Here is a 72,089-nt window from a genome sequence, read left to right as displayed (position 1 = left end):
TTTTGACGGATCAAAAGTTTTTCTAAATAACCCTAAAGCAGATATAAAAGAACATGTTCATAAAGTCCATATCTCTGTATTAAAATATTTTTAAAATATTTATTTGGTGAAAAATATAAAAAGATATTCTTATCTTCCTTAGCTGTTAAAAGAAAATCATTACTAACTGATTTAAAAGCCATAAAACCTCCATGAAAATACTAAAATAAAATATTTATGTAACAACATTCTTTCTTTTTACCGTAGATATAATTAAGAGTTTCAGTTTTTATCTGTGACATGAGGAGACTGACCTGGTTCTTGCTTGACAACAATAGAGCCCATCCTCCTCCTCAGATTGGGCTTGCTATCACCCATCTCACCTGGCTCAGTCTTTACACAGGTCGTCTGCACAAAATAAAAAAAAACAGAGCAGTGAAACAAGTGCTGAACTCAAATATAAACTATGAAGCTAATGTGGAAATCTGTGCTGAAAAGTGAACTCTTTGCAGTTCTGCTGGTCCCACCTCGATCTTCATGCGCTTGGCTCGGCGAGCACTGGGGCTGGCATCAGGAGTGGGAGCCGGCGGCCTCTGGATCTGCTCCTGCAGCTTGGGCTCGCTGCTATCTTTGTCTTCTGCTGGCTGGTCGGTCTTTTGAACACACTGAAACAGAGCCGATTTAAAGCTAAAACATGTTGGTTGGTAACAAGCAATAGCATGTTTGACAGGAAATACCTGAAAAATGCAGATAAGGTGTAAAGACAATCAAAATAGGACATGAGTCTGGAAAGTAGAGAGAGCCAAGCTCTCGGAAAAATGTTTCTTAATGAATTATTTTCATGATTTTAGCTGCAACTCTGCAATACTTCAATTAGTGGAGGTTCTAAATGTGGTTGAAAGAGACATCACGTGGTGTTTGGTGGTGAAGGCAGAAGACAATAAGGTCAAAAGAAGGATGTGGTTAGTGAGAGTTTGTCACCTTTAGCAACTCATGTTAAATCTACCCTGTAAGGACTGTGATGAGCAGAGGGAGAGGGGTTCAGTCATCACTTTCCTTTAACCTTAAAGGTTTAATAAGCAAGAGTTGAGGACTGTTGCATGCAACGGGATCAAACTGCAGGGGCAGTACTCCGCCATATAAGATGGTTCACTGACTTTAGGAAAGAATTAAAATGAAAAAGTGAATGCAAAGAAAAGGGAACAAAAGAACTGGTCAGGCTTTATAAGTATTCAAACCTGTTAAAACTTTTTCCACATTTTTTAATTTCAATATAGTTTCAGTGGATTTTGTAATATACAGATACACAAGCAGAGTCTTATTGTGCTCTGGAGGAATAAGGGAACCAGAGGTTTGTTAGAGGACTGGATGAACAGATATTATCAGGAAGACCATGGAGCATGGATAAAACTGTAGGAGATCCATGGGTCTGTGGTGGGTTTAAGGTGTTAAATTACACAATTGAGGTCCAGATATTAATCCAATCAAGCCTGTGAGGTTAGACGAACAATGTAGTGTCTAGATATATAAAGCCAGTGCAGACAGTTACTTCCCCTAAAGGTTTGCAGCTGTAAACACGCAAAATGCGGTATGTAGATTTATTATTTGTCAAAAGTTTTGAAAACACTGGTTCCTTCTTGCAGGCTTACTTTTAGTTTTTTATCACATAAAATAATTCAAAAAACTGAAGGAAGTTTGAAATTAAAACATGACAAGTCCAACAGGTGTGAATACTTTTTCAAATCTTTGCACATGAACTCATTTTTCCACCAGTTCCATTTGTGCATCACGTCAGTTAAACCCTCCCACATCTGTCTTTGTATGAGTCTAGAAATCCACAATGTTTAAACTTCTGACCTCATTTCTGTCTGGCACAGAAAGAGAACCATGAAGGCTGCTGACTCCACGTGGTAATATCCAGGAAGCGTTAACCAGAGAGCATTAGAATAAAGCTCTCTGCAAATACACCCAAGTTAAGCTGATAGTATGACACCATGCCCACCCACACAGGACATGCAATTCATTCATTTTAAGCCTTAGCAGTTTTATAATCATTAGACAAACGTACCTTTTCATGATCAGGATCAGCCTCCAAACGCATCAGTTTGGAAGCTGTTTCTTGTGCCTGAGGTGAAAGAGAGCTTTGGTAATAAAACATTTTAGAGTGACCTGACTGAGAGGCCACACAGAACCAAATCAAACAACTAATTCAAATACATAACCAAATGAGCTCTCTTGTTTTTCTTAAGGTGCAAATGCAAACAGACACCAAGCTATAACAAGAGGTTCCAGCGGCAGACCTCAGACCACTGGCCCCTCATCGGGCCTCATTCATGGCCCTGCATGACTATTTTAACAGACAACAACAGCAAAGAAGCAATGTAAAAGTTTCCATTTCTGTCACAATAGGCAAACAAGGCAGTTAGTGGCATTCTGGCCTGTTAGTTTCAAAGCTAAATAAGAAAACATAGAAAGCAGATCTATAGATTTGCTGCTTCATTAAATCTGACTACACTTCTGTTATTACAAGAGCAGGAGGTGAAGCAGAGCAGCCTTTTTACAAATGGCGGACTCTACACCGTAGATTCCACAGTGTTAAATATGCAGTGTCAATGTACATTGACTATTTTAGAGTTATTACAACAACAACTAGAGTAAAATATACACTACGTAGAGTTCTAATTTAAAACTATTTCCGAGTGGGACCATATGTGTTACTTAAACACTTCAAAATTGACTGTGTAGTTTTAAACATTTTAGGTTTTAAATTCATGGATATAAATAAATAAATAAAAAACAGGAATGACCTTCCTTAATTTGATATGATATTGGTTTAGAAAAAAAGATCAAATTGAGAGTGCAGGAATATGAGAAGTTCTATCAGTTCTAGATCTAAGGAGCAACATACGCATTTGGATCATTCTGGACTAAATAGCCACACTTTTAGTTAAAAAAGATAAAAACTGAAGTAATCAAGGAATATTTTCTCTGTCAACCTAAAAAATCACAATACGATTTCTGTCTCAGCGGCAGATCAAACAGGATACTATTGTGCAATTGTTTCTCGGTGAATGAATGACTGAATAAATAAAATGCATCATTTCAGATCTGACTGTAGATTGCTGTCCTGCCGATGCACGTGTGCAACTCACCAGCAGGTTAGCTCCGCTCTGAAACAGATTGTAGGGATAGAGGATTCTCTCGTAATGCCCTCGCAGGTGGGAGCCCACAGCTTTGCCAGGAGAGAAACCCATTTGAACTGCAATCTTTGTCCAACGCCTGTCCTGGCAGACGATGTCAAATCCACCCTCATCTGCAACGAGCTGTAACGGCACAGAGGTGTATCAGCCATGACTGTTTCTCTGTTTATTAAATAGACTTGTGAGAAAATAATGCAAGATGCCGTAAATAATTAACCTTGTTTAGTTTATATAAGTCTAAAATTTTCCTCTCCACATGAGGGATCTTCAGGGTACATCCCTGCAAATCCCAAAATTTGGCAATCTGGTCCAAAAAGTTGAGCTTGACCCTCGTCTGTGCCTGGAAACGACCACGGAAAAAAAACAGGGTTGAATATCAAGAGAACAAGTAGCCCACAAAAAGATGTTTTATTTAAAAATATTATTGTTAGAGTGCAGATAGTTAAAAAAAAATAAACATGCCAGTTAATAATCTAACTAAATACCATCTGCATTAACAAAACAAAAGCAGAGATCCACGGACAGATAATAGTAAAATTACGTCTGACATAATCTGATTAACAAACTTACCTCCAGTTCATTGAGCCGCTGGATCCGAGGAACAAAGTGAAGCTTGTCAACATCGCAGGCAAATGGTGGCTGCCAGTCCTGAAGAGCAACAATGATACACTTAGAGGAACATGGAGGACATTGTATCTTGCAGCATGCAGGCACGCTCTATGGTTTCATTTTTGCACCTAGTATCAGCCCAAGGCAGAAGCAAACAAAACTGCTGCTTTTGGCCTGCAGGGCAACAGAGGAGGTCCAAGAGTTTCTTTAATGTTGCCATGTAAGTATTTCAACTGATACTCAAAGTATTTGCAAGCTGTAAGGACACACATTTGCACTCTTAACGGATTTCATTTTAATCAAACTTGGTCAAATCATCACATAGGTTTTAAAAACGGAAAAATATAAGGTAAGAACGTTTTTTTTGGGGGCATATTTTATATACTTCTTGGGCAACATATACATATATCCGATTCGGTTTGCATCGCTCACATCATATTAATTGAAATTAAACATAAATAAAATAAGTAGCATTATGTTAATGTGTGTGTGCTTACAGGCCCATTTTTATTTATTTTTGATACATAGCGAAAGATGTGTTTTTATTTTATTTTATGGTAGACGTGTGTCCAACTACATCTGGCATAAAGCTAAATGCATTTCAAAGAAAGCAAATCAAAGTGACACATGGTCACGGTAGTCAGGAGCCACCAAGAGTAATGACCATCAGTTTAGGCGCAGCCAAGATGCTGTACCCCGATTGTAAACAGCTTGTTAATGCATAAAATGGCTTTAAATCTGACGGACGTGGATAGATTAAAATAACTTAAAGGAAAATTCCGGTTTTTAACACTTTTAGCCCATTTTCTGTAGTGTCCAGGATGAAATCGAATGATCGACACCAAAATTTTGACGATTGGTCCTGTCTCTGCTATTTGGCTCATGCAGAATCCCCCCCTGGCTGCTTCAGAATGGCTTCCATAGTGCATGTCCGATAATGTCCTTAAAACAACCTTAAACGTTCTTTTTTTAAAATATGCTACTCACCGGGTCGTCAGCGCTGTTCAATGACGTTCCAAAAAAAGTTTCGTGAAGAAAAACCGTTCCTGTCGTTTTATTTAGCATTTTGTAAATCCCAGAACTATTTTTTCCGATACATCACAACCGCTTATAAACTTCCGCTTCCCGTTCGAATCTGAAGCGTTGCACACTCCAGACCACTAGTTGGCGACGGTATCCTCTACCGTCAAACTCAAAGTCCAATATGTCCTCCTCAAGAATCCACCTTTCGTATTCCATTATCAGAGTTTTTTAAAGTGTTTAACTGAGACGTAAGCACCTCGACGTCGGAGTACACAGAGTGAAGCAGAAACACTTGGGCCTTGCGAAAAGACTACAACTAAGCGTAAACAGGCCCCATTTCCGTTTCCGGTGGCGGAGGGATATTGACTATTCCAACAGAACTCAATGGGATTTACAAAATGCTAAATAGAACACTACAGGAACGTTTTTTCTTCACGAAACTTTTTTTGGAACGTCATTGAACAGCGCTGACGACCCGGTGAGTAGCATATTTTAAAAAAAGAACGTTTAAGGTTGTTTTAAGGACATTATCGGACATGCACTATGGAAGCCATTCTGAAGCAGCCAGGGGGGGATTCTGCACGAGCCAAATAGCAGAGACAGGACCAATTGTCAAAATGTTGGTGTCGATCATTCGATTTCATCCTGGACACTACAGAAAATGGGCTAAAAGTGTTAAAAACCGTAATTTTCCTTTAAGAAAAAAAAAAGTGAATTTCTTCCAGAGCTAAATATTCAACTACTTTGTAGCAGCAAATAATTTGTCTTAAGGAGCAGTTACTACTATTATAAGTGGTAAAGTTGTTTTTGTAGCTCTCCTCTTTATGAAATAAATCATTATTTGAAAAACCACTTTACTCACTTATTCAAGTGTTTGTATAAATGATCTACAAGTTTATGTGAAATATGTAAATGAGACAAGGAAGCATAAAAAAGCATCTGTATAAGAGGAAACACTTTTACACAGCACTCTAGAGTGTTCTGCAATGAAAACGCTATTTTAACAGTAGTTTTTTTTCTTTTACTAGGTAAAAAAGGACCCCAAGTTCTTCCCTTTAAGTCTGTAGCAAACATCCCCCACTGACAGACAAAATGGCCAGATGGAAGACTCAACTCAATAGTCCAGCTTACCACAAAGCCAACATGGAGGACAACACCCTTCAACACAGGCTCATACATGAACACTGGCTGATTATGTGAAAGCTTAGATCATCAGGGTCTGCATCAGTGAAACACTCAACAATATCACCTTTTTAACAATACTTAAAAGGTCATGACTTTATGTAATAGATAAGGATTTTCCCCACTTTTAAGAAAAATATATCATTAGAAAAAGTCTAAAGTTGCAGAAGAAAAAAAAATATTTGAACACGATCAATAATTTAAAACCATGTTTTCAAAAGGGCATCATAAAGTTAGCAGAAAAGTGATTATATGGATGCTCTTCAACTAAATAAATAAATAATGATCAAAGTCAGCTTCGTAGGTTTAGGGCCATTGAATGGCTAACACGGTGAAATGTAAGTCATCTGAATGTCATTTACTTTATCTTCAACTTTGTATTGTCTCGTTGTACTTTCAGTAGCCCCATAGCTTCCGCATTGCCACTAATGTCAACGATGATAGCCTTATAATGACAGGTAGCTAACGTTAGCCTTCCAACAGAGAGGATCAATGACCGAACCACCGCCGGGGTTTTGGTATCCACCGACAATAATTCGGATATAAAAACCCGCAACAAACACGCGGCTGCCGTTAAACTACAACTAGCGCTATTATATATCGGTTAAAATGCAGTAATATGAGACGTAGCTAACGGTTACTGCACAAAGAATGAGCAGCGCCGTGTGTATCCGCCATGTTGAACAGTCCCTTTAAATCCCAGCGCTCTGTTCATCTAAAAGCCGAACTTCAGCATCCGCGCCCCCACAAAAAAAAAAACGTCCAAAAACAACTCTCCCTCCAGCACTCACCGGCGGCGGCCGGACTTTGCAGATCCCGGTCTTTTCTGCGATGGGTCTGATCTTGTTGATAAAAGCATAAGGATCTCGAAATTCTTCCCAGCTGGGCTCGAAGACCGGGCACTCTGGAGGAGGCTTGAACTCGTCCGGCCGAGGCAGGCTCATGGTCTTTCGGACCCGGTTGGGTTGTGACTCGTGGGCTCGTGGCGTGCGTCGCTCCTGCTGAGGGTGTTTTGTTTTTTTTTTTTTATTTCGGGCCCGTTTATTCTCCAGCCACAGTCGGTCTGCAGCGCGTCGACATCAACACGAGAGGAGGCAGATTATACACACACACACACACACACACACACACACACACACATCCACGCACAGTGAAGAGAATGTTCCAAGGCAGTCAGCACGTCCGCCGCAGAAACTAGTACACCGCACCATTCTACGTGATGCTTGTCAGATAGACACCTCTCTACATACTTACACGTTAATAACTGCTAAATACTGTTTATAAAATGTCCGTTTACAGGAGATTTATTAATATATTTTTGTATTTTATGTTTTTCGAATAGTCCTAATGGATAATAATATATATTTTACAACAGAAGTGCTCTGAAATTATGTCTCTTTGTAGGTTAAGTATGCATAAGGCAACACCCAAATATGAAAAAAAAAACATAAATATTATAAATGCATTATAAAAATAACACTAGTGTAGGATAAAAAATATAGTTATAGAATAACTAGTTTATGACAATTCAATAAGGTTGTAATTTGGAGGAAAAAATGATAGTTTCAGTTTGAATAGTTACTTACTTTATTTTCTTAAAGAAAAACAAAATGGAAAGAAAAATATTAAAAGAAGATGCATCCTTTGGAATATTGCAGGCTCTGCACATAGAGACTGAAATGATTGTTTCTTTGCACAATAGCTAGAATTTGTTCAGATTGTTTAGAGAGCTACAGATGTTTACGTCCAGACTTAAATCTAGATATTGGTTATTATTTTATGTAACATTTGAATCTTAATTTGTGTTTTTGATTAACTGTGAGTTGAAAACCATCATAATTCAAACAAAGTAAAAAAAAAAAATCTGCTTGCAATTAATCAGTAAAATGTTTGTTTTTTTACCCAGTGATGTGAATCACCGACAAATTAGACTTTAAATTCATTGAATATATATAGACTGTATTGATCCATCTTTATAGCAGCTCTGACCTACTCATCCCTGCTGCAGAAGGTTTCCCACAGCCTGATGCACCCTCCACTATGTTTCACTTTGAGGATGTGTTTTATTTAGATTTACTAGTTGTTGTTTTTTTTTTCCAACACAGCATCTAAAATGCACAAACATTGACTAATTTTATTCTGCAGTATCTCACGTAACATTTTTATTGAATCATAAATTAATGTGTGAGTGTATTCTATGTATATTTATGTCCTTCAAATGTAAAGCCCTCACTTTGTTTCAGTTTCACTTCATTAAATCACCTACACCTTTGCAATCTGCTTATACAACCTTGGCATTTCAAACGGGTGTTTATTCACTTTCTTTTTTACTCGGATACAGTTTGCATTGTGGCTTATTTCTCGGGTATTCATCATTTTCGTCGTTACACGGTCAGCCAACCAGACGACGCCTTCTGGTGAACGTAAATTCTATGTAATACGCCAACAGAAACTCCTAACTTTTCCCCCATTTCATCTGTAACCTAAAGCCTGAGAGCTATTGATAGCAAATAATGATGACGCTTTGAGTTATTAAAAGAGGTAGTAAAATAATATGTAGAAAAGTAAATATAATTTTAAAATAAGGATGTTATATGTTTACATTCGCGCGGATGGATATTAGCAGGTGACACCTCAGAGGCTGTCGGGACTCGTTCTTTAAATAGCCAGAGAGCGAAGTTTGATTGGCTGTTCCTCACAAACGCTTTAAAAAATCTGCCACTGAACAGCAGAACCACACATTAGTTTTTCAATTTTAAAGCAGTCATAATAATCCAAACAAAATCCATATACTTTTAAGCAACACTCAATATAGTGTGAGAGTTTTTATTTTTATTGTAGTTCATTTAATTTCAAGAAAATGTTTTTTTTGCTTTGTTACATAAATAATTTTAGGTAATATCCGTTTTATAACTCAGCATACTTAACTTCTATTGCTAAATGTGAAACAGAGTTGTGAATTCTGGCTGTCTCTCTATGCTCTTTCAGACTAAGTCCATTGTATTCAGGTCAGAGCTCACCATCTGCTACTGCTCATTGTTCTACTTGTTGATAAAATAAACACATTTGCCATTTCTTCTTTTGTCAACTCTCCTCAGGAGTAAACTCAATCTCACACCATTTCCAGTTTACATCTGTTTCACTTGGCTTGGATGTTTCTAAATAAAAACAAAACACAAACAAACCCTGCTTTGTTTGTCTTTTGGTTGTAGGTCCATAAAACCTGCCTCCCTTTGATTTGGAATGTTTGAAAGATCCCAGGCTTGCATTTTTAATTTTTCTGTCAAACTTCCTGGATTCTATGCTATCTTCAATATCATAAATATCATTAACTATTTCAGCTCTCGTAATTCAACAAATAAGCCCTCTTTTATCAACCCATCATACCCGCTTTCCCGTCTTGATCCTGATATGATTGCTTCTCCTGCCTTTCTTTTTATATATTTACATTGTAAAAGTGGTTTTATCCATTAAAGGAAAAGACATTCAGTTTTTGTGACATTACACAGTGCTAATTCCAATTAGTTTAAAAATAAATTAGCATACAAATATACAACATACACAACACGCCAGTCAGCTGTTTGGGAGACACATCAGAAAAAAGCCTTTTCAATCATATAAACAAAAAAATATAAGAATGAGATGTTAGTTAAACTTCTAGGGATTGTTATGTGGGGCAGTACGTCTGGTCATATGAGACTAAAATTGAGATTTTCTGCCATAAAACACACTCAATATAAAAACCAAGGATTTGAAATCTTATATAGTGTGTGTGTATATATATATATATATATATATATATATATATATATATATATATATATATATATATATATATATACATATATCCCCTGTGATTAGGGTTACTAGAGTAGTACCAGTAACGGTCTCTGTCAATAACCCCTGACGCAGACCTTGTTTGGTCTTGCGGACCGTGGCGACGGATGTAGGAGTTTGCCCTGAAATTGAAGGATTGACGGTTCAAGCCCTGGCTCCGACTTACAGTGTCGTTGTGTCCTTGGGCAAGACACTTCACCTGCATTGTCTACTGATGGTGGTCAGAGAGCCCGGTGGCGCCAGTGTACAACACTCCGCTTCTGTAAGTGAGCCCCAGGTGTAGGTGAACCCCACTGATGGTGTAGCTTGCCACCATCAGTGTGTGTGTGAATGACTGAATGAATGTTGTGTAAAGCGCTTTGGTCAAGTCTCCTGACTTGAAAAAGCGCTATATAAGTACAGGCCATTTACCATTTACCCACACTGGCGAACCGGGGCCTCCTGTGTGCAAGTCACTTGAGCTAACCGGCCGCTTTGGGATGGTAAAGGCATCAGTGGTGCTTGTGGTTGTTAGGGCACTCAGGGCAGTGACCTTATATATACATACATACATACATACAAAAAAAAAAAAAAAAAAAAAAAAAAAAAAAAATATATATATATATATATATATATATATATTTGTATGTGTGTGTGTGTATATGAAACAGTGCATGGCCTTATTGAAATACTGGGTTATCTTAAACTAGTCAAAAACATACAGGATCCAAAACGTTCCTTATGGCCAAAACAACAGAGAAAGCGTTTAGCAGACACCTTTTTACATGTGGGATGAGCTGTAGACCCAGAACTCTAGACAGGATTAGGGAGTCTAGTGTACCTCAGTAAGAGCCATTATCTAGAAACGGAGAAAACACTAAACAATGGTAAAAGAGAGTCAAAATTACTCCAAAAGAGAAAAAAAAACTATGCATCATAAAAAGGGAACTCGAACTAGTGAAGCACCATGATCAGTGGTAGTTCTAGATTAACAGCAACAAAAAACTTGGACAAAAGCACATGGTTTAGAATATTAGCTGAGCCACAAAGCCATGGTTTCAGACTCCTGATCCAACTGATGAAAACTATGATCCTATTTTAGTACGGCTGCAGTTTAAAGCTGACTGAAATGTCTAAATAACTTTTGAAAGGTAAACCTGGTCCAACAGTTAGCGTCTCTTCTGTCGGCACATATTATCATAAGAAATTGATTTGGTATTACAGTTTAAAAGCAGATTATAAAGAGTTCAAATGTCAATAAATCTGTGTGTTTGCCCTTAATTGGAGAAGGGAGATACGATGATCTGCAATGGAATAAATATTGTTACTCTTGAAATAAGATAAATAGATTTCGGGCACCTGGAACATGAACCTTGAGTTTTTTATTTTTTTCTTATTTTAAACATAAATCCTCTTGTCCTACCTCCTTAAATCAAGGTGAAATACACTAACTTCAAGAAAAAATTGTATTTAAATACATGCAGTGGATGTTTTCAGTATAGTGGCCATAGCTGGGGCCAGGACCAGCTCTACAGCATAACAGGGACTGGACCTTGTTGGCCCCTTTCTAGAACCGCCCATAAGGCTTGCATGCTTCAGTGCATCATTGTCCAAAACTGAACAATGATAAAAATGGCATCCATGGGAGAGTTTAAAAGCCAAACCACTGCAGACCAAGAAGAACACAAAGTTCCAGCTTACATTTGTTCCAAATGAGGACAAAGAGTAATGTGGTAGTGGTGGCGATGGTCTGGGGTTACTTTGCTGGTCCAAGACCAAGATGACTTGCTGGAAGCATGAATTCTGCTCTATTGAAGAAAATGCAGTAAGAGTACCATGGCCAAACCCATTGTTGACTAAAAATAACATAAAGGGCCATTTCAAATTCACAAAAAAAAAATCCTGATGATTGACAATAGTTTTTTGTTGGAAAAACATTCAGTTGCAAAGAAAACCAAAGTGGAACCTAGAAAATATGGTTGTATCTAGCATAAACTTTACATCAGTAAAATATCTGTTAAAATAAAAAAATACCTAATTAATCTCAAAGGGAAATTTACTCATACTAACAGGTGGTGGAGCAGTGATATTTGTTGAGACTTCTACACCAAGAGCAATGACAAAATCATGACTCTTCTACCAGTAAATCCCCACAAAAATGTCTGACTTTAAACTGATGCACACTTGGGTCATCCAGCAGAACAATGATGCAAATCCCACAAGCAAGAATATCTCTGAATGGGTAAAAAGAAGGGGGAAAAAACAGAAGTCCCTTATTCATTTGGTCTAGATATGGAGTCACCTTAGGCTAAAAAACTGTAACTGAAAGAAAAATATCTGGGTTAAATGCTTCCACAGAAATGTAAAGAAGTTGTTGCCAGTTATTGCTAAGACTTGATAACAGGTTTAATAATTGAACATCATTTTTCTCACTTTTGCATCTTAACATATTCCCTTGGGTAGCAGTGGGCTGCCATTGTGCGGCGCCTGGGGAGCAATATGGGGTTAAGGGTCTTGCTCAGAGAGCCAGTTGTGGGGATTGAACCAGGTACCTGCACCCTTCTCAGTGCACAATCACACTACTCTAGCCACTAGACCAAAACTCCCAATTTTGTTGCTAAGGGTTGCAAACTAATACATAATATCATAATTTTAAATCTGCAATTTGTGTTCATTTTTGTTTTATTTCTGAAATTAAAATTTGATGATCCAAAAATATTTAAGTAGGAGAAAAAACCCAAAACGAAGTAAAGAGATTCTGTTTTAATACCTTCTTTAAAAATCTATGTTGTTTAATAGCCGGTTTTATACTATAAGTTACTTAAAGTAGGTGGTGAAGCTAGTGCCATGCGTAACTGAACGGTCAATGTGTTTAAACAAATAATTCCAACACAAATTAATTCCCTTTAATTTCAAAGTAAAATTCAAGTCCAGTTTCAATTTTGCCTCTGAAAACAACAGGCTAAGTAAGAAAAAAAAATGAAATAAGAAGTTTCTAACTCTGTCCTTTTAGGAAAACATAAAAAAAATCCAGATACTAAATTTCAGACTTCTTCATCCTTGTCTTCAGAGTTCAGCTGACCCAGTTCTTCTTAATCTTTCTCCAAACAGGCCTTGTCTTCTCTGGCTTCTGTAATCTCCCCCTCCTCCATGCCTTCGCCAAAGTACCAGTGGATGAACGCTCGTTTGGCATACATGAAGTCGAACTTGTGGTTGAGGCGGGACCAGGCCTCAGCTATCGTGGGGGTGTTGCTCAGCATGCACTGCCCTCTGGCCGAGCATCGCAGTGGGACGCTGGTAAATAATGCTGACCTGTGGAGGGATGGAAAGAAATCAGAAGGGATCTGACGTATTTGAATCTACATTTATTTATGTCAACACGGGCTCCTCTAATCTCACTTTAAAGTATAATCGTTTTCACTTCTCAACTTCTTTGTCTTATTGTTTTATTCTTATTCGGAGTAAATGGTCTTTAATGTTCATTTCAAAAATTAAAAAGACTAAAGCAGGGGTCACCAACACAATGCCTGCAGGCACCAAAGCTCCTTCAAGGACCACATGGGGAGCCTTCAGCGTTTTCTGAAAAAACGAAAGAAAGACATTTTATTTAATTCTGTTGCTCTTGTTTTGTAATAATTTATAGAGCGTTACATCACATTGATCATATAGAGCATGTAAGTGTTTAATTAGATTTAAAAAAAGAGAGAATGACAAGAAAATGATCAATTAAAAGAAGCAATAAAAATAGGTTTAATACGTATGAAGTTTAGGTGAATGCCGACCACTCAAGTTCATAGGTCAACACTGGTAGCCCTTCCTATGACGCAGTGACCATGAAGTAGCTCTAAGCCTGAAAAAGGTTGGTGACCCCTGGTTTACTATGTTATTTTGAATCTGTAGCAGATATTACTATAGTCGGCAGGGTTTAAGAGACGAAAGACACAGGAAGTAAGGGAAGGACATACGGGAGGGAGTGTGGTAGGATACAGGCAAAAATTATATTAACAAAACAGAACAAGAGAGAGAAGATCAGAAGGAATTCACTAAGGAAAGGAAGGAAGGACACATCACATCAAGGAAGGAAGGCAGGTATGACACAAGAAGAGAATAGGATGAAATAATAAAAAGAAGGAATAATAGGGGAGAAAAAAGAGGGAGGGACACATGGATGACAGGACACAGTGAAGAAGGAAGGAAGGAAGGAAGGAAGGAAGGAAGGAAGGAAGGAAGGAAGGAAGGAAGGAAGGAAGGAAGGAAGGAAGGAAGGAAGGAAGGAATAATGACACAAGGCAATGTTGGAGGTAGAAGGATTTGATCTAGGATACAAGGAAGGAAGTAACAGTACAAAGATATGACTAGAAGGTAAGAAACAAAGAGGTAGGAAAGAAAAGATACAAAAAAGGTAGGACATAACGAAGAATGCAAATAACAAAAAAAAAAAGAACATCAGGGGAGGAGAGAGGAAGCATACCAGATATTAAGCAAGCAGTGCATTAGGAAAAAGGAAGGATGGAAGGAAGGAAGTAGAAATTGAGATAATGGGATTGAGAACAATGTTAGAAGAGAAAACCTGCTATTTTTTCTTATAAAGACCTGAAAAATACTGGATCTAATTCTATAAGTTGAAGCCCATTGGGGATCACCTTAAAGCCTGTGGGACACCAGTCAACAAACTGGATAGAGCGCCTGGTCTTTATATTAGCTGTGGCAGCATTGACATCCTTCAGGACAACGTCGCCTTGTACATCATGCATCATTCCATATACTTTTCATGACAAGGATCACACTAGACCATCTGATTGGTCGGTTCGAAGCAAGAGCTGGTGATCTCTGCCATGCTCAGCTGCTCATGGTAGGCCTTCTCAGCTGAGATGATGGGCGAGTAAGTAACCAGCAGGAAGTGGACACATGGAAAAGGGACCAGGCTGGTCTGGAACTCCGTCAGATAACCATTGAAGGCAGCATCAAAGCGAAGCGAGGCGGTAATTGAGGAAACAATTTAACCGATCAGCCTGTTGAGGTTGATGTAACCAGGGGTCTCTATGTTCTTGTTGCAGCGACAGATGTTGTAGATGGCCTCGTTGTCCACCATGAAGGCACAATCAGAGTGCTCCAAGGTGGTGTGGAGGGCACGATGGCGTTGTAGGGCTCCTCCACTGCAGTGGACACCTGGGTAGCCGGGTATATGGCAAACTCCAACTTGGATTTCTTGCTGTAGTCCAATGATAGCTATGAAAGACGAGGAAGCGCTGTAGGCCTGTGCACTGATCCGTCTGAAAAGAAAGATGTGGCAGGGTCAATGGAGGCGAATGGTATGGAAACTCTACCCAGAGCACTAGCTGGTAAAATCACAAATCTACAGGGTCTAAAAGTTCTTATACTAACTAAAGTATTTTATATTTAGTTTAACCTCATTAGTCCTGAACACCACAAAGAATCTGTGGTGACACTTGAAAATTGCTATTCACACATGCATCCATCCAATCGGACCGAGCTTAAGCTATTTTGCATAAAAGCATGAGCAAAAACTTTAAACTCTACTGCAGATATGTGAAGATGTTAGAAACATATCTGAGAAAAGTTAAACCTCATATCTACAGAAAAAAGGTGGTTGTAGAAGCTATGGGCTTAGAACTAGAGGCATGAGATGAATACTGGCAACAATTATCAAATTTTTGTATGTTTTGTATGACAAAAATTTGGAAGAACATGTATATCTTCCAACTTAAAAAAAAAATCATTCCTCTTATTCTGTTTCATAAAATGCCGGGGCTCTTTAATAATAATAAAATCTAATTTGGCATTTAAATGCTTACTGGGTTATAATTTAAACTAATAGTAAGAGTAATAAAAACAAACTGAAAAACACCTGTGTGCTAAAGATATACAGCCTGTATACATACCAACCATAAAGCAGTTTTAATGTCAGGTAGTTTCTGTTGTCTTAAAATAAATGTTCATACCTGGTTGTTCCGGTTTAGCACCAATCGTTCATTAACATCTGCTCCAACCAAAGCTGAGGTAACAGGTTTACAAGACAGAAACAAAGGAAACAGTTTGGTTTTCATCAGTTTGCTCTTGGTTTGACCAACTGAAGGTGGTGCTAGAGAGCTGACTACAAGATGATGCTGACAGACTGAGCAAATCTCTGTGCAGGACAAACTTGCTCAGTCAGACTTGTTCATGTGAATAAATAATAATAGACTGTCCTTTAAGGGTGTTTTATGTTGATAAGTCAAGTAATTAGCAAGATTAACACCCATCTGTGCACTTTTAAACATAGTTTAAACTTGCGGTTTTATTAATCCGATCAAAAATCTGCCACAGATCACAGTTTCAGAGCCAGATATGAATGAGCTTTAAGTTTAGCTTTATTAAAACCATCAACAAAAACAAAAGAACTAATGTGAAAAGATAATATTTGATGGTTTTATCTTTTATAAACCATTGTTAGAATAGAAATTATATAAATCTTTTCAAAATAGGAACTTTTATTCAAAGTGATGATGAAGATTCGGAGTCATCTAGGTCATATTCATTCCGTAAAAATTCAAAATATAAAAAAATATAAAAGATATAAAAAAATTCAAAATATCCACTGGACTTGGTTTAAACCAAGTCCAGTGGATATTTTTTGAATTTTTACGGAGTTTTATTCAAAGTTTTAAGAGCATTTCATACTGGACAATTAATTAGGTATAATTACGTGATGAGTAAAGCTGCAAGGTACATTTAGTTAAATGTGGTATCAAGAACTTTAAATCTTGCACTTTTATGAAAGATTTTCTTACTACATCCTTTTTAAGACTTAAAAATCCATGAGAAGGGATTTTTGGCTTTATGAAAAAAAGCACAGGAATCAATGTTTTAGTCATTAACCCTCTGATGCATGAATTATGAAAACCTTGATCAAGATTTTTTTTACAAGGGATTTTATTCTTCTTAGGACTTTTAATTATTATTTTATTTAAATTAATTTAGAAAAAAATGTATTTAAATTTTTTTTTTTTGTCATGCTGTTTCATGAAGTTACAGATATGTCCACTGGAGTTGACTACGCGCACCTGAGAACTCAATATAAAATACTATGAATTTATAAAAAAAAATAATGATCTAGCATTCTGTTGTAAAAATAGAAACCATTGTTTCATTTTATGCTTTGAAAAATATTTCAACATATTTTGTTAAATGTTTTACACTATATAGGCACAATGTTTAGAAGTGAATAAGGAAACCAATGACACTCATAGCTGACTGAAATTCCTCAGGATTTGCTGCTGCCTTGAATGTCTTCTGAATTGTACTTAGGAAGGCCTTTATTATTCACAAAGTGGAGGTATCTTAGGATTTGCTCATATCTGTTCACAGACATGGCTTTACCAATTATTCCAAGTCATAGTCCATGTTCATTTGACAAGTACATTCCTGCCCTTCAATACCGAATGCACCCCATGATCAAATCGATCCCTAAAAACATCTGAATTTCATCTCCTGTCAGATTTCCTTTCCCATTCTGGATAGCATACAAGTTGGTGTTTTACACTATGTCATCAATGAGATGAGCTGGAGACAGATGTCTGAAACAGTCCATAGGATCTCTTCCCTCCACATTCAGTTTACACTCTCCTAGAAAAGGAAGCAACTCCATCAAAGTCGTTGTTTTGGATTTTATATATTTATGGGCTTCAGTATGGTCAGGTGCCCAGTGTCCTGATCATGCTGACCTTCCTCTGTATCCTGGCCCTCATCACCCTCACTTTCCTGCTGGCTGCCTTATTCTTCACTGTGTTTGAAGTCTACAATATAAATAATTGTTATAGTCATTCCAAAAAAGGTAAAAAAGTAAAAAAAAAAAACAATCCACTGGACTTTGTTTTCCACATTGTGACTATTTTAGAAAAACAAAAAAGGAAAATTAAAGGCTATAAGAAAAACTAAACCTCCTCCTATATATTCAGGGAGTGGCTGCCTAATGGTTAGAGCATAGAGCTTGGAATCCAGAGGTTCTGACATTTAACCCCACACTGCTCCCGAGGCACAGCACAATAGCAACCAACTGCTCCCCAAGGGGATGGGTTAAATGCAGAGCATTCAATTGGTCGCTCTGTACTTGTGACAGTGTGATGACAATAAAAAGCGCGAAAAAAACAAAATCTTGACTGCAGCACAGAAACATACAAGAAACATATATACACACACACACACATATATGTTTCTTGTACATGTATACACATATATACATATATACACAAATTTATTATTAATTTATATACATATACATAGCTATCTAAGCTAAAATTCTTCATTAATGATCCAGTCAATAATTAGCCTTAGCTTGATTGTCATTCAGATTTGAATCAAATGCATACCTGGAGCAGATTTTGTTGCATCGGCTAAGGAAAAGTACAGTGGACTAATATGAAGAAAAAAAAAAAAATACGCTGCATACTTTTTATTTACAATGCTCAACAAAAGACAAGTTTATTCCAGCACTCTGTTGCTGCAGTTTGTAAGCATTTCAAGCAGCCCTGTTTCAACTTGTTGAGAATTTGATCTCGTCTCTCCCGGAGAGAGAACATCCCATTAGATGATTTTTCACTGCTGAGCGACATTTGTAAGATAAACATAAAAACTAAAGAGGACAAGATAGCAAAGTAGGTCTCTTCTGAGACTTGTACTTTCAAAAACATAGGTGGACGCTATATTTTTAATTAACTAAACCTTTTCTTTTTATAAATGTCTTAAAGTATGTTTAGGTGAACTGGATTCTTTCAGATGTTGATTGAATAATATATGACATTTAAACAATGCAAAAGGGTATCTATATAAAAAATTATGCAATGAAAAAAAAGAAACACTATATTTCCGAACAATTCTCTTACCATGATGATCCAGAGAATGAAAGAATAGCATTTGGCGTAATGTCCTGGGACGTGTCTCTGCTGACTCTGTGCTGCTTTAAATGCCCCTCTTTATATATGTCCGCTGGGCTGCCTTTGTCTGCTAGTTTTGATAAGACATGAAGAGGAGGGAGCTGATGGATAGAGGGAGGGAACGGCGGTAACTTTCCTTCAACATCATTCCAGTTCTCACACAAAACTGTAGTTCTGGTCACGTTCAAGATTTATGGTCACTTGCAGAGGTCAGGGAAAAATATATGCTGCTCTTAACGTTTGTTCAAAGTCTGAATCTTTAATATTAATTACTAATTTTTCTGTCACAAAATATTGTAAGAGAAAATCAGGGAAAAAAAGATATTCGATTTATCTAAGTAGTAAAAAAAGAAACTTTAACATAGACCTATTTTTAGTCCTCTCTTCTGTACTTATCCGTTTCGGAACACTTATCTGAAAAACAGAAAACTGTTAAGTTTAATGGAGACTTATCAAAGCTAAAAAAAAAAAAAATATGTGGAGTATCACAAGGCTCTGTGTTGGGGCCTTAGGTTTTTAAAACATTTTATACTAATGACATTGGGAAATTGAAGAAGGAATTTCACCTAAGATTGAACAGTAATGCCTCAGTATATTTATAATGAAGACAAAGAAAAACTTTATTGGTTCAAAGATTGAAAAATCTGCTGACAGAGATCTGAGCTGCAGCTTTAAGGCACCAGTGAAAGCCAAACAGTGAAATAAATCACTGTAAATGAGCTATAAAGGACTTGGTTTTACTGTTACAATAGTAAAAAAAAAAAAAGAAGTATAAAAAGAACTCCTAAATCACTTTACGAATGATTATAGAAAAGTTTGCGTGTATAAATAGTTCTTTCATGAGGCTCATTCTTTTCACTTTCAAAAGGGAGAAACTAAAAGTATTTGTAGAATTACGCATTAAATTTCAAACACTAAAATTAATAACCGATTTATTTTGCAGGTAGATTACGATTAGTGATAAGAGTCCTAAAGGTTATTTTAATGCAGCTCAACCAAATTTAATGGCTTTAGAGCAAATTTTTGAAAAAGAAAACCAACAAAATCTCTTCAAATGTAGATGCAGAAAAAAATTTGATTTTATTGTAATTAATAAAACTGCAAAACAATAATGACCGTAAAATGACTGGTACAGAGTTGCTTTGAAAGGTTGCAGAGCTCTCAGTGGTGATAAATGCTGACTTTTCTACGGTGCCCTGACGTACAAAGCACATCATCAAATATTTAAATACAACTACTAACTGGAAAACGCAAAAACATTTTCAAAAATACCACGTATTCAGAAACGTTTTCAAAAACACAACATATTCATATACAGCATTTTTAAATACATAAGCTCATTAACCTTAAAAATGAGACTTTGCAGATTGGATGCATCGTTTGGCTTTTAAACAGGAAGTCATTCTGCTTATGCTCGGTAATTGAACGTTTGAACAGTAAAGTCAGAATGACTTCCTGTTTAAAAGCCAAGCACTGCTGTCGTCCAGTCAGCAAGGTCTCATGTTTCAAGTTAATGCCATTATGTTTCTGAATACGTTGTTTTTGAATACGTTCTTTTTTAAAAATTTGTAGTTAATGATTTGTTTATGTGATTTGTACTTCAGGGCCACCGTACTTTTCTCACCTGGGTTTTCTGACTCACTGGGACTATACAGTGGACTTTATAGTGAACTCTGTTAACCAACCGTTTTGACAAATGATCTCTACTTTTCTCTCCTCCTTGATCATGTAACTCCGCCTGCCCACACAGCATCCCAAGATGCTTTGTGAGTAGAGCTCTCACAAAGCAATCTGGGATATGTCTACACATCTAGTGACCATAAATATTCACTACTTTTTAAGGAGAATTATGGGAAATTTCGAGTCCACTACTTTTCATCCACTAGGGGCGTTTCTCAATATGCGTTCTTGAGCGTTCTCGTGTGCTCGTGACACGTCATCAGCCTCAGCCCAAGTACCGTTCCAATTCTCAAGAACACCAGATCGAGAACGCATTAAATCCCCGGATGTTGTTCTCGCCCCGCCCTCTTTATCGAGCATGCATCAGAGCAGACTTGTGCGTTCTTCAGACTGACCGCTTCCCCAGAATGCCCCGCGGCCGCAGCTTGATTCCAGACAGCGCTCACAGTGGTAAGTTAAACATTCCCTTTTCTGCTGCTGTTGTTCTTCAAAAGTACGTTTTGAAATCGTTTGAGGCGATAACATTATACATTTAAGCCTCCCTGTGTGGTCTGTTTACAGAGTTAGTGCGAAAAAAAAAAAAAAAAGTCCGACGTTGAGCGGACCAGAGTGACCAGCAGACCTCCGAGGGTAACCGCAGCCAGGGCTAAATTTACCCCGTCTGTAGTGCACTTCTCTCGGTCTAGTTATGTGTGAACTACCGCTCGTTCTGATGGCGGTTTTTTGCCGTTCGGTAATTTTTTTTACTGTTTTTTAAGCTTTAGAAATTAAAAATATTGTTTTCAAAATGTTTTGTGTAGGGAATAAATAGTTTTGACTGTTAAAGAAATGCTAAACAACGTTGCCTGTGATGACGTCACGAGTACGCTTCTGCTCCAATACACATACGTGCTTGCGTGTTCGCGTTCTCGTCAAGTCCGATCTTCCTGCGTTCTCGCAAAGAACGGACTTTACGTGAATTGAGAAACGCCCTAGATGTTCGGACACCCATCTAAAATGGCAGAATCCCTATGTAGTGCCCTATATAGTGATTAGGGCGAAAGTTCGGATGCAGCCACTATGTGATGTAATCATGAAACATTTTGTCACTCAAGTCTTTAATTTCTGAGAGCTTTTATTTTAGTTTTCAGACAACAGTGACATTCAGGCGTTGCATCCTACAAGTTTGCCTAAATCCATTTTCTGAGGGGAAAAAAAAAAAAAAACCCACAAAGAAACCCTTTTCATCTGATACTTGAAACCTTGATCTCAATGTTCAATTCAAATTGGAGGGAAATACAAATCATGAAGCACAGCTCAATTTTTTTCTAAAACAAGGTTCATCTTTATATATGATTTGATTGAAAGAAATAAATTCTGTGTTAAAGCGATTTCCATTCAAAAGTCCTGTTATTATTGTTCACTGATGAGCATGCATATGCTGAATCAGTTCACTTCATAATAAGACAATGTAATTTCCGTCAGATGGGAGGCAACATGTTTGATGCAGGTGAAAGTCATAAGGCATATAGCAGCACGTAAAGTCTTAATCCACTCCATCGTTTTCTTCTTGATGGATAAAAATATATTGCACTTGGAAAATGTTCTGAAAAAATAATCTCACGTGACAACAGACACCACCGTAGAGTCATGCAAGCCGTCATGGGCTCCTTGGAAGTGATGCGAAGTCTACCACAGTAAGGCTCAATCTCCATAGCAACGGTCCGACTGGTGATTAACCCTTCAGTTCACAGAACCAGCTTGGATATTCAAAATCTTGACTAATTAGCATCCTTCCTCTGTGGTTCTACTTTGTAGCGACATTTTCAATAGAGTCTTAACTGCCTGTTCTGTTCTCGTCCTCATTGTGGCGGACGCAGGGTTACTTCTCCCGCAGAACACAGACTCCTGCGTCGCACCTCTGGGTTGCCATGGAGGTGACGACCTCCCAGGAGTCGATAACCGGGTCATAACATTCGATACTGCTGAGGAGGGAGTTTCCATCGTATCTAGAAGAAATCAGAAGAACTGAGTTTGAACCACAGTGGAGACACTATTGGAAGTTTACGTCTTATTCTGCTATTTAGATTCTCCAGCGTGTTCCTCGACTTTATTTTCTGCTCTAAAAATGTTGCTTTTAAACTTTGAGTGTACTTCATGTTTTCTCTTCAAAATACTTCTTGATTTTACATTTCATACGGTAACAGATCAGATTTGTTATAATATCTAAAAAACTAAAGAAGCACTAGATGCATTTTATCGCTTATTTATTTTTCATTAGGTGGACCTGTATGTGTATAGTTTTCCATACATAAAGCTTAACTAACTGACTGACAGTCAATCTTGTAAGATGTTAAATATTTAGTCCAGAAAATCTGCTCTTTTTAAGAAAAAGCTGGGGTTTTTCTGTAAGGTTTTCTTTTTACATTCCTTAAATTATGTTAAAGGGGAAAGAACTCAAAACGAATTTGAGCTTTTTAAACATTCTTTATTCAGTCTTACAATACATGTTCTTAAGATCGCAGCTCTTTAGTCTAAAAATACAAGACTAAAAAGCAGAAGATGACTATTATGAGGTTTTGGGTTGGAGGCGGCATGTTTCTTCATGTACTGCTGACAAAGCAGATGTAAAGACTTCGAGCTTCAGAAGGTGTGAAAGACCTTATGTGGTAAAAAACCTGCAACATATCCCACACAATGTGTCTACTTTGTGTTTGAACTAGTGCTACACTTATGGCTGACTAATGTAAAGATGTTAGCTTAAGCTTTTAGTGTTGGCGCCCCCCCGAAGCTGTTAGTGATATTAATGTTGGACTCTTTTTGTCAGCCTGAGCAATGGTTACTGGATGAGATAAAGTCCTCTTACAATTCAATTTAAATAATTTATCTCTAAAATAAAAACATTAATTCATTAAGCTACAAAAATGCAAGAAAAAAATAAAATATTACAAATGAGGAGAAGCTAAAAGAAAACTAAGCCCACTGAACAAACACTTAATCTTACCCGGCGATGGCGTAGAGTCGTCCTCTGAGGACGGTTGCGCCCACGTAACACCGAGGAGTCGTCATACTGGCCACAGTGGTCCAGTAGTCTGTCCTGATGTTGTAAACCTCCACCGAGTCGAGGTGTGAAACGCCATCAAACCCTCCCACAACATAAATGTGGTCGTTCAGTAGCGCCACACCAGCCCCTGAACAGAAGTCATTGTGTCAGACTGTGAGCAACATTAATTTTTTAATTAATTTATTTTCTAACCTACCTGATCGCTTCGTGGCCATGGGTGTCACGCTGGTCCAGTGGCCTGTGTGAGGGTCATATCTTTCCACTGAGTTTAAAATATTTAGGCCATCATAACCACCTGTAGGTAAAAGTAGAAAAAATGCTTTAATTAAAAGCTGATAGTATTTATATCTTTATATATTTTTAAAGCTGTTTTATCCTTAAGTCGTTCCTTTTCTCATCCGTTACATGAGTTTGTAAGATCTGAATGGTACAGGGTCAATCTAACTAACTTTAGATCTACAGCCATACAAAACTGTGGCATAAGCCCCTTTTCCACTGTACATAAAATGGAAGGTTTCATAAGAGCTTTTATAGAGCCCAGGGTGGGTTTCAGGAAAAATGTACTCGCATAATTTAGTTTCTGGTGACAGGTAGGACCTTTTCATTTTTCCTGGGAATGCTGAAAGAGCAGAGCTGTGAGCATCAACGCAAGGCGCTGCAAATGTATAGTTTTTAGATCCTTACGTTTTCACGTTTCAAGACGTTTTTAAGCACAAACATAGTCATAACCAGTGTTGGGCACGTTACTTTGAAAAAATTAATTAGTTATAGTTACTAGTTACTTCTCCCAAAAAGTAACTGAGTTACTAACTGAGTTACTCCACAATAAAAGTAACTAGTTAGTAGTTAAAGTAACTATTGCGTTACTTTTGTGTTTCTCGCCCCCGTAACCCTCTCCACCCAGCCCCCACCTTCTCGCCGTGTGTTTCTAAAGCCAGCTTAATAGAGCGGACGACAAAGACAAGAACCTGCAGAGAGTTTTGCATTTATTGCAACTCAACGTAAATGACATCAGGGGGGAACGCGATGTAAAGTTTTTTAACAGGGCATTCAGATCTGGTGAGTATATGAAATGAATAACTGGGGATGTCTAATTCCGAAATCCTGTGTGTTTGGGTTGTTATAGATACTGCAACATCTATCTATCCATCTGTCTATCTAGATGTGGATCTCCATCCCTGCCACAAAGGCCATCAAATAATGTTTAAAATAAAAAATACAGTAGGTTGAAAAGGCAGAGTATCTATCCAACCATCCATCCATCCATCCTTTAGCGAGCATGCGCGTTTCCTGTCGCTTGCACGGTGACTCGTGCCGCCTGCGCTGTGCAGAGATGCAGGGGAAACCGTATGCGATGGGGAAATGCAGCTCGACGTAACACCGGTATTTCCATGTGGAAAACGCTGTTTTGCTGCTGGAGTCATCCTCACTCTCCATCTCTCTGTGTGTGCTGTACGTTAACACCCGCCAGCGGAAACACCCACCTACCCAACTGACAGACGGAATCTCACTATACATCAGCCATTCTCATCCTCCCCTCTCTCATGACAAGGCGCGCACGAGTCCTATCATGAAAAAAGGTTCATTGTGCGGCCTGAGTAACGCGCAGTAACGGGGTGTCTGCAATTGTAACTGCGTTATAGTTACAGTCAAAGTAATTAGTTAGATTACTCGTTACTAAAACAAGGTAACGGCGTTAGTAACGCCGTTACTTTCAACGCCGTTAGTCCCATCACTGGTCATAACACCATCAGTACTTTTAGTGAATTCAAATGATGTGCTTTTAAAGATTTCAGATGAGCAGAGAGTCGGTTTGGCTGCTAGCCTAACTGTGTGGTAGCAATGGAAATCCCAAGTTAGCACAGCCTTGAATCAGCCAGGTAATGTGGGGTTTCAGGCTACCTGTTATGTTTGTAGCAGCTCAAATTAAATACAGAGCATTTCATAGGTATTGTGATGACCAAACCTATGGCTACACTCCATTAAATTCACTAAGTCTCCCTTTAAACAGCACTTTAGCTTGCAATAAAATGTTTATTGGGTGGTTTAAACACCTTTGTTCTTTGTAAACACGCACATTTAGTTTACCGATGTATTTTTTTATTTTATCTATGATTAACTCTTGTTTCTTCTACTTAATTGCTGTGATGCCCGGGAGCTGATGGCTGAAAGATACTGGCCAAGGCTGAGCACACTTCAGCACAATGGCCCGATTGGACTGCACCATTAGTGTTGAAGAGGCCAATAAGTGCAACTGTAGAGAGGCCATAAGCTCTTTTTTTATTTTTTATTAAATAAGCTTTTCTATTGAAATGAATATTTGCATATAACGATTAGGACCTTTTCCTTCTACTTTTTTTGGTGTTTAGTACATTAGCAAAGTTACCTTTACTGTGGTGTTTAGTGTAGTTGGTGATTGCTTTGTTTATTTACCCCTATTGTGCATTAATGGTTTCCTGAGCCAGCATATACACTCTTGTGTGTCAAGCCTGTGTGAGGTCAGATGTGTTCTTTGTTTATGCAGATGGTTTGTTGTTTCTTCAAATTTTTACCTGAGTTCAGCTTCTTTCTTTGACCTCCTTTTATGAGCTCAGTATTTTGTAACTTCAGTTTTTTTTGGGTAAATTAAAAACCCTACTTTTCTAATTCACGTGCCTGCTCCTGTTTTTAACTTGGCCCCTCACAGGTATGTTGTGATTAACTGCACATACCAGAATATATGGTTTTGACATTTTAAGTAATTGTAGACAATAATATTTATAAAATATTGTGGCACAGTTCATAAAGAGCGGCCATGTTTGGATGCGGTCTCTCTACTATTGGGGATCCTTTCTGTGTCCTGCCATCATCAACTCCACTGTCTCTACATCTTTTACATATTGAAAATACAAGGTGACTTTTAAAGGCACCTTATTTCATTCAGGGAACCAAACTAAAGTGAGAACAATTTGAATACATGCCGTTTTTTTCAACATCTTAGATGAAAAGAAAACAGAAAACCACTGACCCATTTCACTTCCCTTTATAATTTCATACAACTGTATTTCATTCATTATTCACTCACTTTCATGTAAAACCATATTAAAACACAGTAAAGTGAGGAAATGTATAAAAAAACCATCCATACAGTCAAGTGAATGTCTTCGTTCTTGCATCCAATTAACACCTTGCTCTTTTTTAGGCTCCGCCTTTAAGACTGCTTCCTGAGTCTGTCCAATCAAGATCACCTGAAGACTATTTAAGGCCTGTGAAGCAGTACTTCAGTAGCCTCGTGAGACCATCCTGATCTCGCAAGTTTCAAGGTTTCACTCGCAGATCAGTCTGGAGACTGCGTTAAAGAAAATTTGGAGCAGTTCACCAAACGAACGTCCAATCAGCGTTGGCTTTGAGGCAGGTTGAGGTGTGACGCAACGAGAAGGGCGACAGTTCAGTCTAAAGAACATGGCGGCTTCAGCCGATGAAACTAGCGTTAGCGTGGCTATCGAGCAAGTTTTATCGGAATTACAGAGTATTTCTTCACTGAAAGAAGAGCAAAACACTGCTCTGGAGGCTTTTCTCAGAGGAAAAGATGTTTTTACTCTTCTCCTGACTGGTTTCGGCGAGAGTTTGATCTATCAATTGGCTCCTCTTCGTCGTCGCTCTGTTAGTACGTCTTATGCTTCGTTGATCTGATTGGTTTATTTGGCCCGTCTATCACCAACATAGGCCAATCAGCTAACCAGTATTTTCACCCCTTCCCAAAATTTCTTCAACGGAAGGTTTCCAGATGGATATGCGGAGCAAATCCATCTGGCGGAGTCAGGTTGGTACTTCAGGCCTCTGAGGCATTTGCCTGCCGTACATCTCTGTGTTCCTTGTTGAATCTAATGGGCTGTTAAGTAAACCTGCTTGGATGGTTTTTGTAGGGGAGAGCTGCCCTTTTGTTTAACCCCAGTTTCCCCTTTTTATGTGTTGGTTAGGTAGGTAATTTTGTAGGTTTGTATATTTTGGTTTCTTATTGAGTTAGGCAAGTCCACTTTTCTTTTTTCTTTAGGGTTGTTTTGTTTGTTATTTTGGCCCGGGCTATCCCTAAAGCTTTTACCATAATTTATTCAAAAGAAATGGCAGAATAAAACTTTTAAAATGCCCTTTTGACTCCTTCGTTCACTGTCTAAATTTATGTTGGTCCCTTACACCCCCTAGACTAAGCCAGGGGACGTAACACTTAACTAGAACCTTCTAAGTGCTACTAGCCAAAATGAAGTTGGCTTTCCTTATTATGGAGGTTTTCTACCTTTTGCTATATGAAGTATTGAAATTATATAGAGAAACTTTTAGTTGTTTTCAAGCATCACATCAGAGCTTAGAAAGCATCATCTATAATATAAATCATTATAATTAGTCTATTAGAGCCCAGAGGATTTATTCGTCTCTTGGCTCAGAGCTCATCTGTCTTTAAATCTACTCGTCTTTCACATAGAAAGAAATTCTGGATCAGTATTTCTTTTGTTATTTTTGTAAAGTTAATGAGGCAAAGCAACCTGCCAGGTTTCCTTTTCATCAAAAAAAAAAAAAAAAAAAAAAAAAGAGATTTTATCAAATATATGAGAGACATGTTCAGTGCAGAACAATCTTCCTCTAAATGAGGTTTAGCTTATGAAATAGCAAAAATATTTGTAACAGACATTATGTGAACATCATACCGAGACAATATATAAGCCCACTGGCCACCACTAGACCAGCTCCCTCTCTAGCAGTCTGCATATCTCCCAGCATGCTCCACTGGTCAATATTCGGATCGTATCGCTCCATGCTGGTGTGCCGTCGGCTGCCATCGAAGCCGCCAGCAACATATATCATATCTGCAAAATATCAAAAAACATCCATGCTGACTAACTAAATTCATGACTTTTGCTCCTGAAAGTCATTTCTGTCTCCAACAATAGTACCTAACTAAACTGAAAATATCTACCTCCCAGAGTCGTGGCTCCAGCGAGACCGCGGCGTACGTTCATGGTGGCGACGGTGTACCAAACACCGTCTTCATCGGCTGTGTAGTCCAGACACTCCACAGAGCTGAGCCTCGACCGGCCGTCGTAGCCCCCGATGACGTAAACTCGATCGTGTAGAGACACGGTGGCGACGTAGCGTCTTTTACGGGCGATGTTCTGGTGTGGACATAAAAGTCAGCATCAAATAAACCACCACACAAGTTAAAACCTTAAAATACTTTTTGAAAAATAACTCAACACTCACGGGTAGAAAGCTCCATTCCTGGGTTTTGGGATCATATTTCTCTACAACATCGATTGGAGACTGCTGGCTGCCGAACCCACCTATAACCAGCAGGACTTCTTTGGCACCTAGGAATATGGAATGTGTTCAAAACGCTTCAGTGTCGGACACATGCACCTAAATCAGTTGCACCTGAGAGCAGGGCTCCTACCTAATCTGGCTTGTGTGCGAGGACCCTGCATCTCACTCCTCAGCTCCGGTCTTAAGTGGAATTTTTTGGCCTCATCAACAAGGTCTCGACAAGGCAGGCTACATCGAATGAGAGGCTAAAACATGTGAAAACCTGTTTAATTATGGTGTTATAAATGCTTCAGCAGGAGATCTTTCATCTGACGTCGGGCGCCTGATTACACAACAACCTGTTTGCGGGTCGCCCGGCTCACCTCGGCATCGATGACATCGGTAATGTAGCGGGGGGTGAGGAGCGGCATGCGGACAAACTCCAGCATGTCCGGGAGGTACGGTTCTCGCTCTTTCCTGTTGTGTTTGACCCAGTTCAACACGGCTTCAAAAACAGGCTCCTCTGAATCCACCTGGACACAAAAAAACACCAGCAGTTTAAAGCGAAACATAATCACAGCGAAGGGACACATGTAGATAAAAATGTTTATCTTTAAATAAGAGGCATGGAGGAAGATCAGTTAAACCCCATAAATAGCAGGAATGTTGAGCAGAATGAACAACAACCAGTAAACAACAGATAGAGTCTGGGAAAATATTTATACAGCTCTGGAATTTATTTTTGTTTTTCACATTACAACCGCACATGTATTTTTGAGAATTTAATTTGATTGATTAATACTGAACAGTGCATAATAGTGAAATGAAAAAAAAGGGATAGTTTTTTTGTATTGTTTAAAATAATAATAAAAAAAGAAAATAAAAATGAAGGTTCATTAGTACTCCTTGATTCTAGATCAAGTTCTGGATCTCCAGTGGTACGTCTCCCCCAGCTTTGCAAGTCAAGATATTGAATTTATTGTACTTTTTCAAGTTGTTGAAGTCGGGCAGAAGGGATAAAAATCGTCTGTTTTCAAATCCTTACATGGATTTAGTTCTGGACTGTGACTAGACCATTTTCACAGGTTTAGACAAACTTTGATTTAAACAAGAAGGGTTAAACTTAATCACAGACAATGGTTTTAAGCAAGAATAATAAAAAAAAAAGGAAAAATCCATACAATATTTTAAATCGATCTTGTTCTTGCAGGAAAATTCTCCACAGCAAAATTTGAAAACAGACATATCATCACAGAGAAGCATTTTTGGCATCATTACTGTAAAACAAACCACTAAGGATTTGCTCTTTGAAGGCAGTGAAGGGCTGCGTTACCTAATGAAGCAGCTGGTGCAGTTTATAAGCCACAGGTTCACTTGGCAAACTCAGCACAGACAACTCTGCTCGCACAAAAGCACGCCTCCCTTTTCCAATGAAACAGTTGGAAAGCCATATCTTTTTCTCTAGTGCTACTTTCAGTTGGTTTATCACTTTGAACACAGCACATTTTCTGCTCGCAAAGATACAAAATGTGAAACTTTTTACTAGAAAGGCGCCTCTGACCTAATTTCAAAGTGTCAACTATAAGCTGCTGTGTTTCCCTTTCTAACATTTTCCAGCTAATGCTGATAGAAGAAGCAGCCTGATAATCAAATAACTGACAATTACTTTATAAAAGTTTTAAATGATTAACTATGATTATTATTATCAATCATTTGGCACATCCATCATGGCGATTTGATTCAGTATCGATTTCCTGACCAAACGATTTGATTATTTTCGATTCTAAAGAATACACCACGATACGATTCGATTCAATTAATCGGAAATTTTTTTTTTTGCACCTTACAGGCTAAACAAAGTTTCAAGTTTGAAACAAATCAATGAAAGCTGTAATATTGTTATGCATTTCTTTTTAGAAACAACAGCAAATAACACAAGTAGAAAAGTTGCATTAAAAAATACTGCACATAATCAGTGCAATGATTGCAATTCAATACCTCGGCTCCAGACGTCGCGCCCCCTCCACAGACGCTCCGCTGCACCTCTCCCAAATTGTAGCTCACCGCAAACAGTGCCGCAGACAGAGGCTGGATTGTTTTGTTTTTATGACAGAAATTGCGGAAAACAACTCGTGAAGTTTGACCCGCTAGAAGAGCGAGGTGCGCGAGAACGCTGGGACCCTTTTTCCCCCTGTATCCCTGCCCTTTTTGGCCCTCATGTCCCTCCGTCGTCGGACTAAACTCGCCCCCACTTCCTCGCCGCCTCGGCCGTATCTAGACCCACAGCGAGTAGCTCAGACCACGCTTCAATGTTGGGCATAATTTAAAAATGTCTGTGTCAAGCTTACTGCAACACACTGCTGTAACAGTATAACCAGGAATTTTATTTATTTTTATTTATTTTATTTTATTTTATACTTTGTTCCAGGCTGTGCATTTAATTGTATTTTTCAAAAGCAGGAGTTGTGATATTTCTTCTTGTATTGAAATATTTGTTATTGACTTGTTATTTGAGATTGTTATTGTTTTCTTATATATTCAATAAAAAAAAAACAGTATAACCAGGAAGCGAGGTAGGAGGGCAAAATAGGTTTAGCGCCACCGCAGCATGGGAGGGAGAATTACGCCCAGGAGCAAATGGATAAAAATAGACCTGAGGAAAAAAAAAATACATGAATCGATTCTCTTGCGGACGTGTCGATGCATCGGATCGTCGGCTGTTGGATCGATGCATCAATACAAAACGATTCTAATTTACACCCCTAATTTTAGCAGCAATATATAATAACCAACTGAACTGGTCAAACAGACTTATGGGAAATACTTCCCATCATGCTTCCCCACATCGGCTACTTCTAACTGCAAAAATTCAATCTCTTTTACCCAATTCTTTTTTTTTTTTTTTTTTTTTTTTACACTCTGTGCCCATGATTTCACATTAAATTCAAATACAAAAATACAGAATATTAATATTTTTATAATTATTTACATTTTAGTGCAGACTGCATTTAGTTTATTTCCTTTATTGCCACAGAGAAACATTTAAGGCTGTGATGAATAAACTATACCAGCTGCATTTACTACATACTGGCAAAAATCCTCAAAACAGCAATGGCAGCATTGTTGCAATATCTGCATTTAGGCAATATGTGGTAGGTTGTACTATATCACAGGCCATGTAGGGAAACCCACAGGGTATTGCTTGTCAGATATGTACTACATTGCCAAAAGCATTTTCTCGCCTTGTAGCAAAGTTTTGCTAATTCCTGAAGGATTACACCAAATCACACTCTCTGCTCACATTAAAGCAATTTATACACAAATTACAGAAGTCAAAGTGATAATGCGTAAGTGAAAGGTGGGTACATCCCAAAAACAACTTTCTTTACTGGAAATGGCTTTAAAATAACATTTTTTTTCCTCCCTAGTTTCAGTATCGGCATATTTATATGAAGCAGATTTTGCAGGACATTTCATTTTCAGTTTCCTTTCAGCTTGAAACCACAATGTAGATCTTTCACAGGAATTTCATTTTACAATGTGAACATGTAAAAGTGCAATCAGCCCGAGGTCAAACAACCCCTAAAATCCTCCAAGATGACAGAGGCTGATTTAACTGAGGGGAAATTATCCGTGACTTATTTCTACATGTATAGTCTTGTTTTCCCTTTAAAACAACAAAAATCCCAGGAACAACATTTTGAAACAATTGATGGTCTGTATATCATGCTAAGATAATGTGTTTTCAGAAAAACGAGGCATGTGGTTGGAAAACAGGAATTTCCTGGCAAAGGCAAACTTAAATCAGGTTCACTTCCCTGCTATTTCACCGTCAGGCCAGTCCACAAAACCAAAAATTGTGGTGGGTGGGTAGTGTTAAAGTTACAAGTCAATGCTTGTTATTATTTTCATGCTCAGGTTGTGAAAAGAGAAGAAGAAAAGTGGAAAATTCAAGACAAATTCACTCTTCTTCAAACTGCCAATAGCAGCAGGTCTTCTGTTTTTCATATCCTGCAAAACGGATTTAGAAGCATCCAACGTCAGACCTCCGCTAATCAATCCTACCTGGATTTCATCACACTTTATGAGCTTTTCGACTTCTGTTTGGCTCAGGAGCATGAACTCCTCGTGCTGAACCACCTCGGAGAAATGCTTCTGGGAAAAGAGCTCGGCGGCCTGCATCAGGTCAAGGCAGTTGTGAGTTTCGGCGAAGTCGCGGATCCCCAGGCAGTTGGACGGATCGAGCTGACTCTCCAGAAAATCGCAGCACGCCCTTTTCACCCCTGGAGAAAAACAGCATTATGTTTGTATATAAACACCTTCCAATCACACTGACCCAAGACCCAGACAGACAGGACTTACGAGTCACTAAAAGTCTCCAATTCAGAACCGCTGAGGTCATTTTAGTTTTAAAAAGCCAAACTTTATCTCTGTGACTGAGAATCACTCTCAGTTACCGTTTCAACACCACGGAAGTTAATCATAGCTGAAAATAACGAGACTTTTAAAAACATGCGTCTTAACACCTGAGGAAAATACCAACTGAAGATTGTCTCTGCCTAAATTAAATAAAACAACCTTGATCAAATAAAAACTGGAATATCCACCTATGAAAAACATACCTTTAAGTTGCAGCAGACATGCTGCAGGAAGCAGTTCTTGCACGTTTTCCACTGTGACAAGAACCGTCTCTGTGTACACAAAGTCCAACAAGATCTCCATAGTCGATGCAGTGAGTCCCTGAATGTCGACAAACGATTTCCCCTTTTCTGCAAGCTGTAGGATCACAATGAAACGCAACATTAGGAAGTTAGCTTCACGTCTTACCAGAAAGTCAAACAGCAAGAGACTTCAGTGGATTTTAAATATGAGAATTTGGTGCAAATGTTTGACTTTTGTGAGCTATTATTTCACCTCAAATAAGAGCTCAAATATACCATAAATTCCGGACTATAGAGCGCACCTGATTACAAGCCGCACACTCTAATTTTAGAAAGAAAATAAATTTTGTACTTTTATAAGCCGCACCGGATTTTAAGCCGCAGGTTTCCCACGTTGTAGGAGATATTTAAAAATAAAGATATTACATGTGAGCATATTTTTAACGTTTGATTTAATCCATATGATAAAACAAACAAATACGGTACATATAATGAATGGGTTTTTTTTCAAACTACCTGTAACACATTTAAAGGAATAGTACACCCAAAACATGATTAGCCTTCATTTTCTACTCACCCCCATGCTGAACAACACTCTGGAGTACTTTTTTGATATCTCAAATGCATCTGGAGATCTGGGAGGCTTCTTGCTGTCTGCTGACATTCAAATAATGGAGGTCTATTGTGCCCGAGACAGAAAGGTCCATAAAAGTCTACAAAAAACGTGTCAATATTCCTCCATACTGCTCGTCCAATGTATTCCAAGTGTCCTGAGTGGGTAGCATCCAGAATTTACTCGAAACGAAGTCATTTAGAATGTTTTTAGAGCATAAACAGTAGTGTATAGGATTTCCTAAAAGCGCGTTCACGACGCTACGGAAACCGCGGCAGACCAAACCAGATGAAAGTGCGCATTCAGCTCAGCAAAGAACTCATGCTCTTCCTCAACACTGAAGTCCTCAGACATTTTTCTTTCGTTGTTTCTTTCTTTGCACAGGTAAACAGCACATTTCTTCTTCTACGCTTGCATTATCGGCAGAGCAGACGCTGAATGCGCACTTTCATCTGGGGTGGTCTGCCGGCTTCCGTAGCGTCGTGAACGCACAGGCGCGCGCTTTCAGGAAATCCTATACACTACTGTTTATGCTCTAAAAACATTCTAAATGACTTCGTTTCGAGTAAATTCTGGATGCTACCCACTCAGGACACTTGGAATACATTGGACGAGCAGTATGGAGGAATATTGACACGTTTTTTGTGGACTTTTATGGACCTTTCTGCCTCGGGCACCATAGACCTCCAAATATTTGAATGTCAGCAGACAGCAAAAAGCCTCGCAGATCTCCAGATGCATTTGAGATATCAAAAAAGTACTCCAGAGTGTTGTTCAGCATGGGGGTGAGTAGAAAATGAAGGCTAATCATGTTTTGGGTGTACTATTCCTTTAAATATACGTATGTGTCGGTAACACGCAAATAACGCTGCATATACCGGTACTTTTAATTGAACAATGCACAGAACATTGCAGCCGACCAGGAAAAGTTATTAATTACTTTCTTCTTCCTCCTGCGCACTAAAACCCTCAAAGTCCTCTTCCTCGGTGTCTGAATGGAACAACTTCAGGATGCTGTCACTGACTACAGTCTCATCCTTGTCGCTCTCGCTTGAGCACTCGCGGTCCTCTTCATCCCGCAGCAGCCCAGCCTTCAGAAACCCGCCGGTGATGCTGGATGTTTTCACACAGCTCCACGCATTGAGAAACCTTCGCATGCGGCCAGTTTTGGTGAAGGATTTCTCTTCGTCTGTTTTTCGCGCCATGAAAAAAAACATCTATCAGCCGCACTGTATTATAGGCCGCAGTGTTCAAACAGCGGGAAAAAAGTAGCGGCTTATAGTCCGAAATTTACGGTATACATACACTAATGTTAGCTTAAAGGTACTTCTGGAAAGTTGAGCGTTTTATATCTTCTGCCCCGATTCTAGAGAAATACTTGACCATTCTGTTTTTAACAGGTAGAATTTAAATGTGTTGGTTCCCACCTATTGCCTTTTAAACATGGTAGGTAAAGGTTCAGTCACGCTGAATTCAAAGGCTTCCAAAAGCCTACTATCTGAATAAATATATATTTTTCACTATGATTTTTCTGTTTTTGGGGGGGGGGGATTTTGATCCTATTACAGCTGAGCTTCAGCTACTCAGACAAAACATGTACGCTCAGACGGAGGAAAAGTAGAAAGATACGAAACGTTTCAGTAACCATCAAAATTTTTCGCCCTTAAGGAAATTCCCAACCACAGCTGGATTTCTCCGCAGTGCTACGATTATTTGTTCATGTAAACATTGTAAACATTGTCTCAGATTTCCTTCGTTGCGTAACATCCATACAGGTCCAAAGAAAAAGAATCAGCCAGGAGATAAGGGGTAAATTAAGGAATGGCTTCATTTACAGCCTCTTCTGTCACATTAGCTTGCAAAGTTGAAATTTGCTCATTAAATAAAGAGACTTTGAGTACTCTGCAAAGAGTTTTATGATGAGAGGTATGGCCATGCTGGGACTAACAACATTCCTTGTCAGCTGGCACAGTTTCATGAAAGCTCTCTGAGGCATCCTAAGTTGTCTCTCCACTGAGTGTTGGTAAATTTATCAACCTCAATTCTCTCCCAACAGTCTGCGCTCTAAACATGCTTCTAGTAAGCATGTAATAAGATTGCAGACTGGAGTAGGTAGACGAGGACCCTGACTTTCCGGTATCACGAAGCTGGATTCCTTCTTAGCAAGGTTAGTCGCCACGGTAACGCAAGCTGAACGGCAAACCTAGCTTTCAGGATTGATCTGAATCCTAGAAAAGGCTCCACCCAGCAGCCAATCAGCTGTTCAGGAAACAATGATGCCCCCTTTCATTGAAAACATGATTTAATTCAAAGGAAAAAAGAACTTAAACAAAACAACAACATAATAAAAGAACTTGCAACCGCAAAAACTGTTAAAACAAAATATGTTCTTGACAAATGAATAGTTTTTTTGTTCATTTTTCCTTTTGTTTCCCTTTTGACATGGCAACCTTTTACTATTCTGTAGTGGTTTTCTCCGGTATGATGTCTTTATAAACTACTAAATTCCCTAAATTCCCTTGACCATTTGGATCATGGTGACAATTATTTATATGTGCGATACAGGTTTTCACGGGCCGGACTGGTATATATGCCAGATCCTGGAATCGTGTGTCGGCTGTGCGACAATCAGGAATGCGTTCCTCACTGTATCACAGACTGTATGTATGGCCATGATTTATTATGCAATTGCCAGCTCATCACATTATTAAAAACTGCCTGTTAAACATACAAGTTTGCAAACATATATACTTGTTTGCAGAGACACAGATGTTACACTGAAGCTGCTCCATGGGGGATTAATGGTAAACTGGCAGGTGAAAAAAAAAAAAAAAAAAGATCTGACAGTTGAGAAATCGGGATGATTTCACTCACTTCTTGTATTAATATGATTCAATAGTGGCATCAGCTTCCATCTTTATTAGAGCTCATGCATTATTGAATTAAAACTAGATTAAATTATGTTTTTGGGTTTGATGGGAACATAATTATTATGCAGTACAGTAATTGGGATTAGGGTTGGGAATTGAAAAGATTTTCACGATTCCGATTCCCTTTTCGATTCTATGAAATGATTCGATTCTTTATCGATTCTTTTTTCGATTCCAATTTGGGGGAAAAAGGAGAACAAACAGTTTGATTATCAGCATCAACTTTGTTTACTTAACTATTGCACAATCTTACAAACTCAACAAGATCAAGATGTCCACAGGAAATGTGAAACTGGAGTAACATCTGTGTTTAAATGAAAAATAAATATACAAGAACAAACTTAATAACCAACAATGTCTAATAACAAATGATGGGATAATAACCTATTTTAAATAACAAAAAATACTAATTATAAAAGAGTAGTAGGGAAAATTAACAGTTATTTTGCAGAAAGATGAGCATATCTGCTTTTTCTGGAAGGATACAGGATCTTTCAGGGCTTATGGTGTCTCCAGCCGTGGAGAACACCCTCTCAGATGGGGTGGAGGAAGCCTGCACACAGAGGTAGTTTTCAGCCAGTCAGATAGCAAGGGCAGCGTATCTTGCTTGTTCCACCACCACAGTGTGGCGCTATCCCTGCAGGGGATGGAGGGCAAGCTTTTATAGAGCTGGATTTCCTGATCTACCCTCTGGGCACTTTGATTCACAAAGTGACCGCAGCTCGTTGTCTTCCTCCTCGAATAGTTCTTCCAACTTGCGTAACTTGCGTAACTTGCGTAACTTACGTAACTTACGTAAAAACGTGACGTAAGTCGTGCTCCCCAGAGCCGGCGCTCTAGGCTCTGGTGCTGCGGGAATCGAAAAAAGAATCGTTCAGTGAGCTGCCAAACGATGCCATGGAATCGGAAAATACGGAACCGGTTCTTAACAGGAACCGGTTTTCGATTCCCATCCCTAATTGGGATGCAGTCTGTGTTAAATGACACGGATGTTTAACTTGTCAGCAATCCTTTGCCACGCTATGTGGTGTCTCTTTTATGCAGCCACCATGTTTGAGTTTTCATTGAAACTTTTTTTCCCCCTCATTGTATTGCTGTAAGATGAGTTTTTTTCCTCGCAGTAGAAATACAGTGTTCTCCCTTCTGAGCTTGTGGTTGTAATTGGTCTGCTAGCTTGAAGCCGGCCGAGCAAAGATTCCTGATCAGTTCAATCTGGCCTGAGTTAGCGAGTTAATAACCAGCTTTGAGGTATTTATTCTGTTTGCACTGTTGTGGATTAGTTAAACTGGATAGACTGGAAGTAATCCCGCTATGTTGAGCTCTCTTCGTGGTACGGGCCCCTGCTATCTGATTTCCCTGTTATCAGATTTCTGCTGTGCATGTAAACATGCTCAATTTGCTGACCTTAACTTCCTATTAGGCTTTTCTATGAAACAGTGAAACATGAAACATACCTTAGTTCCTTATATTGTTTTCCTTTTGTAAACCTGCATATTTTTCACTTAATTATGGTCACTATACTAGTATTTAAATATAAAAAGATGGACTAATCAACTTAGATGATATTAGATGATTAGATCAGATTAGATGTAAAAGATCTCAGATGTTTATTATGCGTAACAACACTCTTTTCTTCACCCAATTTCAATAGTTTGAGTACTTCCATCAAAAAAGCAAATGCCATCATCTTAGTAAGACAGAAAAAATGTTTACCTCGCTGGTGAACATGGCACAGAAATAGTCGCTGCAGGCGGCCAGGACGATCCGGTGAGCTGGAAAGTCTGTGCTGTCCACCCTCAGAGTGATGTCGCAGAGCGTGTTGCTCTTGCGTAGTGAGTTCATTGCATTGAGGATGGATTTGGCATGCGAGTTGGTCATGATGTCTTTAGGAGCCATGTTGCCTTGGGAATCCGTCAAGGATCTCAAACTACCGCAGGAATCTGAAAACAACACAAACAAAAATGTCTACGTAATCAGGATAACGCATCTGCGGTTTGTTTAATGTGGCTGTAAAAAGACAGTCATAGTTAACTATAAATTCTAGGTCAAACTTGTGGCTCCTATAGTGTTTCAAGTGTGTTGGAAGCTTTCATAAATAAATTATGCATGTTATCCCGTGCAGTACTGCAGAAATAAAATTTCCTTTCAGTTAAAAGACAGATTGCCCAAGACAAAGCAGGTTAAAGGGACCCAGATTTCCCTTCAGAGATCCAGCGTACCAACACCAACATTAAAAAAGAGGCCTAAGAGGCCAGACAAGGTGCAGATTGAAACATTTAATAACATTTCAGCCCAACAGCTGCAGCATGAATGTTAGATCTCACTCTCTGTAGAACAAAATATCCTAAATACTGATTCCACTAAATTGCATCCAAAGATAAAAACTGTAAATATCAAAGAGCGTTTTCTGCCATTAAGATTCCATAATATTACAGAATAATTTTAATGTTTGTTAGGTGATTTAGAAAACAACTCAAGAAATTAAGAGTATTAACAGAAATGTAAAGATACAGATCACTTAAAAAAAACATATGTTTCAGATTATTAATCAAAACTAAGTTGCCATATAGATTGCACGCTTCTTTTAGTTCAATTATATTTCAATTCAATTTAGTTTATTTCTATAGCACCAATTCACAACACATGTCATCTCAGTGCACTTTACAGTTCACCAGATCATACATTCAAATTGATTCAAAGTTTTCTATCTAAGGAAAACCAGTTGATTGCATCGACTCATTGACTCAGATGTAATCCCTCAGACTAAGCATGCTTGTAGCGACAGTGGAGAGGAAAAACTCCCTTTTAACAGGAAGAAACGTCCAGCAGAACCAGACTCAGTGTGAGCGCTCATCTGCCGTCATAAACAGATATTCAAAAAAACAAAAATATGTGTAACTCACCTTTTCTTTTTAAATAAAGAAACAAAAATATAGGCATACTGCTGATTGCAATTCTCTAATCTTAATTGTTATTTTTTTTATAATCTGTAAGCAAAAAATTTCCAAGATTATCATTAATAAAGAATGAGAAAGATTAGTCTTATGGTATTACAATTATTAAAAAAAATATTTTATGACTATATCTTATATTATATTTGATTATGGAAAATCATAGCGACTACTTGAACAGCGATTTATAGTGTAGATTGAGTGCAATTGGTCTTATACTGCAAGACAATATTAAATAAATTTTGTTACCTGTCTATAACGAAACAATTACACCTGAGCATGCTCAGTTGTTAATAAATATACTTAATTTGAATGAAACAATATTTTATTTTGGACAGAATCAGTAATATCTAAATGTATGTATTAAGGATTGACTTATTTCATATTTCGAATGCTTCTATATATATATATATATATATATATATATATATATATATATATATATATATATATATTTATTTTTTTTTTTTTCTATTTGCATGTAGGTTTGTTGAGATAAAACTTACCGTTAAAAGATTTGAACACTTTTTCCACCACTGGGAGGCAATAACTATAGCTACACATCAGCTAACAGTCAGCAGCAGTCAACGACAGCTGACGGCTAACGCCAACGCCAGACAACAACTCAAGAAAACACAGCTATATGAAGCGGGCTAGAGGGCCCAGGAAGACAACACAAGAAGCGACACACACAGAAGAAGTTGGCAAGAATTGTCATAATACCTGTCGCGGCAGTAAGGCAGATTCAAAGCGCCTAAGCTAAGTTGCTTTGCCAGCTAACGTTAGTAGCACCAAAGTCTCCTGTTTACTGTCAGTTGGCCTAACTCAAATAAACCTAATCTGTCATGACCCTGACCAACATGTCTGGCCTCTGCGGGGACGTAAACGTGAACAATTTCAGAATAACTTCATATTAAGTCTTTAAACAGCAACTAACTGCAGCAGGTCACAGTTCCACCACGAGAAAAAAAAGCTGCAGCAGCAACGACTCCTCAGACGGGACGTAAACAGACATTGCGCTTGAAGAACAGACGCTGCACGAGCGTCGGGAACGTATACGTCAACGTCACGGCCATATTGTGACAGGCACGCAGCTGTTCAAGTTTCATATGATTCACATTATATATCACACGAATAACTCAAACGTATACATATATTGAATAACCACCCCAAGTACATCGATGAATGTGGATTATTTACAATATTCGTCAGTCAACTAGAGGAACACGAGTGAAGCTAAATCACGCATGCATTAAAAAAATCCAGGAAACTAAATGGAACTCCATACAGAACGCTCTTAACCCAAGGCAACTGTGCAAGCATCCGCATTTATGTTATTACACTAGCATAAAAATAGTTTTTAAGTATAATTGTACCTGTGTTTCCACGGTCTGACATCAGAATAAACTATTAAAATCTGATGTGAAGTTAAAAAAATATAAAATGTGTGTTTTTTAACTCTACTTTGGCTTTCCTGTCAAAGTTGAAACAAAATGTCTTAACAATATTTATTTTATTATTAATATTTTAATATTTAATATTATAATTTAAATGAAAATACTGTTAAATATATATATAAATATATATAAATATATATATATATATATATATATATATATATATATATATATATATATATATATATTTATATATATATATATATATATATATATATATATATATATATATATATATATATATATATATATATATATATATATATATATATATTTATATATTTATATATATAGTATTACATTATATATATTATATATATAGTATTACATGTTAGAAAGTATTGATTGTCAAAAAAGTATCGATACTAAATCATTGTATCTGGATACAATACTCATTTTCAAAAGTATCGATACCACTGAAAAGTGTTATTTTCTCAATTTAAGTCACAGAATGAGGCAGAGAGAAGTAAACCTGTGTCCAAACACCATCAAACACAGCCCACTCTACCATCCATGTTTGATCAACTACAGAAATATGATGGCAAGTCCCTAGAAGCAATGAAAATAAACAGAGCTGTGGCATAGTTCATATGTATGGAGCAGGTTCCTATTTAACTGTGGAGAAACCTGGGTTCCAACAACTTATTAAGCAGCTAAACCCAAAGTATCCTCTTCCCTTCTGGAATACAGCATTCATTTTTGTTTGGTAACTGGTTTGGCTAGTGTCACTGTTACGTGTGTAAAGCATAGCCAAGGAAGGACAACTTTTAATTATTTATTTTTTTATCAAGCTTGCTTAATATTGTACCATACAAACTCAAAATATTGCTCTTATCATTTTATTGTATCTATTTATTTATTGTATTTTATTTATGAATAAAAATATTTATGTTAAATTTTGGGGTCTTTGTTTTTAGCCTTGTGGTATCGGAAATGGTATCGAATATTATAATATAATAATAATAAAAATAATAATAATAAAAATATCGAATATCAGTATTGAGTTGAAAACTTTAGTATCGTTACAACCCTGATATATATATATGTTTTGAGTATATGTTTTAAATCGCCACTCCCAATATGGCGTACCCACCGCCGTAACCTTTCCACTTTAAAAACGTGGGCTTACGTGCGCGCTACCTAACAAACCGAACGCATTTCTTTCGAGAAGCAAGATGCCTCCGCGCGCCCTCGCATATCAGTCTTTTCCATTGTTGTAAAAATGGTAAGAGCGTTATCCTCTCACGCAGTTGCATTCAGAATATGACGATAACTTAATAGCCAGTATCTGGATGGAAACAAAAGAATGTTAATACGTTTCAAAACAAGTCTCTGCTCGTTTTTTCTCTCTCTCTTAGTCAGCCAAGGACGGCAGCTACGAGGTGTAGGAGGAGCTAGCGGCGTGTTTCCGCTAAAGAACAGGCCAAGGCGGTGATCTATGCAGCCCTACTGTTAGCAGCCGGACAGTTGGGAGCTAACACAGGAAATTGCTTAACTACGCTTTACTACGGCTTTATCAGCGGAGGAGCCGCAGTTTTTAACTTCTGGGTTTGGGAACAAGAAGGTGCGGAAGCTGGACCGTATAAACGATGGAAGCCGAGTTCTGGGAAATCGACGAAACTGGGAATTGGAACTCCGTTTATGAGGTTGGAACCGTCTATAATGATAATGGAGGGGGAACATTAAACCTAGGGCTAAGCTTTCTCCTTCTTAGAGCAAGTCCCTTTATAAAATGTCCAACGTGTGTGTTTTTTGTTCGCTCCTGTTCTTTAATCGGAGCCGTTTGAGATGATTCATGTCTCTGAACGGGATGGTTATCTAGAAGGACGTCCCATCATCACCGAGGTGTTCATTTGAATCTATACGCTATGATACACATTCATCTCCTCATATTAACTTTAAGCAGCTTATTTTGTCGTTAAAAACCTGCTCTGTTTACTATTCATAGATGGTTTTCTCCATATTCACCTTTAGTGTGTGTCAACATGGCCGTGGATCTTAAATTCATTTTGAATTTTTATCACTTTCTGTTCCAAATTCATCACAGAGCTTATAACTAAAGTGTGTTATTACACATAGTAGCTTAAATATATTTAAAAACCTCAACAACTATTTGATTAAATGTCGTCTAATAAGTTATTAATTTATATACATTACTTTTTTTTGTTTCTGGCTTTTTTGGGGGATAAATATGACTGGAAATTCTTTCATTCTGCAGATTTGTCAGAGATAATGTGAGTTGGTTTTAGTCCTAGTTCACATGTTTTTGATGTCCTTGGTAAAGTGTTGACACATCTAAAGAACTTACATTCAACTGGAATATGCAGCTGTTCACAAAAGGCAATTTGTCAAATTTTCTTTTTTACATCTTTCAGGATGTTCCCACCACCCTGAGCATTGATTAATCCAATGACTGCTGTCAGACTAATTATTTTTATGCATTAAAGAGAAGCTTTATTGAGACTTTAGCTCGCCCTGGACTTAACTAGCTGAAAATAATAGAAAAATAGCAGCTTTTTAAAAGATGTAGGTAAAGGTACCATTGTTTTAAATGAGTGTACTGGGAATAAATGTTTGTCTTTCTATGTTTAACATCAACAGGCTACTTTTTGAAACAGCATTTTGAGGTTTTGTTTTAGCAAAGTAAAATTTAGGAAGGAAGAGGCCAAGCAAGAGGCCCCCACCCCACAGGATTTTCCACACATGTATAGATTTAGTTTTGTCATGCTTAAACTCTCTTAAATGTATAACACTGATTTTGTAATTCCTTTGGTTTATTTTCCCACAGGAGATTCGCCAGCAGTCTTGTGAATCACCCTGTAAGGTTGCCAAATTTCCCGAAAACAAGAATCGGAACCGTTACCGGGACGTCAGCCCCTGTGAGTTGCTCTTTGCCCTCCTTCGCCGCTGCAGGTGTTCAAAAATGACCCGGATGCTTTGGAAAAAAAGAATAAGATTCTCAAAATTAATAACTAAGATGTACCGTGTTTTCGTTTGACAAAGTACCAGCATCATTATGCCTGATAAATTACTGTGGAATATACACAAATAAGCCTGCTCACTGGGTTCTGACCTCAGGCAGCGCTATAAACATGTAACAGTAAAAGCACAGATGTCTATCAATACAAATGGGCTGTCAGGATACTGCAAGGCTGCTTTATTTTGTTCTAGACTATTAGGTTAAAGTTATGATTGTATGGTGGTTATAACCAATTCTATCTTAAAATAATTTTTTTTAAATATTTTTATAATTGTAATTTCTAAATTCTCATAAGGAACTGGAAGAGACAACAAATAATCCAATTAACCTACTTTGTATATATTATTAGTTTTATCTGTGCTTAATTATTCTTTCTCTATTAAACTACTCTTATGTTTTCACCTAATTATACACATTATACGTCAACATTGAGAAAATAATTATCTGGAAGAAAAATAATACGTCAGGGTTTAACTGTTGAACTTTGGTGGTTTCCTCTTTTTTTTTTCACACTGAATAAACTATGCAAAATTGTGCAGCCTGCATTGCAAATTGTTATAGTTTTTCATATTCATTTTTAACGAGATGTGAGAATGAGGAACCTGAAACTTAACTTGTGCTGTTTGTTTTTTATCTCAAAGATTCTTCAGCCAGTGTATCTCAGAGTTGAATTCACACGGTCGTGCTGTTTTAGTTTGTCCAGCAGCACCTGTTTTCTCACAGGGGCGGGTGATGTGTAGGAAGTTTGTTTAGATTTAAAAAAAAAAGTCAACAAAATAAAACCAAACATAATTTGTTGTTTCTCTTCTCCCCTCCATTTCTACAGTTGACCACAGCAGGATATGTCTGCAGCTTGGTTCAAATGACTACATTAATGCCAGCCTTATAACTGCAGAAGAGGCGCAGAGAAAATATATTCTTACTCAGGTAAGCATCCAGGAAGATTCTCTGTGCTCAGATTTTAAGACAGTGTACTCTGAACGAAGCTGCTTTGACAATCAAACTTATCTATTATGTAAAGCCTGTAAGAAAATAATCTCAGTAGTAATTTAATCCTTACATGCAAACATTTCAGTAAATAAATTGCAGTAGTAGTAACCTACTACAGTTTTGAACACACAAAAAACAAAGAATAAACTTGTTATATTTTGTATGGGATGAAAGTTGACTTAGACATAGACAAACTTTATTGTCATTTGCACAGAGTGTATACAAAACCAAATTTCGTTGCGTGCAGCTTACAACAGTGTAATGATATTGCAGTTGGAGTAGATAAACATTAGCAATAGAAAGTGCAGCAGTGATCAGAATGTAAACAATGTAGAGGAAAAAAGAAACCAGTTTAGAAAATAGTGCAAAAAGGCATTAACATGAAAACAGTCAGTGCAGCGCAAAAATAATATAGTGCAGAATGCAGTAGAAAATTTGAGTTGTGTCCTATTTAAAAAGATTATAAAAGTTCTGCAACATTGGTAGTGCAAAATAATGTGATGCAGAGTCTGGTTTAGAGTTCAGTAGTTCAACAGTCTGATGGCAGCGGGGGAAATGGTTGTTGCAAAACCTGCTGGACCTGCAGTGGATGCTGTGAAGCCTCTTCCCAGAGGACAAGTTTAAATAGATTTAAACTTATTCCAAAAAGTTAAAAAACAATCCACTGGACTTTGTTTTTAACCGGATTGTTTTTGTTTTTACTTTTTTGGAATGACTATAACCTGGATGACTGAGAATCTCCACCAGCAGATTTATACTTCATTTAAAATGTACATGCTGGTGCTCCCGCTGTAATGTTCATAAAATGTAAAGACTAAGCTTCAGTTTTAATCCAGATAATTTGAATCTTTAGTTTGTGTAAGTAGATATATCTACCTTTATTTACATATTTGAAAGGGGAGTTTCAGATGTGAGCTCTTATCAACACATGCTGTGAATTCACCTGGAGTTCCAGTGCCCTGCAAAAGTCTCCATTCCCCTTCATATTTCCCATATGCTGTACAATGATTGTGGATTAGGAAGGGAAAAGTAGAAAGATTTTCAAAGTTATTTACTAATGAAAATCTAAACGGCGTGGCTTAACTTTTTGTTTAGGTCCCCTGACTTAATAATTTGTAGAACCGCCACAAAACGTATTTAAAATCGGAAAAAGGCTGAGCTTAGCTCAGATTTTCTAATTTATTTTATCTTTTTTGACACAAAACAGGCTTCAGTCAGTTGCCTCTTATTAAAGCCAGTTTTGTGGTTAACAACACCCGGATGACCGAGAATTTGCATTGTTTTTTAGAACCGCCTACACTTACAGGTGGAAGACCTTTGAGGTATGTCTATACCATGATGCAGCCACCACCGTGTTCCTCCCAGAGGATGGTTTGTCTAGGGGGGATGTGCAGTGTTGGTTTGCATAAATGTCTGGGTTTGTTTTTCTTTTTTTTTTGTATCATACCACAGCTCCCTGCTGTGTTTTCTACGCAACTAGTGTTAAACTGCAGCTGGGACTAATTCTGGCTTCATTTCATCAACTCCTCCCCCTTAAATTGCTTCTCTAAAGGCCAGAGTTTTTAGCCTCGTGAGACCATCCTGATCTCGCGAGCTTTCAAGGTTTCACTCTCTAATCAGTCTGGAGACTCTCCGTTGAAGAAAATTTGGAGCCGTTCACCAAACGAACATCCAATCAGCGTTGGCTTTGAGGCAGGTTGAGGTGTGACGCAACGAGAAGCGCGACAGTTCAGTCTAAAGAACATGGCGGCTTCAGCCGATGAAACTAGCGTTAGCGTGGCTATTGAGCAAGTTTTATCGGAATTACAGAGTATTTCTTCACTGAAAGAAGAGCAAAACACTGCTCTGGAGGCTTTTCTCAGAGGAAAAGATGTTTTTGCTCTTCTCCCGACTGGTTTCGGCAAGAGTTTGATCTATCAATTGGCTCCTCTTCGTCGTCGCTCTGTTACGTCATATGCTTCGTTGGTCTGATTGGTTTATTTGGCCCGTCTATCACCAACATAGGCCAATCAGCTAACCAGTATTTTCGCCCCTTCCCAAAATTACTTCAACGGAAGGTTTCCAGATGGATACGCAGAGCAAATCCATCTGGCGGAGTCAGGTTACAGAGGTTTGGTCTGCAGGGCTAATAGTTATCCTTGTATCAGATTTTCCCACCTGGCTGTGGTCCCTGCAGCTCCTCCAGAGTTACCATGGGCCTCTTGGCTGCTTCTCTGCTTAATGTGCTGCAGCTTTGTCATATTTATTCCCTTCTAGGGTAATGATCAGAAATCTGAAAGATGTTCAAAACTTGGATTATTTATATCTGTTTGGACTTAATGCTGCACAAACCACCACTAAACAGCTGCAGCTATAACAGTTGGGTTAATTAAGAGGCTTCTAGTAAGTTGCAGAGGATTTTACTGAGTGATTTTAATTAAAGGGGGCTGCATACAAGTATAGATTTTTGTATATACTATATCAAAAGCAACTCATTTCCAATCATTTGCTTTGTGTCGATTTATGGCCCAAAATCACAATAAAACACAATAAAATATGTTGACATTTCTTAATTAAATATGAAATATTAAATTTATATTTGAAGTATAGGTATACTTTAGGGATACAATCAGTATTAGAGACCATCTGCTGTTTTCATGTCTGTTTAATACAGCTTGATAATTTAGCATGTTACGTGTTTCAATGCATTAAGAGAGGGTAAAAAAGGTTTTTCCTGCTTTATGAGCCATAAAGCCAAATTTTATCTATTTTTTTTACACATGTGAACCGTATCCTACCATCATAAGGCAGACTGAAGGGTCCAATTCTGATCTTCTGACCTGGAAAAAAATTATTTGTACTACTTTTATATAGTGTACTAAATCGAATAAGTTTCAGATAGTTTTCGAGGTGCCTGAAGATGGACAATTAGTCTTCTTTTCCTATAAAAACTATCATTTTGAAATCTGACTTTTATGCTTTTATGTCAGTTCCCAGCTCCCATTGCTCATCGCATTAGGTGCAGGCCTGCGTAAGCAGTTGTGCTCTGATGTCTCTTACAGTTCTTCATCTTATGATGTGGTCATATTATTATGGAGATTCATCATTGCTTCCGTAAACAGAGCTGCTGTGACGTCCATCTTCTCCCTCTGCACATCCGGGTCACTTTGGGGCCGTGAACCGTTCAGACCAAAGTCCGACTGCTGCATGTGAATATTAGTCTGGACGGTTGGGGAGGGCGGGGAAAGGAAAATGTGTGTGGAGTGTGAGGAGCAGCTGTGTGAACGTAGCCATAGACATAAAATTTAACGACTAATGTTTCAGCTGCAGCTCTCTCTTCTAAGCTGGGAAGTGAGGGCAGGTCACATGACGTAGGTCAACAGGAAACTGTAATTTTTTTTACTCTGAAAGTCATAAATAGTTGGGGGGAAAAACCCAAAATAGTTGAATAGTTTTTGGAAAATTTACAAACAGTTTTTGGTTAAAAAAAACGTCACTGCATGGCATACTGAGGAGGGAGCGGATATACCGTCTGATAACAAAACTGCAGGTGTTAGAAAGTTTAGGCCAGTGTGAGACTCTGAAACAGATTAATTGATAATCCAGGCTATCTGGACCCTGGTCTATAACCCAGATCAGATTTGGAACCTCATCCACTCGCAGCATTTGGCATTTCCTGCTTCCCACGGGGTGCCAGAAACTTTTAAACACTGCCACATGTGAAAGATTTGCTGTCAGAATGGTATCAAACCATCCTAGGTTTGGGCCATTAGAGACACATCCTGCTGATCGTGATCCCCGGGTCCCAAGCATCTCTGTCTTAGAAGCTCTGCGTTGACCTTTGCAGTATTTTTCTTTTTTGCTGCAGAAAAATCATTGAACAACCTCTCAGTGATCCAACTTCCTTAAAAAATATCTTATGATCTCTTATAAGAATAAATACTAATCATGAAAAACCTGCCCTGTAAGAAATGTAACTCTAAATGCAGAGGAAGGCTGTGTCTGTCATTATACAGTGTTAACTCTTTCCTATAAGTCTATTTCTAGAATACAGTAGCCTTCATTCATTCACCTAGAAAAACAAGAATCTGGTCTGTTTTTCTGAATTACAGAAAAAATGCTGCTATTATTTCATTGATGTTCTCTTACTGTTGGCATTTCAGATTTCTAAGCAGCTTTTCTTTCCCATTTCTTTGAGTTTAATTTGTTTTTATGTTCTTTTGTGATTAAGATACTTGGAAATTCTCTTGTCTCTTAGTTATTGAGAGTTTAGCTGGTTCATTTAAAAAAAAACATGGCTTTTTAATAGTTTTTAAATAAGATAATCTTGTAATTTAAAAAAAGATGCGTTGTAAATTCAGTAAAACAGAATGTTTTGATTTATTTTCCTTATTTAAAATATTTTATTCATTCAGAGAAACAGAATGTTTAAATTTTTTTTTCTCAAAAAATATTTTATTGCTTGAGAAAAACATAACATTTGTTTATTATAAAAAAATATCTTGTTCATTCAGAAAACATTTTTTAGAATTTTTTTTTAATTTAAAAATGTTTTCAGAAGAACAGAATGTTATATTTTTTTTATTAATAATTAATAAAAATATTTTATTAATTCAGGAAAAAAAATGAAACTTTTTATTACAAAAAATGAGATTGAATTTTCCAGGTCAATGAAATTCGCTTTAATACACTGGAAAAAAATCTAAATCTAGATTAGCATTTTTTTCTTAAAAAAAGTGAATTTGTTCTTGGATTGAGGAGGTAAAAGAGACATTTTGCCAATGGAACAAGACAATTTACACTTAAAATAAGAAAACTATTGGTTTGTCTTTTCTAGTGCATATTATCTAATAATTTTATTTTAAGAGTAAAAATACTTGTTACTATCTCATTTACCTACTCAAATTAAGGGTAAATACACTTAATTTAAGAAATTTTTACTTATTTCTAGATAGTTTTTCCAGTGTACGAGAAGTTGAAGCTTTCAATCTAATGTTTTCTCTTCTGTTTTTCTGTCCAGGGACCCCTTCCAAGTACATGCGGTCATTTCTGGGAGATGGTGTGGGAGCAGCGGACCCGCGGTGTGGTGATGCTGAACCGGGTCGTAGAGAAAGGCTCTGTAAGCCCCCACTGCTGGATCTAGTTATCTCTTTATCTCTGACTTTTACTTTACATCACGTTCCTCGTCTATAACATGCTCTCTAATTTGGGTTTAGATTAAATGTGCCCAATATTGGCCACACAAAGAGGAGAAAGACGCCATCTTTGAAGATACCAACTTCAAGGTCACTCTCGTCTCGGAGGACATCAAGTCGTATTACACGGTCCGTCAGCTGGAGCTGGAAAATCTATCTGTGAGTTGTTCCTCTCTCTGTCGGGGTGGTGAAGAGGCACAATCAATGGTTTGTTACAAAAAGGATCCTGAAGCTGAGTGCTAGCTCTGTTAAAGGCGGCTATTGTGTGTGACTGCAGCCCACAAACATTAGGTTTTTTTATTCGTTTGTTCCCGTAAAGTAAAAAAAAATTATGCTGATCAGGACTGAAGAACTGAAACATCATATGAAACGGATTTCCTTCTTTTCGCTTCTCTTATCCGCATTTTTTCAGTTTCAAATTTAAAAACTGCATACTTTCTTTGCAGCTATTTTCAGTTCTCAGTAAAAAAAAAAAAGGACTTAAATAAAAAGTCCTGCTTAATATTTTTCATTTTTATCTCTTACCTCTTAATTTGTCCCTTCAGACTCAGGAGACCCGTGAAATTTTACATTTTCACTACACCACCTGGCCTGACTTTGGGGTGCCAGAGTCTCCCGCATCCTTCCTCAACTTCCTCTTCAAGGTGCGAGAGTCGGGCTGTCTGAATTCAGAGCACGGGCCTGTGGTGGTGCACTGCAGTGCCGGGATTGGTCGTTCTGGGACCTTCTGTCTGGTGGACACCTGCCTTCTCTTGGTTTGTGCAGACTTGATCTATAAACTCAAAAAGAAAGCTTGATTTGAAATGATTTGATAAAATAATCTGTGAAATTCAAACAGTGTTTTGCTTTTATTCGCAGATGTCGCTCCGCAAAGACCCTTCTTCAGTACGAATTCGTGACGTGCTGCTGGAGATGCGGCGTTACCGAATGGGTTTGATTCAAACTGCAGATCAGCTTCGCTTCTCCTACCTGGCCGTCATTGAAGGTGCCAAGTACATCAAAGGAGACACATCTCTCCAGGTTCCTCTCCTGTTTTTCTCACTTCCTGATGTTAATCGGAGCATCTGTTCTCAGATTAACGAATAATGTTGGCAGAAGGGGGTAACATTTTAAATCATATATTATTCTTTTTTTATTCCTAAGGAGTCATGGAAAGAGCTCTCTAAAGAGGAAGACGATCCTCCAGAGTTCACCCCGCCCCCTCCTGTTCCTCCTCCCAGGGACCCTCACAACGGCAGGATGCAGCCAACTTTTTTCCCAGATAATGTAGACGTCATCCGTTGTGTGGAAATTCCCAAACAGGGGTAAGCATCTAAAATGCTGAATAATGTCTCATCAAAAGATATTTCAGGATCCCTTTTAAAGATGTATTTTTATTTCATTAAACAGAAACACCTTTTGAAATCTCCCCTAAATCTTTAAAGTGGCTTTGCTTTACGTTCCGCTAACGGCTGCAGCTTTCCCCTCTTCTATTTTCACACATTAATTAATGGCCAGCTTTTTTAGTTGATCTTTTGCATCAGCTGTCTTCCCCATCACGTTAGCATTCATGTGGGTATAACATAACATTCCTGTAAAAAAGTATTTGAATTAGCCTTTATTCATCTACGGCTTTGAGCCAAAATCATTAAAATGAACTAAAATGCATCCGTCTTTGTTAAATGACTCTAAGCCTGATGCTTTGGGTTTCATTACTGAAGTTAATTAACATTAGATTTACTTCTCTGAACTTTCCATGTAAATAGTTATATACGTTATAATATGCAACGTTTTCTTCCAAAGCACGTTTTGGTAGCTTGTGGAGGGTGTCAGTAAATGTCGACTGAATAACTCGGATGTCAGCAGTCCTTCCTATGACTGACAAATAATCAAAATAATACCATAAACAGACTGTGTAAGCAGCTTCACATTTTAGTTTGATTTGCTGGAATATGTGCCCATGATGACTTTTTGAGATTTTTGAGCAGTTAGCACTTGTTCTCTTTATGTACATTTAAAAGTTGAGGACTATGATTAGTAGAAAGCAGGTCTAAAATTGGCTGCCTGGTTAAATTAACAAGGGAATTGATCCAAACTTCATATTATGCAGGATGCAAATGGGCACATATGTCTTTATAGATGAAGATTGTTTAACTTTAGTTATTTCTACACATAGATCGACTATAGAACATTCATTAATTTATCCAACCGTACATTAATCCAACTGATCAAGGGGGAAGGAAAGTGAGTGTAACTGGTAGGGTAGGACTGAAGGCTGATTCATTTCCATGCTAATGATGGGTAAGAGATTTTTTTTTTTTTTTAGGGCAGAAAGAATCATGATTAATCGTAAAACTATTTTAGTAATCGATTACTCGTTAACTGAAGTATGCAGATTCCTGAAAAACAAAAAGGCTAAGCAATATGGCCTTGAAATCTTGTGAAATGTTGTGGTTCTATCTTGATAAAAATGATGATAAAAACACTCTTAAGTAATTCTTTGAGGTCGTTCTTGTGTTATTTTTATTTGCAACAGCAACCAGGGCCAAAAAAAGTCACAAACATTCTTGGAAAAATATACAAATTCAAAATAGGTTTCTTCAGGACACCAATTATGTAATGAAGTGTGATTAATATCACTAAACATCCCTTAGTAACCACATTTAATCATATCCTTTGAATTTGCCAATACCTCAATGGAGAAAAAGAGGAAGAAAAACATTGAAAATAAAATTCAAAACTTACCTTTTTTTAGTTTTTTTTTTTTTTTTTTTGTATCATAAGTAATTTGTTTTTATTGGTTAGATAAAAAATCTAAATGATCATAATTAGCACTTTATCAGGATAGCGTTACAATAAATGACCATTTCTGCAACCCAGTCAGAGCACTAACTGTGCATTTAAGATAAAACTAATTTTTTTTTCTGTGAATAAACTGTCCAGAACCCCTTAACTGGCTTATATTCTTGTTTATATTCTTTATAAAAAACCTCTTTAAGTCGCCTTTTTCTATCCTATTTTTAATGGATCAATCTAAAAAATAAACAACAGAGAAATCGATTAAAATAATGATCACGGTTGCAGCCTTTTATAACCACTTTGCCTGGTTTTTGACAAAGCTGATAGATTTCATACAATCATCCACAGTCACCTGCCTCGTATCTTCCATCTGATTTAGATTGTTTCCTTGAACTGAATTGCGTGAGCGCCAGCAGGTTGCATTCATTTATAACACTCGTTTTTCCAGGTCCACCTGTTTTCATAGATTGAGTGATTTACAGACGGCCAGGCCACCAGCCTGCCAGCAGAGATGCAGCTGATCACTGCTCTGTCAGTCTTCTGCAGCTCTGCTTAGATCTACAGTCGTATAGAGTCACATTTCAGACTCACTGAGCAGGTAGAGCTCAATAAATTACAATGTTTTGGGGAAATTAATTCATTTCAGCTGACTAAATAAAGTCGTGATACATTCCAAGCAAATGTCTGTTCGTTTAAAAATTCCTTTATCAATGCAGCATGGCGTTAATGAGGTGAGCTGTTTGCCTCGATCTTCCTCTTGACAATACATCAAACATTCTCTTTGAGTTTAGGTCAGTCCAGTTTAACAACACAGGAGCTACACCGAGCTAGTCTGCCGTTATTGTTTAGAAAACCGCATCAGAAAACTTGTGATGCCACTTTGATGTGTGATTTATTGCCTTTAGCAAACAGAAATGTTTTCTTAAAGAGGTTACAGCTTTCATCCACACCTTTAAAAAGTCCTTTTGAATTCTGATCACCTTTTTCTACACTTTGTGCTTCCAACCTTTCCCTTAAATGCTGGAACACATCATTCGTGGATCAGCCCACTTCCTTTCAGGATAACTTATGGAGAGCATTTTTACCTGGTTTTATGTGCTATTTAAAAGTGTAAGAAGCTAAATTGTTTTTGTTTTTTTAGTAATTCTCGGCTCAAAGAACATCAAAACTTACTGTTCTTTTTTTTTTTTTTTTTAGTTTTGTTCATATAACAACCTCTTTTTCTTTCTAACATGGTGGAAAACAACCAGGAAGAGTCTATTGTCTCAGTCCCTCTGTCATGAAGTGGCACCTGATGTCCCTGCTGATGTAAACTCTCTGTAATTATGTCTGAATTTAGATTTGAGGCGACATCTGATTAAGTGGCGTTACAGAATGACGGCTCGCTGCTACAGAAAGCTTTCTGTGTTCGAAAAGGTCCTCAAATGTTTTCATTGGGGGTGTCCTGATGCAGCTTTATCATCTACAATACGATACCGACCTGTTATAATTAAACACCATAAATCATACATACATTTTAGGGCTGAAACAATTAATCAGATTAATTGTGATTAATCAGTTATTGAAATAATCATCAACTAATTTAGTAAACAATGATTGATTTGAGTATAAAGACTCTAAAACATGCTTTTAGCTGACAGAGTGACCCACTTAGAGCAGTAATTATACCAACATTGTTAAAAAAAAAAATTATATTTTGCATTTAAGATAAAAAAAAAATGTTTACATCTGTTAATATGCTCTATCCAGAACTCTAGCGGGAAAAGTTTTAGTTTCACCAGACTTAATTCCTTAAAAAAAAATTATTTAAGGGGCATTTGGCTATTAACTTATTAATTGATTAAGCAAAAACATTATTGAAAGAATAGTGGATTTGCAAAATAATCGTTAGTTGACGCCCTAATACATTTATTAGTTATTATTATTTGGAATGATAGGAAATGTTTGTATATTACTTAAGCAGAGGATAATAGAAAGATCTGGTATGAGAACAACGGATCAATTTCTTATTAACCAATGAGTTATGTCAACACTTTTGATCAGTTTGCTGATATTGGAGATTTTAGAAGCAGGTCAGTTTGTTCAATGAGTGATATTTTATATCACACCGATTCATTCATCCACGAGCTCAAACCCTTTATGTCAAATTTGGAATTATAGGAAACGAGTACTTTCAATCCTGCAGCTTTTTAACTAGAAGCTCTAAACTGATTCTTCCCATACTTGAAGTAAAAAAAAAAAGGAAAGAGGAAGGCTGTCATCTGGAATGACGATGCTGATTTCTGTTACTGAAAATTCATGGTGATGAATTGAAATGATGAGTATTCTACTCATCATTTTAGGAAATAAGGGGTTGAATATTGTAGATGGGTATTGGTCTCTATAATCTGAAGAACTTAATATTCATGTTTTATTCATGTTTTAAAATATGAAGTTCAAACTTTACACATCTGATAAATAACATTCAGTTTAAGAATCTGCTCTAAGTTCTCTGTAACCAAAATGAAGAAACTGTGCGTGAAACACAGCAAACCCTTTGCTCCTTCTATAGGATTTAAGAAACCTGCTTCAGCCTGATGCTGCTTCACATGTGGTTTATTTACTGCTCATTAACAACAGAAACCGCCTCTTAAAAAGCAGCAGTTTGACAGTTTGCTTCTTAAAACCATATTAACATAAAGGCAGGTTGACTAAATATGTTGAACATGTTGTTTCACATTAATCTGAGACGGCTTAGAAGGAAATTTCACACGGAAAAAAAAAAGAATAAACAGATTATTAAGAGTCCCTAGAACTCCACGATGAGCGCCAAGTTAGTGCAAAGACCGAGGAGATCCATCTGAGCCTCAGACCATATTAAATAATAACGCTTAAATAAAGGCAGGAGTTTAGAAAGGTTGAAGGAGAGAGCTTTAATTTATGACTAAAATTATATATAAATTGTATCAAGACCTCTGGAGTAATGTACGGAAGATTGGGGCCACTGGAAAATTTATTTATTTATTTATTTATTTGTTTATTTGACAGGGACAGTACAATTAAACATTGCAACCAAACAGGTGGCCGATGTCCAAGTACATAAGGCTTGTAGCCATGGGCTAAAAAAAAAGTTAACTGATTTTTAAATTTTATTTCAGTTTAGTATGGGGAGAAAAGTCAGAATTCTGACTTTAATCTCAGAATTTTGACTTTTTTCTTAGAATTCTGACTTTTTTATTGTCAGAATTCTGAGAAAAAAAGTCATAATTCTGACTTTAATCTCGGATTTCTGACTTTTCTTCTCTGAATTCTGACAATAAAAAAAGTCAGAATTCTGAGAAAAAAGTCAGAATTCTGAGATTAAAGTCAGAATTCTGACTTTTTTCCCATACTTAACTGAAATAAAATTTAAAAATCAGTTAACTTTTTTTTCCCCAACATAAAATAAATAAATGCACAGAAAAGAAGGACAGAATTGGTCCAGAGATGTTAGAGACTGATAAAGAGACAGAAATGGTTAACATAGATTAAATCTGTATTTTTGTCCTGATCAGGTCAGATTAAAATCATCGTAGAACCTGGTAGAGATACATAAAGGGAAGGTTTGCCTTAAAGGGAAACTAGAACCTTGATCTAATCCTCTTTCATCCTGTTTCTTCATCCAGGTCTTCACACGACACAGAGCTGCGAAAAAGAAACCTAGCTGCTCCGGAGCGTCCTCCTGAAGGAGGGGATCTGCCACACGGGCATGTGGGAATGCAGGATCTGACCTCAGGTGCTCTGAACAAATCCCAGCATCAAGAGGCGACGGAGGAGAAGTCTGAGGGAGCGGAGCAGCCAAAGGGGGGCTGTCCTGCGCCGGGGCTTTGGCCCCCTCTTACAGCCCACGTGTGCCTGTGCACGGCGCTGGCTCTCAGTGCTTATGTCTGCTATCGCGTCTATTTCCACTGATGTCTGTCCTTCCTCCTTCCTTTCTTTTTTTTTTTTTTCTGGATATCTATGATGTCGCAAAGCGCACGTGGCTGGCAGGTCGACCTGCTTCGACTCTGTGAGGGTCGTTCGGTGATACTTTGGCGCTCGGCTGATTCAGGTTCACCTGTGATAACGCTGTAAATGGTCAGCTGCCTCTTAACCCAAACTTTCTTTGTGTTTATGCCATCTCCAAACGCTCAGGGCCTTGGGTTCTTTTTTTTTTTGTCTTTTCTCTAAGGTGCCACATCCCAAACACGTGCGCGCCGACCCGAACAGACTCACCATAAAACATACGTTGGTCTGCTGAGGTGAAAGGGTTTGCACTGGGACTGCTGGCCTGAACACCTGGGACCAGTGACCTCTGACCTCTGCCTAATTTACATGCATCTTCTTTCTTATTTACCAAAATGACACCTTTGAATGTTGTTCCATTTTTTTTTTTTATCCTAAACTCGATTAATTGAGCAGACTGATGATGATGTTTTGATTAAGCTGGACTGAAAAACACGTCACTAAAAAAGAAGCTTTGTTTAAACAAAGTTCTGAAGACTACAAAGAATCCAGTTTGCTCCCAGTAGATAAATGAAAGTGTGGGTTTCCAACGATATCTACACACTAGTTGTCTCTGTTAGGCAGGTTTAGTGTGCTCTTTTTATTTTCTTGAACCGTTGACGCAACATTTACCGTAAGTTTAACGGGATGCTGACTGGTAGCTCCCTGTTAATGCCTGAAGCAGCGGCAGGGGTACGGCGACGTGTCTCCTCTAGGATCGGCTTTATCCTGCGATGGAAGACGACACAGCTTTAAATGCTTTACAGTAGATTTTATACCCATACCTGGGGATATTCAATATGGTAAACGAGTAAAAAGTTCAGAGAGCAAAGTAGCACTCACCCAACTGTTTTCCAGCAATAATAAAAAAAATAATAACTCAGTTGTGTAATGTCCATTACACGTGCATCTCATAGATAAAATATCAAAATGTTCACTTCGGTTAATGGATTCATAAAGCGAAGTAATATGGATTCCTCACACACAGCGATATTTTCCAACTGTTCCTTCCTAGTTATTTTTATATCATTATAGCTTACAGAGCATTAAATAAAGAAAAGTTCAGATAATCAGATTAAGGAAGACTAAAGATGATTTTAAGAATAGAAATGAAAAAAGCTTTTCATGTTGGAGCCCAACGCCTGTTTCTGCCTGTGTGCCGTGGCTCTTAAAGCTCCTGCAGCGGCAGTCATTAATTATTAATTAAACTGTATTGACCTCACATTGGAGAAATGTACCTCTAGATGTAACCCTCCCTCTTTAGGAGCAGCGGGCCGCCATCCTGGGGCAAAGCTGCACCTTTTTCTACCACAGTTTATCCTTCCACCTAACTTTCCCTCCATAAATACACTGTTTTGGGGCTAACCAGTAACTTTACAAGACAGCAAATATTCCTTTGTGTAGTCCTTACTTAACACTTCTGTGTTAAAAATCCTTTTTTTATTTGTCTAATATAATATTCTGAGAATTTTGAGTCATTAACTCCAAAGTCATACTCCCCAGAAGATAACAGAATGGGATATTTGGGAAATATCGTTCTGTGTGCAATGAATCAGTATAGTTTCACTTTGTGAGATGAATCACTGAAATGATTGAACTTTGCATTGATATTCTAATTTATTGAGAGGTGCGTGTGGGTCTCTGAGGTAGAGTGTGGGACCAGGGATTATTGAAACTAACCAAAAAAAATCAAATAAACCAAACACCAGCACAGGGATGAAAACGATGCACTGTTCTGATTAGTCGTTGTATCATGGTGTGAGCCTGAGCTGGCCGTGTTCTTCTGTATGATTGGTGTTTTTTTTTTGTAAAGCATGCTGCGTTTGTGACTCGACAGGTTTGTCCAAATAAGAGATTAGTTAAGCTGCTACCCTTCGTTTTGGGACGAAACAGAGTTCAACACTTTGTCTGACAGCTGTACCTTTCTTTAGAATGTATGAACGTCGTCTCCACAGGACGCATCCTTATTAAATTTATACATAAGTATATATATATATATAAATATATATATATATATTTCAGATCAGGTTTTAGTGTGCCGAGTTCTTTTTCTGCTTTAACAGATTAAACCTCAGCACTTGTGCAGTAAATGCACCATGTTTTCCCATTTTCTATACGTATGCTGAGCTTAGAAGCGTATTTTTTTATTTACATTTGTTTTCATTTTTAAATAAAGAAAAAAAAAAAAGGGGTCCTGTTTCTTCTTGAAGCATATATTGGAAAGCATTATTATATAATCTGTTGATATAAAAGACTATTAATATGCAAATGATCAATTTAGGGATATATTTCTAATTACTGCTATATTAATGGTGGACTGAATGATATGCAATATTTAAATAACTTTACTTGTGCAAGAAGTGAAGAGCCTCTTCCAAGCTTATCTTTAACAAATTTATCAGTTTTTTTGGAATTCAGCATTTTGTCCATTAAAAAAACAGAAAAACGATTTAAACGGTAATATTTTATTTGGTGAAATTCATTAGTTTTTACTTGGTTAACAGAAATTAACCTTAGAAAACCTTAAAAATAGATCTAGAAAAATGTTTTTTTGTGTGTGTATTTGAGGTGGATAAAGTAACCAAAGATTTTTATTTAACTACTAGCACTATTTCAAGATTTATTTTAACTCAAGTAAAAATAGAACAAAGTCATCTATAAAAATTAGTCTAGTAAGAATCCGCTGGTAAAGACAATCCACTGGACTTTGTTTCCAAGTTTGAAGACGTTTCGCTTCCCATCCATGAAGCTTTTTTAATTAAGTAAAATACAGGTGCTGGTCATAAAATTAGAATATCATGAAAAAGTAGATTGATTTCAGTAATTCCATTTAAAAAGTGAAACTTGTATATTATATTCATACATTACATACAAACTCATATATTTCAGATGTTTATTTTGTTTAATTTTGATGATTACAAATGACAACAAATGAAAATCTCAAATTCATCATATCAGAAAATTAGAATATTACTGAAGACCAATAAAAACAAAGGATTTATAGAAATGTTGGCCAACTGAAAAGTATGAACATGAAAAGTATGAGCATGTACAGCACTCAGTATTTAGTTGGGCCTCCTTTGGCCTGTATTACTGCAGCAATGCGGCGTGGCATGGAGTCGATCAGTCTGTGGCACTGCTCAGGTGTTATGATAGCCCAGGTTGCTCTAATAGTGGCTTTTAGCTCTTCTGAATTGTTGGGTCTGGTGTATTGCATCTTCTTCTTCACAATACCCCATAGATTTTCTATGGGGTTAAGGTCAGGAGAGTTTGCTGGCCAATTTAGAACAGGGATACCATGGTCCTTCAACCAGGTACTGGTAGCTTTGGCACTGTGTGCAGGTGCCAAGTCCTGTTGGAAAATTAAATCTGCATCTCCAAAAAGTTGGTCAGCTGCAGGAAGCATGAAGTGCTCTAAAACTTCCTGGTATGTGGCTGCGTTGACCCTGGACCTCAGAAAACACAATGGACCAACACCAGCAGATGACATGGCACCCCAAACCATCACTGACTGTGGAAACTTTACACTGGACTTCAAGCAACGTGGATGAAGTGCCTCTCTTCTTTTCCTCCAGACTCTGGGACCTTGATTTCCAAAGGAAATGCAAAATTTACTTTCATCAGAGAACATGACTTTGGACCACTCACCAGCAGTCCAGTCCTGTTTCTCTTTAGACGCTTCTGACGCTGTCTGTGGTTCAAGAGTGGCTTGACACAAGGAATGCGACAGCAGAAACCCATGTCTTTCATACGTCTGTGTGTGGTGGTTCTTGAAGCACTCACTCCAGCTGCAGTCCACTCTTTGTGAATCTCCCCCACATTTTTGAATGGGTTTTGTTTCACAATCCTCTCCAGGGTGCGGTTATCTCTCTTGCTTGTACACTTTTTTCGACCACATCTTTTCCTTCCCTTCGCCTCTCTATTAATGTGCTTGGACACTGAGCTCTGTGAACAGCCAGCCTCTTTAGCGATGACCTTTTGTGTCTTGCCCTCCTTGTGCAAGGTGTCGATGGTCGTCTTTTGGACAACTGTCAAGTCAGCAGTCTTCCCCATGATTGTGTAGCCTATAGAACTAGACTGAAAGACCATTTAAAGGCTTTTGCAGGTGGTTTGAGTTAATTAGCTGATTAGAGTGTGGCACCAGGGGCCATCAATTTTGAACCTTTTCACAATATTCTAATTTTCTGATATGATGAATTTGAGATTTTCATTTGTTGTCATTTGTAATCATCAAAATTAAACAAAATAAACATCTGAAATATATGAGTTTGTATGTAATGTATGAATATAATATACAAGTTTCACTTTTTAAATGGAATTACTGAAATCAATCTACTTTTTCATGATATTCTAATTTTATGACCAGCACCTGTAATTTAATAATTTGAATTAAATAAAAAAAAATCCCTCAGTAAAATGGCAGACGGACAGTTATGTGCAAATTCTGGTATTTGAACGTTTAAAATCAAGAACATGATTACAAAATAACAAATTCAGCCAAGAAAAACTTTTTTAAATCAAAATTTTCAACATAAATGTAACCAATCCTTATGGTAGGGAATGCATGCGTGTCAGGAAAGGATAAAGTTTATTGTACTTCTACCTGATCCCAAATTGCTCTCATTACTTATAGGATAAGTAACCAGAAATGTTACTCAGGTACACATACCAACACTCACAAGAATGTTACTTGAGTAAAAGTAAAAAGTATGATAAAGAACAGCTACCAAAGTAATTTTTACAAAAAGTCACTCAAGTATATGTCACTAGTTACTACCCACCTCTGCATATTTGATGCCTTTGCCCCAATGATAGTGAGTTTGCCCTCTGAGATAACCACCTGCCTGCCTCTCGTATCAGTAGGAACTCTGAACAAGATTTTACTTTCAACTATCAGATGTTTTTCTTGCATATATGGAGCTTATCCTGAATTATCTCAGTAAAATCAAGATCTGGGATTACTTCTCCTTATTCTCCACCAGTCCTGGTTCCTCATACTACTTTGGGTTATTGCCATGTTTTGGAGTCTAGTTCTGCTTCTTTAAACTCTATAGATGGCTTAAGCCCCTCTGATGGACAGTATCATGAATGGTGAAGGGATGAGATCAAACTGCAGTGAACCATCCTCCAAGCAGAAAACAGAAACAGGAAAGCATGAAAAAAGAAAGATTATCAGTTAAATATATTAGGAGTTGCAGAACCGAAGAGCTACTTGTGGCTCTACACTATGTCATTCCATACACTGCAAAAAAATGCATATCCAAGTAAGACTTGTTTTTTTCATAAAATAAGTGGATTTTTCTTGAATTGAGCAGGTATGTGAGACACTTTGCCAATAGGATAAGACATTTACATTTAAAATAAGACAAAACAACTGCAGTCTCTTATCTCAAGTGCATAATATCTAATTTTCTTATTTTAAGGGTAAAAACGCTAATTCCATTGGCAGATCATCGTATTTTCCTACTCAACTGAAGGGTAAATACACTTATTTTAAGAAATATTTACACATTTTTCGAATGTTTTTGCAGTGTATAATAAAATTAGATGTTAAAATTTGAACATTTCCATTTTTGGTTTAAATTTTTTAATTTTATTTACTTTATATTTAAAAAAATATTTCTTACCATGAAAAGAAAAGCAACAAAATAATTAGTGGCTAAACAAATATCTATATAATAAAGTAATAGAATATTAGATGAATTCATAATTCAGACATATTACATATTTTTGAGTTATTTGAATAAAAAAATTACCACATGAGTAAAATATGTTATATTCAGCTTTAACAAATTAGAGCATTTTTTCCCCTTTTGGTTTAAAATAACTTGGACAAACTTTAATGTCATTTTGAACACACACATAACACCAAGCAGATAAAAACCGATCCTCTCTCAACAGGACTGAAGCCATAGCCTTGACTTTTAAATCATAATAAAAACAGAACTGTAAAGAAAAAAACTGAATGGGTCCTAGGAATGTATAAGTCACTCTATTCCAGCATATATCATCATTAGATTTTTTTTTTTTTTTAGCATTATGTTTTCAGTACAGGGGCCAGGATCAGGGGACTGGCCCCTATTGGCCCCTGTCTAAAAGCACCCATAGTGTGAATAATCTTTGCCTAATCATTGTGTCTTCATTGTATCAATTTAACACATTATTCATGTTTTTACATTTTTCATTAATCAAATATTTACAAAATTAAGCTGTGGAAAGGCTAAGAACATCATAGAAACAACATGTAAAACCCTAGCATTTAAAATTAATTAGGCTATGACCTGATTGGGAAAAAAAAGTCTTCAAAGATCCTGAAATGAAGATTTTTATCTTTTTTCTTATCGCTATCTTTATCAGGCTTTATCAGATCATTCGCCTCAGGATTAGAGATATGTTCTTCTTTATCACTTAGACAATTTTCCCCCTCAGGCTTTATACCTAGAAACACACTGAGTATATGATTAGATTCTTGTTGTTTTTCTAACAGCAAAGAAACCATAGAAACAGCATCTGCTTCCTGTATTTAGATTTAATTCTCCTGCTCAGCAGATTTCTGACCAATAAACACCCAAACCTTTGGTGGTTTCTTACGACTAACCCTTATTTGCTTTGACTCTCTCATTGTCTAAAAACGAAACTAAAAAAACCGGGAAATAATGCAAGCTTAATATACTCATAAAAGTAAACATTTAATTTGAGAGAAAAAAATAAAAATCCTCCTGAAGTTCAGAGTGTAATGCTGAAAACTCGCCACCAGGTGGCACTGTGGAGCCGTAAGAACCACCTCTTGACATCAGAAGAAATGTTTGCTTGTGTGTTTTGGCAAACTTTCCTGTTTTCGTCTTTCTTTTACCCGTGTTTGCACAACAAGCTCATTGTGTTTTGCAGAAAGAAAACATCTTTTTCAACATAAGTAAAAAAAATTTGTAAACTTTCTGTAACATTTTCCTCTAATTTCTGGTATTCGTGTATTTTATCTATTAAATATACCTTTGGCTTTAAAATTCTGGACTTTAAATCCCAATATTTATTCTGGCAACTGTTGAAATGGTGTCAAAGATACACATTTTTTTCTCCTCCACAATCCCAGTTTCATATATATATATATATATATATATATATATATATATATATATATATATATATATATATATATATATATTGTTTGTCTTCAAAAGTATGATCACTAACTAGGAGGATGGGGTTAGTGAACTTTAGAAGGAAAAAAAGATGAACTAGACCAGATACAGGCTGCTGCGTCTGCTTAAGGAAACTCCACCGCATTGGGGTGTAACAGATGATTTGGCAACCGTCTTGGCGAGGCCTTCCTGTTTGGGAAAGAAGAAGGATGCGCTGGTACGTGCTGTTCAAGAAGAATACTGAGCAGAGTGAGTAATAGCACTCCCAGCAGCAAGTCTTCTGACGTCAACAAGACCAACAAGATAGAACAAGCCGGCGTAGGAAAACTACAATCAAGGTGTAGCCAGGGGCCGGAAGTCCTATAAAGCCACATTTGTTTGTAGTGAAACTTTAGTCTAATGTGACAGGCCTGTCATGAGTCATGTTGGTTGTGGTTAAGAGAACAGTTTGTAAATATAAGCAACTTAAGCAATATCTTAAAGCTATATTAATCCAATGACACTAAAAAAAGTTCTTTATAGCATTGAACATATAATTATTGAAAGGTTTATGCTGAGTTAATGTTTTGTTCTGTTTCAGATCATACAGAACAGTCTACAATCTAGCAGTCCAAAAAGTACATCTGCCCTGCCCTGCTGACTCTTCAAGCATGTGTCCTCAGTTTAGTTATTAACCTGGAACTTCCCAATAGCAGGCCAGCTGAGAGTGTGTGGGGGGGTGAAGGGAGGTGCAAAGGCTGCAGCATGCAGATGATTTTCTCCAGGAGGCCCTGCGGGGATCAGGAAATTCCTGAAATTGAGGAGAGTCAGGTTTTCCAAGTGTGACTGTGCAAAGTCTGAGTCAACACACGTAGCGCTGCCACACAAAGGAGCACTCAATGAGGGTGCTTCAGGAATACCATGTCTCTTCATGCCTCTTTTAAAATGATAAACAGCAAGTGTCATAGGGCCTTAGGAATCAACACTTGATGATGAGTGATGGCTGTGTTGGATCAGATACAAGGCAAATGTGGCTGCTGTTGATTTTTGTTTTTCAGCTTTAGATATTTGCATGAAAAGATTTTTTTTTTTTATGTATTTAGAAGAAGCAGGACTCTTGGAGCGATGTCAGGGAGCAGCTACAGGACGAGGCTTTAAGACTGAAAAGAGGAGGAAACTGGAGTCCAGAGTTAATAAACCACATCTCTCCGCACACCCCAGGGTCGATAATTAACTATGTCTTTTATGCAGGAGAACAGCTTTCTCATGTCTGATAATTTAAGCAGCATTAAATGCCTTAAATTTCATAAAAATCCTTACAAATTTATTTTTTAAAAAGTGTTTTTTAACATTGTTATTGTAAAATTCAGTGTTCTCATTATTAGTTCATATGAAATCGTACGAAAAGTTATGCACCGTAATTTTGTACGTTTTAGATGTTTTTTTCGTCGTATTTTTACGTCTTGCCTCGAGACAAGATATCCTTGCGCATGCGCATCTTACGCACCATTTACATAGAATTTAACATACCCTAACCCTAAGAATTTAACCAACCCTAACCCTAAGATACAAAACAACAAGCAACCTAGTTAGAGACCTGAAGAAGTGATTATTGCACTGTTTTTCCCAGTTTTACGTCCGTCCGCGGATCTGCTTTTTTCATCTGTCTGTCTGCGCATGCGCACTGATCTGTATTTTCGAGGAAAAACATCCAAAATGTACGAAATACTGTGCATAACTTTTTGTACGATTTCATACAAACTGATAATAAGAATATGTTGATTTGTTAGGAACAAAAGGTCATGCAAAACTGTGAAGTAGAAGCACAAGCTAAGTGTTTTTAAAAAAGCTTTTACGAATTAAAATCTGAAAATTATGATATCCATTTGTGTTCAGCTCCTTTTCAATGTGTCTTTAACACCTTGGTACATCCACAGACTGAATGATTTTTGTCGCTGTTAAATTGCTAAAATCAGACGGCATCTTTCAACATCTGTGGGCGACTGTAGCAAAGGATGGGGTTAGGAACAGTTTTTATAGTTGCTGCATCTCCTACAAATCTTGTGGAAAACTACATTCTTTATTCCTTTATTGCTTTCTTACACTAAAATCATCTTTTAATACCTGTTTCTTAAAAAGCAAGGTTTGCTGAGTCGTCAGTTAATAAGATGTAAAACTTTTAGATAGAGTGGCTCAGGTTATCCTAAGCTATCTCTATAGTTATGCTGCTATAGGCTTAGACTGCTGGAGGACTTAGGGACCCCTTTTTATCATTCTGCTTCATTCTATCTCTATTCTCCCATTCTGAGGTTTTTGTAAAAAAAAAAAAAAAACTTTCAATCCAACGTTCTGCTCTCTCTGCTTTTTTTTTTCCAGTGTAGTCCTGTTTCTCTGACTGTAACTAACTGCACATGCTCTCTTTCATTCTCTGACATGGGAGCTGGCTTGAAGCTCGTCTGCTTGGCTGAGTGGTTCCTGAAGCTGTTTGACAGCTAACCTTCGTATCTCTGCTTCTTTCTGTAAGTCTACTTCTGTCTCCTTGAACCCCAGTCCCCCTCGGCAGATGGCCGCTCACACTGAGCCTGGTTCTGCTGGAGGTTTCTTCCTGTTAAAAGGGAGTTTTTCCTCCACACTATCGCTAAAAGCATGCTTGGTGTGAGGGATTGCTTTCGAGTCAATGAGTCGATGCAATCAGCTGGTTTTCCTTAGATAAAAGACTATGAACAAATCCGACTGTATGATCTGGTTGAATGTCTTTGTAAATTGCCTTGAGATGAAATGTGTTGTGGTTTGGTGCTATTTAAACAAACTGAACTGAAATTGAATTGGGTAGCTGCACCCAGCTTTGGATCTCTGCATCTCGCTCTATTTTCAGATGAGTTTCCAGAGTTTTCCACAGGCCTCTTGGTTTCTGGTCTGATTAATTCGTCTTTTTATCCCCTGTCTTCATAGGGCTGCTTGTTCACTGAAGTTTTCTAAAACAATGTGAGCCTTGTAAACACACCTAGATCATATCATGCAAGAGGAAAATGGTTTCACTCAATTTTATCTAGGGGTATCAGAATAAAGGGGGCCGAACGGAATGGCTAAATAATGATCAGTTTTTTCTTCCGGAAAAGAAAATAAGCAACAAATTCCTCTCCACTTCACAATAAAAAAAAAACATAAGAGTGTCACAGTGAGGGAATTGTTTTATTTTGGTATTGTTTTTTCTCTTAATGTCTGCAACATCATGCAAATCTGTATGTGATTTTTGAAAAAAACTTATATCATGAAATCTCTAGAAACATTTGAGAAAGACGTATTTCCCTCCTGCTCTGACAGCTTTGGGTTAGAGCACAGGAAGCTTGGTGTATTGATCCCAGCAAATAACCCGTACAGTGGTCTGAAAATGATCCACGCCTGTCATGCTACCTCAGCGTAAATGCATCATGATTAACGCCGTATGATGAGCTCTCAGTCACGGGAAACATTTTTCTGCAAAACAAGCAGCTGGGCTGTTTTTGATATGCAAGTGGAAAAGCACTGCACTGTTCTCATTAAGCTGCAGTATGAGAGTCTGATGTCTTTGCTTTACGTCTGTTGAGACATTCACTCGTGAGCAGTTCCTCTTCCTGTTCCTGCCCCCCTCTGCTTGCTGCATTAAAGACCAACCGTCACACACGCACACACGCCGCTGTGGCATACACTATCGCCTGTGACAAACTAAGTTCATGCATGTAGGTCAAAGCATAAATACTGACATGCTGGAGCTGGTGCTTCCCCGTTTCAAGCGCACGGCACACCAATGACGTTTTGACGTCGAGATGCATGTAAACAAAGTTTGGTTGACCTCCCTGGCTCACCGCAGATGTCATCACTGTGTTCTTTTGGTTTGGTGTTGATGTTTTTGACTCCTAGCAGCAGTAGAAAATAAGGCATCTAATGGATGCTTTTTCATGTGACAACAGTGAGTTTGATTTCCTGATGCGCTGCACGCACGCCAGCTCTAAGTTTAAGCCAGCTTGTATTTCTGAAGGAGAAGATGCAGCGAACGTGAGGATAGCCACATAGTTAAACAAGAGTAGGTGGTGACATTTCTTTTTTTTTCTTTTTTTGTTACCATCCGAATCAACACACCCTGGCTTCCTGTTGAGTAATCTGTATGGGTCTAATCCTAAACATAACTTATTACTTTTTAAATAATTTTGTTCTGAGATTTCAAAAACTAAAAAAAACAAAACACTTTCCTGCTTCTCAAGTTCAGCTGCAAATGTTGGCCAATAACTCTCCGCAGGCTGCTTCTGCAATCACAAGATTAGATATGAACAACCTACACAGTTCTTTCTGGAGACACTGTTGGATTACAAAATATAAATAATTGGAATATATATAAAAACATGATATATATCTAAATAAAATATCCTATATAATAAACATTCAAGTATCAATGATTTTATTCTCTATAGCCAGAGGACAGAAAGTGATCCGAATAGAAGTGGATAATAATCTCACTTCTACAATATTAACATTTTAGGAACCTGGATGTCAAGATAAAACGGGATGTTGGCCTGATTAGCGCAGATTTCTAGTAATCTAGGAAAGTTTTGAGGGCAGATCTTTGAGGAACAGAGCAATGGTCTGAACTTTCAGTATTGATATTAAAGACATACCTTGAAAGAGTTTCTGTTTTTCATAAAGCAGGAGACAAATTAAAGGAAAAGCACCAGCTGTTAGATCCATGCTGCTCTCATAGCGGCCATTACAGATATTTATTTGCATTTATTTTGTGAAATGTTGACATACAACCTTTAATTTCTGTCTTTATGTAATTTAATCAGGCTAAATGTTTCTTGTTTTTGCACAGCTAAGATTGCTGTTGTTTTTATTAATTGCTAAATACAAGAATAATAGGAGACTTTGATATGAAAGAGACGGATAGTAAGCTTTGATTGCAGTATGTGGGTGCTGCTTTTTGGCCCGTTGAGGTGAAAGCAAAAAGCAAAGCTGTCTATAAACCGTCTGTGTTCTGACCTCTCCATGTGGTCAAGAAATACGGATCATGGCTGAAGAGTAAAACTTTGGATAAAAGCAGCCAAAATAAGGTTGGCAACTCCATCCAGCGTGTCCGCAAATGTTTCAATTGCAATTTTCTTCCCACCAGTACAGTCCAGCATGCCTTACCTAATGCTGTTCACTGATTGGACAAGGCCCTCAACAGCTGTATGTTGGCAAAAGTTGGATAGCGAGAAATGAAAGAATGTACTGGAGATGTTTTACTCTACACAGCTGTGGTAAGGGCTACAAAAACCACCAAAATCAATATGTAGGTTTTGCTTTTGTTTTTACTTTAAATTTCTCTCTTGTTGCTGCACAGTGGGGCAGTGGGTAGCAATGCTGCTTTGCAGCAAGGAGGTTCTGGATTCGAATCCTGGCCTGGGGGTCTGTCTGCATGGAGTTTGCATGTTCTCCCTGTGCATGCGAGGGTTCTCTCCGGGTATTCTCGCTTCCTCCCACAGTCCAAAACATGACTGTCAGATTAACTGGCTTCTCTAAATTCTCCTTAGGTGTGAGCGTGTATGTGAATGGTTGGTTGTTTGTCCTGTTTGTCTCTGCGATGGACCTGTCCAGGGTGGACCCCGCCTCTCGCCCAATGACAGCTGGAGATAGGCAGCAGAACCACCGTGAACCCAGCATGGATAAGCTTGATGGAAAATGGATGGAATTGGTGGATTTCTCTCTTGTTTTGTAAACTTATGTCAAATCATGCAAACCACAGCAATACCAAATCCTGTATTAACACACAATATCACACACTAAATTGGGGTCTTATAAGGTTTTTCAAATATCCCGGCGCATCACTCAGAACTAGGATGACTGTGTGAGCATTTTAGACTGCCTTACTCATACATAACTTCAGCCCTTCCAGTTTCTGTACGTGACTAAAATCAGGACTTTGTGATGGTCTCTCCACAGCTTTAAGCACCTTTAAGCCATCTGGTGTCTATTTGGTCTGTATGATTAGCTTCATAGTCCATTAAGAAGAACCATACGAGCCAAAGTTTTAACTTCCTGGCAGGTGTCTTGACAAGTTGCTTCATTATTTACACATTCTTTCTGCATGATGCTATCTTTTTCTGTAAAGTGCATTCATCTCAGCTGCAGCTAAACACCCACACAGCATAATACTGCCACACCTTTACCTTACAGCCACTACAAAGATGACAGTGGTAATTATGACCACACAGTTGAACTAAAGTTTCTACACTGGAAAATATCTAAATCTAGATAAGTCATTTTTTCTTAAAATAAGTGTATTTGTTCTTGAATTGAGGAGGTAAAAGAGACATTTTGCCAATGAAACAAGACAATTTACATTTAAAATAAGAAAACCCAATTGTGTTGTCTTATTTCAAGTGTATTTTATCATAATATCTTATTTTAAGATGAAAAATACTCATTCCATTGGCAAATCATCTCATTTACCTACTCAAATTAAGTGTAAATTCACTTAATTTAAGACATTTTTACTTATTTCTAGATCTTTTTCCAGTGTATTGGCTACTGAACATTTTTACAAGAAAATATTTTTTTTGTCTGTGCATTGACTTACAATCTGTTGTTTTACTTTTCATGTTGGTTTTTATGAGTAATGGCATTTTCCTCCCTTAGTGGCCTTTCAGACCTTATTGTTCAACTCTATTACCATGACTTTATCAATCCCTATTACAGTTTCTCATGTTGATTGGATTCAGATGCTTTCTGATAAAACAAAGGCTCCTTGTTAGCTTATTATATAATTTCTGTGTTTTACACTTTGTTTTTGATCAAACCTACACTGTAAAACCTAACATTCAGCATATTAATAGATTTTAAGTGATCAGAACTCAATTCTCATTGACTTGTGGTTTTTAATAATCTTAAATAAACTGTTTGAACAGTTGGATGAAAAGAATTAATTCATAATAATTGAATGCATTTCAAACGTGAAACATTTAATAAAGTCTCCTGTCGTCTAGAGATATTCTGATACTACTGATTAAAAATAAAGCATTTGTTTATTTTTTTATGAAAATGCTCTTTTGCCGGTTCCTTTTTTTCATTCCTTCCAAAGCCAGAACTGTGACGTCACTCTTGATTTATTGGTTAGCCAACATGACGGATGTAAACACTGAAACGGATAGTGATAGCAATGCCAATTCTTTTTAGTACTTATGAGCTTTTTCCAACAGATGACAAACAGAATCCAATCAGCGAACAGCTCCTCTAACTTCTGCCCCATACGTCCAAGCCTGACGTCCCATCAGACGAGGAAACTTTCTAGGCTTTGCTCATAACATGGTCTCTTTAGCTCATGTTTTGTGGCTGGAGCTGATGCGTTGCTAAGGCTGTTGCTATGGCTCTTCTTGGATTTTGCTGAATGATCTGATAAATTTTTTTAGTTTTGAATAATAATAATACTTGAATTATATTGATCTCACCCTGGAGAAATTCACTTTTTGCATCTAACGCATCCCCTTGGGGAGCAGTGGGCTGCCATTGTGCAGCCCCCAGGGAGCAGTGTGGGGTTAAGGGTCTTGCTGGGACCCAGGCTGTGGGGGTCAAACTGGGTACCTGCAACCTTCTCGGAGCACAAGCGCACTGCTTTAACCCAGTGGCGCCTACAGAAATGTTTCATAGGGGTGACAAGATGGGGCCACTAAAAATCTTGGGGTGA

The 72,089-nt window shown here is 37.6% G+C and overlaps 4 protein-coding genes across 8 annotated transcripts in view; 1 reads left to right on the top strand and 3 right to left on the bottom strand.

Annotated features, from left to right (window-relative positions):
* kdm5bb (lysine (K)-specific demethylase 5Bb) overlaps positions 1–7,119 on the bottom strand; it is a 32,267-nt gene extending 25,148 nt beyond the window's left edge. The window contains exons 1-7 of one of the 3 annotated variants that reach the window (XM_038309215.1): positions 6,785–7,119; positions 3,750–3,827; positions 3,397–3,519; positions 3,132–3,302; positions 2,048–2,104; positions 507–644; positions 294–387 (exon numbers count right to left, since the gene is read on the bottom strand). In XM_038309215.1, the coding sequence (XP_038165143.1) occupies positions 294–387; positions 507–644; positions 2,048–2,104; positions 3,132–3,302; positions 3,397–3,519; positions 3,750–3,827; positions 6,785–6,937 (814 nt within the window). In that variant the 5' untranslated portion in view covers positions 6,938–7,119. The remainder of the gene's footprint in view (positions 1–293; positions 388–506; positions 645–2,047; positions 2,105–3,131; positions 3,303–3,396; positions 3,520–3,749; positions 3,828–6,784) is intronic. The other 2 variants (XM_038309216.1, XM_038309217.1) reach the window with 2 other exon arrangements.
* Positions 7,120–12,701: 5,582 nt separating this feature from the next.
* tuba5 (tubulin alpha 5) lies at positions 12,702–22,116 on the bottom strand. The gene is given in 7 exon segments (XM_038309193.1): positions 12,702–13,082; positions 13,084–13,121; positions 14,453–14,550; positions 14,553–14,942; positions 14,945–15,038; positions 15,773–15,825; positions 22,026–22,116. Coding segments are annotated over 7 exon segments (945 nt in total). The 3' UTR covers positions 12,702–12,901.
* A 74-nt stretch (positions 22,117–22,190) lies between these two features.
* On the bottom strand, positions 22,191–40,911 carry LOC119799503 (kelch-like protein 12). Of its 3 annotated transcripts, none has more exons than XM_038309430.1 (12): positions 40,401–40,910; positions 38,657–38,883; positions 33,362–33,515; positions 32,805–33,022; positions 29,123–29,272; positions 28,891–29,005; positions 28,701–28,807; positions 28,417–28,612; positions 28,148–28,306; positions 23,662–23,760; positions 23,406–23,592; positions 22,191–22,410 (listed from the first exon to the last, which is right to left on the bottom strand). In XM_038309430.1, the coding sequence occupies exons 1-12, from the start codon at positions 40,456–40,458 to the stop codon at positions 22,284–22,286; spliced, it is 1,797 nt and encodes a 598-aa protein (XP_038165358.1). In that variant the 5' UTR covers positions 40,459–40,910; the 3' UTR covers positions 22,191–22,283. The 3 variants fall into 3 exon arrangements, with proteins under 3 accessions (XP_038165358.1, XP_038165359.1, XP_038165360.1); XM_038309431.1 differs by having other exon boundaries at positions 40,618–40,909; XM_038309432.1 differs by lacking the exon at positions 22,191–22,410 and adding an exon at positions 22,870–23,079 and having other exon boundaries at positions 40,401–40,911.
* A 1,522-nt stretch (positions 40,912–42,433) lies between these two features.
* LOC119799432 (tyrosine-protein phosphatase non-receptor type 1-like) lies at positions 42,434–59,465 on the top strand. Its single transcript, XM_038309325.1, has 10 exons — positions 42,434–42,576; positions 42,710–42,997; positions 44,140–44,230; positions 45,158–45,258; positions 50,321–50,419; positions 50,517–50,654; positions 51,041–51,250; positions 51,354–51,515; positions 51,639–51,799; positions 56,918–59,465. Exons 2-10 carry the CDS (start codon positions 42,941–42,943, stop codon positions 57,201–57,203), a joined length of 1,305 nt encoding a protein of 434 aa, XP_038165253.1. The 5' UTR covers positions 42,434–42,576; positions 42,710–42,940; the 3' UTR covers positions 57,204–59,465.
* Positions 59,466–72,089: the final 12,624 nt, after the last annotated feature.

Source organism: Cyprinodon tularosa, unplaced genomic scaffold, assembly GCF_016077235.1.
Source record: "Cyprinodon tularosa strain WSP-4 unplaced genomic scaffold, ASM1607723v1 ctg66, whole genome shotgun sequence".
In the NCBI taxonomy this organism is placed as follows: domain Eukaryota; kingdom Metazoa; phylum Chordata; class Actinopteri; order Cyprinodontiformes; family Cyprinodontidae; genus Cyprinodon; species Cyprinodon tularosa.
The sequence above is the reverse complement of the archived record's forward strand: the minus strand, read 5'-3'. Positions and strand labels throughout refer to the sequence as shown.

What these genes read in the sequence shown, in the direction of transcription:
- LOC119799503 (XM_038309430.1), bottom strand. Translation starts at nt 40,458, where the DNA reads ATGTGTAGCTATAGTTATTGCCTCCCAGTGGTGGAAAAAGTGTTCAAA. An exon ending in GTGCCATGTTCACCAGCGAG is followed by an intron (nt 33,516 to 38,656) that starts GTAAACATTTTT and finishes GTGATCCTACAG; the next exon opens with CTTGCAGAAAAGGGGAAATC. An exon ending in AGGAATGGAGCTTTCTACCC is followed by an intron (nt 28,613 to 28,700) that starts GTGAGTGTTGAG and finishes TGTCCACACCAG; the next exon opens with AACATCGCCCGTAAAAGACG.
- LOC119799432 (XM_038309325.1), top strand. Translation starts at nt 42,941, where the DNA reads ATGGAAGCCGAGTTCTGGGAAATCGACGAAACTGGGAATTGGAACTCC. An exon ending in TTACCGGGACGTCAGCCCCT is followed by an intron (nt 44,231 to 45,157) that starts GTGAGTTGCTCT and finishes CCATTTCTACAG; the next exon opens with TTGACCACAGCAGGATATGT. An exon ending in TGGAGCTGGAAAATCTATCT is followed by an intron (nt 50,655 to 51,040) that starts GTGAGTTGTTCC and finishes TTGTCCCTTCAG; the next exon opens with ACTCAGGAGACCCGTGAAAT.